The sequence below is a fragment of the Amphiura filiformis genome, chromosome 3, assembly GCF_039555335.1.
Source record: "Amphiura filiformis chromosome 3, Afil_fr2py, whole genome shotgun sequence".
Taxonomy (NCBI): domain Eukaryota; kingdom Metazoa; phylum Echinodermata; class Ophiuroidea; order Amphilepidida; family Amphiuridae; genus Amphiura; species Amphiura filiformis.
Genome location: NC_092630.1, coordinates 71724553 through 71795822, shown reverse-complemented (window position 1 = coordinate 71795822; position 71270 = coordinate 71724553). Strand labels below are relative to the sequence as shown.

The following is a 71270-nucleotide window of genomic DNA, read 5'->3' as shown; positions in this document are numbered from 1 at the left end:
GCGATGAACACTTACGAGTAAGGCGCACTTTCAAGCACTTCGACAAGAAAAGCTTCACAATGTTAAACCTACCATGATCCGTCCTCACCAGGAGTACTCAGTCCAAGCATGGATGTCCATACCTCAAGAAAGACATTATTATGATGGAGAAAGTCCAAAGGAGAGTCACAAAACTCATCCCTAGCATTAGACATCTGAGCTACCCAGAAAGACTAGAAGAGATGAAGCTGTAGGGCCTACGTACCCCGGGCTACGTACAGTTGGAGCAAAGGATATCTGATTGAAACATTCAAGATCATGAAAGGACTGGAAGGGATTAGGCCTACATCAAGGAAGCTCTTCACCTTGAATACCGTAGGCATAGAGGAAGAGGACACAACTAGCTGACAAGTTGTACAAGTCACTAAGTCAGCACTGAAGAAGGGCCTCAACTGCAGGAAGAATTTCTTCTCAGTCCGAGCAATTTGTGGAACAACCTCCCAGAAACAGTCATAGAAGCTAAGACAACAAACCAGTTCAAGACTCAGCTTGATAAGTTTGGTACAAGAGCGAAAATGGATATGGGGGTCCAAAAGGCTGATGCCTAAATTATGCCCATCATCAGTAAGTGAAACTGGACTTACTATTTGTGAGTGGAAATTTTCACGTTCAATCCTGAACGCACTGATGATGCTGATCAGTAGGGCTGATGATGATCATCAGCCCTACTGATCAGCATCATCAGGTGAATTCCCAGACAAACAAGTGGTATGTCTATGAGTATGAGCTTCTATGAGCTTCTATGGCCTGCTATGGGTGAATTCATAGACATACCAACCTAGACCTATCACTGCCCATCCCTTACCACAGCGGGAGGTGAAGCCCCGTATCCAAGGTGATATTGACGGATTGACGGGGTTACTAGGCGCAGAGATATAACGCGTACATTCTGACGCCCTCGTTTGCGTGGTTACTGCGCTGTTATCGCCCGCGTTAAATGCAACATGTTCCGTAGACGCGAACATGTCTGCTTGTTTGCGTCCAGGTATGCGTCCTTGTCAAATTCGTTGCTAAGCAGTGTCGGCTTCACTACGCGAGTCAAAGTCATAGGTCTAGGTTCTCGTTTGTCTGGGGGTGAATTAGTGTTGCGCCCCCTCATCGCTCAGTCAAAGATGATCATGATGCTATTTATAGAAACGCCATCACTGGGAATTCCCCATGCTGTGCCCATGTGTGCAGGCCTGCATGTGTGATTTGCTCGACATCATCGGAAAAGATATTTTCATGTCATGCCGAGTAAATATTGGAGCTCCTCTTCCAATATCTGTGCCTCAATACATAAACACTTTTTGTTCTCCTTACTTAATACGCCGGTACTATTTGGGATAAAATAGCGGTAAGTTTAAGGCTAAAGTGCGTATTTCATATCCATGATCAACAACAACATATCATGGGTGCCGAATTTTGCACCATTGATTGACAACATCAATACCATCATACATTGTCACGTCATGTGAATGTAATTGTGATTTTTCAGAACTTAAGTTTTTAAGGGATCTGGAATGAGAGTTTTGAGCGTTTCGACAGTATTTTTTGTGGGACATTAGAGCATATAAAATTATGCTTCCGTCAATTGCAAGCCCGGCTACCAGGGACCCGGACACTGTACCCGGAACTGTCACCCTGAAATAGTATGTCCCCGGTACCCGGGACTGTACCCGGGATGTACAATCAGTCGTCCCGGTAGCGGGGCCATGAAAATACTTAAATTTTGGATTTGCTGATTAAAAACATTGAAAATTAATACAGCACTTTGAAACCCGGCTGGCATGGGCGGGGACAGTACCGGGGGTTTCACCCACAATTTGTGCCCGGTACCCGGGACAATACCCGGGGCATAGTGGGGATTATTACAATCTCCCCGCTACGTCCCCGCTGTGCCCGGGTCCCTGGTAGCCGGGCTTGCAATTGATGGAAGCATTATCAGACATATCGAATTGCATTCTGAATACGAAGAATGTCTTTCTGATATCAAATCATTTTCATATTTTGAAATTCACGATAGGCCCCTATAATACATTGTTATGACAAATTATTAAAAATTTGGTATGTTTCAAATTTTGATATTATAAAAGTCTTCGAAGTAAATTATATATTCTTATTAGTGTATGTAGCTGGGAGGAAAAGCTGCCGATCAATTGAAAATTTTGACCTTTCATATTGAAGACATGGATTTTTTTCCCAAAAAGACCTAATTTTTTTTGGTGTTTTTGGAAAAAAATCCATATCTTCAATACGAAAGGTCAACATTTTCAATTGATCGTCGGCTTTTCATCCCACCTAGTACATACACTTTAAGTATAAATCATCAGATTTATAAAGTTTACTTCGAGTACTATAGTTAAATAATATCAAAAATATCAAAATTGTTTAATCATTTGCCATAAAATGTGTATTACATTGCGAATTTCAAAAAATCCAAATTATTTGATATCAGAAGGACATTCTTCGTATTCAGAATGCAATTCGATATGTCTGATGTGCTCAAATGTCCCACAATAAATACTGTCCAAACGTTCATACCCCATCCCTTAAGGGTTTGAATTATTAAGGGTTTGAATTATTTAGCATCTATAATAAATTACAGATAATTCACAATTCGTGATAAAAACTTGAACGGTGGTGATGCAACTCCCTGATGCAACTGCAAATTTCACTTTTGCAAACCTAATCATTCACCAAGTTACGCTGCATATTCACCTCATTTTTATTCAATCTTAGTGATTAAAGTCTAAAAATGAGCAAAAATACCTTAAAAATATCCAGGGACCTCAAAATAGTGAGCATCAGTTACTATGTCCACCAGGGGCGGATTTAGAGGGGGGTGAACCCGGCGCACGCCCCCTCTAATTTTTGCAAAGCGGCGTCTGACTATGTGTATTTTTGCAGAGCGGCGCCTGACTTTGTGTGGGCGGCAGTGGCTTGGCGCCCCCTCTATTGAAAATTCCTGGATCCGCCCCTGTCCACCTAACAAAGTTATCACATCAAAAAAAAAAAAAAAATTGTGTGTCTTCGTGTATCAACATGCCGCGTCAAACAAAAAAAAGCGTATCATTTAGCTGGCGTAATTTGACATTATCAACACGCTGCCTCTAAAGCAAGTGGGAATCACAGGAAAATCAAAATGAGTGAGGAGATTGCATGGGTGCCATGGGTTGGCGATATTAATTTGCGATGCATGGGTGACCATCAAACTTTGCGAACATGGCAAAAATGCAAATTCATAGCCGTTGTAAATTTTTTGAGCATTGGATCTACTTATACTGACTTAAAAATTGTACATTTTATGTTTCACATTCACAAATTTTTTAGCAGTTGACTAGGAAGAAGTACCGGTACTAAAACCATGATACTAGGGACAGATAAGAGGCAGAGCGGATAAGAAGGAGAAGAGGGAGAAGAGGGATGTAAGCTAAAGGGGGAACAGAAGAAAGAACGGAGGGATAGGGGACAACACGGGAGGGGGGGTAACAACGAAGAATTTGATTAAAATGAATTAAATGATCCACATCAGATCAATCGGTAATAAATTAGAGAGTTGGTAAAATTGTTGGCAATAAAAACTCGGAGGGTGGTGATGCATTTGTAAAATTGCATTTATTTACGAACCGCGAAAGACGGGTGACCGCTAGTATTTTTAGTTTTTAGGTTAGGATTAGTCGATCAGCATACATATCATATGATATGTCACATATTATGTGTACATCAATATCAAAACGATGCACTTGTCAGCAAAAATCAAAAAAGTTTCCTTATGAGACTCACACCACAGTGTCATCGCCCTGATATCTTAGGTTGAATCCACAGCCACGCATGGCCATTTTGTTTCGACCTGTTTAATAGTTTTGAGACGCATAATGGGCCGAGGGACATCAGACTATTTAAAGTCTATTGACAATAGCTTGGTGACTGACCTCTGCTCTGTAGATGTCAGTGAGCATGGTATATGTCATGACGTCATCTGCTTTTAGACTGCCTCCACCAGTGGCCTACGCTGTATAGTGATGTGCGCCCTTAAGGTGCAAGCGTTGGATTGCGCATGCGCACTACTCAATAAATGGCCGACATTTATGGCTGACCTCGTGACATGAAATACTCATCTTCTTCTATATTTATTGACTAATGTTCCCTAGAACATATCGTTACATGGTGTCAAGAACCGGGATTTAATCGTGCCATCAAACCGCTAAATCGCAACTGGAAGTGTGGGCTTAATTGCATCTCAAAGTGTCTCTCAAACGCACTTTTCGCAATGTGGGCTTTCGCAATTCGCAAATCGTCTGCGAATTCAACACACTCGCCACGCACTGCCAATGATCTGCTGTGGGCAAGCGACAATCTCGATCGCGATGGTGATCCTTGATCAACTTAATGGTTTAGTGTTTGCGTATTAAGGTTCAGTTGTACAAGTAGTGTATGTAAATCTGTATTATAACTCTAGTTTAAGCTTTCTAAAGAGCCATCCATGATATTATCAATTCAAGTCTAGTCATGCAAGTTGAATTGTCAATCGAATCAAGTTCAACATGTCAGAGTCATAAACGAAATGAATCGAAAGCATATTTAGCTTCAATCAATTTAAGTCTCCAGACACGTGTCAAAGTCCATCAAGTTGTTCAAAATTGAGATTAATATGTCTACTCAAGTCAAACTAGTGTCATGTCAATGTGTGATTTGCAAAGTGTTCATGAATGAAATGTACATGTATTACAGTCAATCACAATATTCATGAAAGAATTTGTTACATGTTGATAATGATACTAACAATAACAACATGTTTAAGCCTCAAGAAACGTGTGTAATTGAGCAGGATGCAATTTTCTAAAGTAAAAGTTACAAGTCGATAACTTATCATCCTGTCAACGCCACAAGTCAAGTGATATTTTTGTCAACGTCACAAGTCAAGTGATATTTTTGTCAACGTCACAAGTCAAGTGATATTTTTGTCAACGTCACAAGTCAAGTGATATTTTTGTCAACGTCACAAGTCAAGTGATATTTTTGTCAATGTCACAAGTCAAGTGATATTTTGACAACGTCACAAGTCACATGATATTTTTGTAAACGTCACAAGTCAAGTGATTTTTTTTGTCAACCGTCAAAGAACTTTCTGATTGCAAGTCAAGTGATATTTTTGTGAATTTGCAAACTGCGTACATAAAGTACAATCTATGTCTATGAAATTCTATGCCATATTTGGGTCAAATTGTTCAAGTTCAAATTTTGGATACAATTTGTCATTTTTCTGAGATGAATGCTTAATTAATATCATTGTTTGCAAATAGAGATACATTGTTGTTGTTGTTCACGATCGAAAGAAGAAAAAAAAATACAATTTGTCTCTATTTCTCTGCAAATTGCATATTTTGTGAATTGTTCAAGGTTATTATAATTGTCAAGGTTATTATAATTGTCAATTTGATATACTTGCATACAGTCTATTGTTCAAAAAGTGAAAGATTGTTCAAAGGTGTGAAACAATACAACTTTTGTCAATTTGTATGCTTACATGAGTATCATTGTGTACATTCTATGTATATACATTGTTCAAAAAAAGTGAAAAATTGTTCAAAGGTGTGAAACAATACAACTTTTGCCAATTTGTATGCTTACATGAGTATTATTGTATACATAATCTATATTTCTAGTTATTCAAAGTTGTAACACAAGCCCTGTATCATGGCTGATGCTGAGGCTAATACCAGTCCTTTTACCCTACCTGTTCCCCTGCCAAAATTAAATCTAGAGGGCAATTTAAAAGATAATTGGCTCAAATTTAGACAGTTGTGGGACAGTTATGAAATAATCACAGATCTGCCAAAACGGGGTGAAAAAGTACGTTTAGCCAATTTCATCATGGCCATTGGTATTGATGCCTTAGACATCCACAACAATTTGCCCTATGTCAATGAAGGTGATAAAGAGAAATTGGATGAAATACTCAAATTATGGGAAGCCCACTGTAAGGGTCAGACTAATGTTACATTTGAAAGGAGCCAATTCAATATGTGTGTACAAGGAGATGATACATTTGATGTGTTTCTATTGAAATTGAAAACATTGGCTGTTACCTGTGAATTTGGAGCACAAAAGGATGCGCTTATCAAAGATCGCATTGTGTGTGGTGTTACAGATCGTCGAGTAAGACAAAAGCTGATGAATACAGCAAAACTCAATTTGGAACAAGCTATCTCTACATGCAGAACAAATGAAGCTACAAAATCACAGCTACAGGCAATGACCAATGAAAGTGTTAGTGCTGTCAAGAGTGACTACAATTACAAAGAGGAAAGAAGTACTCAAGAGTCAGAAAAGTGTAAACATTGTGGACATAAATCAAGTCAAAAAGGGTTTACAGATCAGTGTAAATTTTGCGGAGGCAAACATGAGTTGTCTAAATATCAATGCCCCGCTTATGGTCAAACATGTAAAACCTGTGGTAGAGTTGGTCACTTTTCTAAGGTATATGCCGTAATAGATACAAAACACCTGACCATGAGAGTAATAAATACAAAAAACCTGACCATGAGAGATCCAAATACAAAAAATCTGACCATGAGAGAAAATACAAATCAAGTGGTAGACCCAAGAAAAGTTATAGGTCCTCTCATGCAGTGAGTGAAACAAATGAATACACAGATTCTGAAACCGAACAGGAATCGGATGAATATGAAGTATTGTGTGTTAATCTGTTATCCAAAAACAGTGATGACAAAATAATGGCTGCATTTAAAATCAAAGGTGGTGATTCAGTACAAATGCAAGTAGATTGTGGTGCTACATGTAATGTTATTCCACAAAAATACGTACACAGAAAAATCAAGGTCAAAACTTGTAAAACCAAGCTATCATTGTATGACAAAACAGTGGTCTCAGTGCTAGGTACATGTAAACTTCCAATCAGAAACAAAAGAAATGGTTGTAAATACATGGTTAAGTTTCATGTTGTTCAGGGATCACACTTCATTCCATTAATTGGCAAGCGCGCAGCAGAGCAAATGAATCTGATAACGGTACACTATGAAAACATCGCAGCAGTCGCTACTTCGACTTCCAAACTCGCATCAAAGGAGAGTGTCAAAGAGACTTATGCTGATGTCTTCAATGGACTTGGACAAATGCCTGGTGTAGTGCATTTGGACATACATGTAGATGATACAGTCCAACCAGTTATCATGCCACCGCGGAAAGTCCCAATCGCTGTAAAACCAAAACTGCGAGAAGAACTAGATCGCTTGCTAGAGCAAGATGTAATCTGCAAGGTTACAGAATCGACTGACTGGGTGTCAGCACTAGTCACTGTGCAGAAACCTAATGGAAAGATACGGGTTTGCATTGACCCAAAGCCCCTGAATAATGCACTGAAGCGAAGGCATTACCCTTTACCTGTTGTTGAAGATATTCTACCAGATATGACTGATGTTAAGATATTTTCTAAGGCAGATTTGAAAGATGGGTTTTTGCAATGCCAACTAGATGAAGAAAGTTCATATTTGACCACATTCCAAACGCCATGGGGTCGCTACCGCTATCGTCGAATGCCTTTCGGTATAAAACCGCAACCTTGCCCGTTTCCTAGACAGATGCCGACAAATGAACATTAAACTGAACTATGACAAGTTTGAACTGAGATGTGAGCAGATTGCTTTCATGGGTCATATTCTGACTAATGACGGTTTAAAGCCTGATCCCAAGAAAGTGCATGCAATCACCAACATGCCTAAACCTGAAGATGTCCCTGGTGTGCAAAGATATGTAGGCATGGTGAAGTACTTGTCTAAGTTTCTGCCTGACTTATCAAACGTCAGCGCACCGATCAGACAGCTCACGCACAAAGATACGCCATGGAATTGGACATCTGAACATGACAAAGCATTTGAGCGTATAAAAGAACTTGTGACATCCACTCCTGTGTTAAGCTACTTTGATCCGTCCATTCCAACTGAAGCTCAAGGTGATGCGTCCGAGAAAGGATTAGGATTTGTCCTCTTGCAAAACGATCATCCTATCACATACGCAAGTCGCAAGCGCTGACAGACGCGGAAGTTAACTATGCGCAGATTGAGAAGGAGTTACTGTCGCTAGTGTTCGGGCTGGAACGCAATCATCAGTATACCGTGACGGACGACCAATACTGTTGTGGACAGATCACAAACCTCTTGTGAACATTAATCGCAAGCCACTGACATCTGCTCCAAAGAGACTGCAGAACCTTATCATAAGACTTAACAATTACGATGTAGAGATACGCTATATGCCCGGAAAGGATCTAGTGTTAGCTGACACGCCATGAAAGCATATGTGCTTGATGCAGAGCAGTCGCCCGCAGAGCAAGAGACAGAGTGTATCAATATTACAGACGCGCTTGACATATCAGACAAAACGCTGACAGAAATCCAAGAAGCAACATCAAAGGATCAAGCGTTCAAGCATATCACAGACTACATACAGCATGGATGGCCCAGAAGTGTTCGCGATTGTACCATGGACACGCATAGCGTATTTTGCCATTCGCAATGAACTTACATATCAAGATGGCATCATCTTCAAAGGTCAACGCTGCTTGATTCGCGACAACTAAGACCATCCATACGCAGTAAACTACACGCAGCCCACACCGGTATACAAAGCACGCCACGCTTTGCACGCGAGACTGTATTTTGGCCAGGTATCACAGCTGAATTGAAGGACTTAGTTGCTAAGTGTGAAACTTGTAACATGTATTCCAGCAGCCAGCCAAAAGAACCAATGATCAAACATCCCCTCCCTGATCGCCCGTGGGAAGAGATCGCGTGTGACATTTTTACACTCGACGGAGATGACTACCTCCTAACAATTGACTATTACTCAGACTATTTTGAAATAGATCGCCTGACCAAGAAAGACTCAAATAAGATCATACCATTGCTGAAGCAACATTTCTCATGACACGGAGTTCCTGACAAACTCTTCTCCGACAATGGTCCACCATTCAGTGGAAACCAATTCAAGGAATTTGCACAAGCATACAACATAACCCATAATACAAGTTCGCCTATTTACCCCCAGAGTAATGGCAAGGTAGAAAATGGTCTAAAAACAGCAAAAAAGCTGATGAGAAAAGCCAAAACAAGCAATGGAGACCTACATATGAATCTGCTAATATGGCGCAACACGCCGACAGAGGGCCTCGACAGCTCTCCATCACAGAGACTATTCTCCAGAAGAACAAAGACTAACTTGCCTACTGCAAAATCTCTACTTCAGCCAAAAGTAGTAGATGATGTAAAAGTCAAAAAAGAGCAAAGCAAAACTAAACAAGAGAACAATTACAATAGAGGATCAAAAGCATTAGAACCTCTAAGAACAGGAGACACTGTAAGAATCAAACCAGTTACAGGAAACAAGTGGGACAAAGCAAAAGTAATTTCTGCATCGGGTTTTAGGTCCTATAGAGTGCTCACGGAAAATAGCCCGCGTGTACAGACGAAACCGAAGACATCTAAGAAAAACTGCAGAAATCTTCCAAGAAGATGCCGCATGGATGATACGCCAGACGCGAACTCATCTGACGCTACCAAAATACCCACTGCTAAGCCAAATGTGACAATCCAAGAGCCAACAAGCGAATTACGTCGCAGTAACAAAGAGCGAAAGATACCCAAGTACCTGGAACAATATGAATGCTCATAAAAAAAAAATAAAGGACAAAGACAATCAAGAACAAAGACTACAAATGTTTGAAATTATATGTTTTAAGTGTTGAAATTACATGTATGTTTAACAAGTGACAAGTGATCACAAGTGTTTCCAAATTATGGTTTTCATATCTCAAGATCATATGTTTTGAAACTTATGTTTAAGCAATTTGGCAATTTTGGAAATGTTTAATACATGTAAAATAAGTACATGTAATCACAAATGTTTTGGAAATCAAAGAAAAATGTGATAAGTAATCACCAATGTTTGGAAAGTTCAGAAATGTGATAAGCAATCACAAAAGTTTTTGAATTCTTTAAATTTGTGGCAAGAAACCACACATGTTTAGAAAATGTTAAGTAAAGTGAAAAGGAATCACATGTTGTGTGTAGACCTTACCAAGTGGTTAAGGTACCAATAGTGTTTAAAATGTTTGTTCTAGTTCAAAGTGCTGAGCACTTACTGTTGTTTATTCAAAGTGTATGGTTAAAGCACTTACTGTTGAAGGTTGTGAAAAAGGCAGGATGTCAAATAACTGCAAATTTGAAAGGTTTGCAATGTTGCCAGGTAAGAAAACAAAAATGGTATTTGTTTATCTGTACTAGATCCAGTGTACATGTATTTCAGCAGGTGCAAATAATCAGTGTACAAGTGAAGTTTATCAAGCAGAGTTGAAAGCAATACTTTTGTTTTAAAACAGGAAAGATGTATAGTGATGTGCGCCCTTAAGGTGCAAGCGTTGATTGCGATGCGCACTACTCAATAAATGGCCGACATTTATGGCTGACCTCGTGACATGAAATACTCATCTTCTTCTATATTTATTGACTCAATTATTGACTCTAATGTTCCCTAGAACATATCGTTACATACGCTGCGCTATAGTACCGTGTATCTTCCGTGACCCGAGTGTTTACGAATGAGGGCAGCTGTCATTTTTTTTGTTTGGCACATAAAAAATCAGAATTTTTGTCAGTTTTTGAGTTCAGAACGCACGGTTCTTTCTCAATAAGCAAGGTAACGACTATCATATTCTTTCAACACGTATATATTCAAGTGCAACCGAAGCGCGTAGCGCGAGGCTATGCCCCTCAGGATATTCGTCGGTTCCAAAGGCAAAATGTTTAGGTTTTTTCACAATGCCCTCCAAATAATCGATGCACAGTTATTAACCTCTAATTTTAATGTTTTTAAATGTCCAAAGTGAAATATAATACGGCACTATACATTTTTTCTTGAAAGTTGCTACATGAATATGCTAATATCAGCATGAGATGCATTTAGGGGGATGGTTAAGTCCACTTTTTACACAGGTCTACATTTCCGAAAATCCAAACGCCTGGATGCCATTAATTACAGCTGCCCACACAGTAAATTACTTTCCCTAATTCGAGAGCAAAAACAAATTAAATTGCCCACCAAGTAAATTATCCAATTTACCTCCCTGAGTTTCGCTGACTTGCCAAGTTGTGAAGATTTTTGAGAAGTATATCTATGTTCAGCTCATCGACTTCATTGTTAACCACCAGATTATCTCCTGTGAGCAGCATGGTTTCCAAAAACAGTGCTCCTGCCTCACTCAACTCCTTGAGTGTCTTCATGATTGGATCAGAGCCTGCAATGATAGAACCGGCGAGGTGTTGATGCTATTTACCTTGACTTCAGTAAAGCATTCGACTCGTAGTGCCCCACAAGCGTTTGCTCTACAAACTGTGACACCTTGGTATTCATGGCCATGTTCTTTCATGGATTGAAAGTTTTTTGAGTCATAGGAGACAAAGAGTTGGTCTAAGAAATGGTGTGTCATCATGGAAGAGCATCACCAGCAGAGTGCCTCAAGGCTCCATCTTGGGACCAGTGTTATTCCTTCTCTACATTAATGACATTCCAGATTCAGTTGCTACTATTGCAAAAATATTTGCAGTTGACACAAATTATATCATGAGATTTCAAACATTGCTGATTGTGACACCCTGCAACTGGACCTAAATTCACTTGCCGTGTGGTCAAAGTTATGGTTGCTTGATTTCAATGCAGAGGAATGTGTAGTGCTCCGTATCAGATCAGCTTTAAGGTACCACTACTTGTTGAATGGAGTCTACTTGCAGGAAGTTGATTGCCAAAAAGACCTTGGTGTTACTGTTAGTAACACACTTACCCCAATCAAGCACATCCAAGATATTGTGCTCATCAGAAGATAGCCATCTTCCGCATGTGCTGTACCAGTTTCAATGAAGACAAAGTTTCCATCTTATTCAAGTATCTCATTCGCCCAGCCCTGGAATATGATCCTCAGCTTGGAGTCTGTTTACTAAAGAAAATATTTTAGCTTTAGAGAAGGAGCAGAAGGTGTTTACTCCTATGAAAGGAAGATCACTACAGGAGAGGAAGTTGAAAACTGAACTTGTCAACCTACAAGTATGTCCATGGGCTGTATAAATTTTTCTCCCTCCCCTACTAAGAATTAAGAGGTCATTCCAAAAATCCCTTTGTCAGGTGCACAAGAACTAAATTGTCAGACCACTTTTTTGCAAATATAGTGGTTATGAATTGGAACAGTTTGCCAGATGATCTTGTCTCTGCACCCACCCTGGCATCCAGCGGCGTAGCGTCATAGGGGCAGGGGGGCAATCGATCTCAAAATTTAGAAAATCCCATAGGAAAATTCCCGAAAAAATGGCTTGTGCCCCCCAATCAGACCGGTGCCCCCCAATCATGGTTGGTGCCCCCCAATATGATGACCCACGCTTTGTATTGAAGTGGGGTGTATAGTATACCAAGATGGCCCTTCACATTAAATTCTATATAGTTTACTGTTTAAGATTTTGAATAAGGCATGATTTTCTTTATTTTGAAACAAGTGGTCACAGACCAATTTCAACAGTACATTTGGCACTGCGGATTTAATTATATTGCAGATATGTTGATTTTATGCATTGATAATAATGCAGGGGGGTTCTTTGTTTGTTCAGCATCATAGTTAATAAGATGATCAAAGTAAGAAAGTAAGCAAATAAATGAAATTAAAGGGGGGTAACCCTATCGGTTTACATGGATTCTCTTCAAACTTACATACAATGTCAAATATTGTCCCCTTTATCCATCTATGTGAGAAAACGGGAACAATTTCAGCCTAAATGTGAATAATTAGCATATTAGCAAGCCAATACACTGGTACGCGTGAATTGCATTCTGGTCAGGCATCCCGAAACAACGGCCGAAAGTGCATGTCCCGTGGAAACAGGAAGTGTTCGCCTTGGCACTGAAAACCGGCTCGCCCCTGTACACTTTTATACCCTCTATTCATACTGATTAATCTTAAAAAACATTACATATCACTGCGCTCATTATCATTCTTGACATGCTGTATTTACTTCGCTTAAAGCAATATTATAACATTATCATACAAAATAGTTTAGCATTTCTTTGACATAAAATGTTAGTTTTACTGTCAGATATATCCCTTTATTTTTGAGCCGAACAACTACGCCAAAGCAAAGAAAATTGAATTTACTACCAGCGCCAGATGTCGCCAATACGTACCACTCCTTCGGTCATGTTATGGTACGACCCTTTGTTGTGTAGATCACCGTCCCGCACTGTGTGTTATGAACATCGTGTATGCGTTCGACTAATAATTCCGTCATAATAATAAGACGCCGGTTCCGGCGCTTTATTCAAAATCTCGGATTTTGACAAAACTACAGCACCTAGAGTCTTGATTTTTGCAGGGTATATTGGTTTAATAAAGTACAATATAAGTGTGTAAAAAAATGAATTTTAAAAAATCAGTGAGGGCGTCCTCAACAGCAAATGTTATAATATGGCTTTAATTATTTCTTTATTTTTAGCTATATCATGCACATTTTCACATATTTATGATTTTTCTTTGTTTTATTTTTTAACTAATTTTTTAATGGGGGGGAGGTGCTCTCATAATTTTTTTCATATTCCTCGTATCATGACTACCCAAAACTCCCGTGTCGTGTAAAATGCGACCAACTGGTAGCCTGTAACAAGGTGTTTTTTTCAAGATTTCTTCGAAATACATCGATTTGAAGGCCAAATTGCAGGATGGTAATGAGAAAATACGATTCATTTTATTATATCAAAAACTCATCAACAATGAGAAAAATCGGTGGGGGGGGGATGATGCTGTTGATCGGGTTACGGACCTTTAAAATGTCATTTTAGTAACAAAGAAAATGTCAAATAAAAATCATGTAATTAAATATTTTGCAATTCTCAATTTTGGATGCGGGAGGAAACAGTAAACTAAAAACACAGATATTGGAACACAATATCTGTGCTCAATATTAATTGTGAAGGGCCTAAGGCATGTAACTTGGCAATGCTTGGGGTGGAGTTCTTGCTAAATAAAAAGCCCCTATTTAAAAACAGGATTGCAAAAGAAAAAAGAAATTGCATAGGACATCTAGCCTATTTTTCAACAACAAAAAAAGCAAAAAGGGCATAGCACATCTTTTTAGCAAAAATGTCTGGAGACAAACTTTTTTTTTGGTATAATGCCCTGGAATAAACCATCATGTATTTGTTCTAATAACAGAAATGGCCAACCGGTTAAATGGCAGAAGGAACATCAGTTTGAATAATGATGAGGAGGACAGGAAAGCTATAACTAACAGGAGGACCAGCAGCCGCTGTGAGCCCATTAGTAGTGATGAAGAACCAGTAGATGCAGACTACCTCAGAAACATATTTTCAGGTTTGTCCAAAATAAGTGTCAAATGGGCTATTCCAGAAAAAAAGGCTCCAAAGGATTTTGGAGGTTTTTTTAAAGCTTTTTTTTGTCTGTTATTATAGATATATTGGTCAACTCTCAAATTATAATAAAAATATTAAGGGAAGGGGTATGAGCGTTTGGACAGTATTTATTGTGGGACATTAGAGCACATCAGACATATCAATTGCATTCTGAATACGAAGAATGTCCTTCTGATATCAAATAATTTTGATTTTTTGAAATTCGCAATGTAATGTACACATTTTATGGCAAATCATTAAAATTGATATTTTTGATATTTAACAGTACTTGAAGTAAACTTTATAAATCTGATGATTTATACTTAAAGTGTATGTAGGTGGGATGAAAAGCCGACGATCAATTGAAAATTTGACCTTTTCAGTATTGAAGATATGGATTTTTTTTCCCAAAACACCAAAAAAAAATAGGTCTTTTGGGAAAAAATCCATATCTTCAATATAAAAGGTCAAAATTTTCAATTGATCGTCGGCTTTTCCTCCCAGCTACATACACTTTAAGAATATATCATTAGATTTATAAAATTTATTTCGAGGACTGTTATATATCAAAATTTGAAAAATATCAAATTTTAATAATTTGTCATAAAATTTGTATTATATCGTGAATTTCAAAAATGAAAATTATTTGATATCAGAAAGACATGCTTCAGTATTCAGAATGCAATTGACACGCCTGAGGTGCTCTCATGTCCCACAAAAAATACTGTCGAAATGCCATAAACGCTCATTCTAGATCCCTTAAGGAACTCCTGCTTATTTTTAAAATTCTACCTTAGATTTCCATATTTTTTGTCATCAACTATTAGATATATCTAGTGGCAGCATTACGGAGGGGAGGGCAGGGCCCCCAATATTTTTCTTTCCCCAGTTCCCCCACTTTTGAGGCAAAACTCCAAAACTTACATATATTTACACTTTTTGCGGCAATTTTTGGCAAAATGTGTTGATTTTGCCCCCCCCCCCTGAAATTCCTCTGCCCCCAATGCTCGTACCCCCACCCGAAAAAAATTCCTAGTGCTGCCACTGGGTAGGCCCTATATCTTTTAGGAGGGTAATTTTTTTCTGGAATAGCCCAATATGATCAAGCAAACAATAAATAATACATGAAATTGCCATGATAGTAGGGCAAATCCACTATAGCGCATGGCGATTTTGTTTGAGATAAGCCTATCGACTCAGGCTAAGCACACCACCTGTTACGATAACAAGATATGATTCTTCCCCATTACGAATGCAGCATTGCCATTTATCAGCGGAAATTATTCATATTTATGATCTGCGCATGCTCATTACACTCTTTAACATTGATTCAACTCAAGAAAATTTGATTTTTTTTATCAGTTTTTGTTTTCAATATACAAGGTGGGTTTTCAATAAGCACAGTGAAGATATTCTTTCAACACATATATTTAACTGCAAGTCTAACAAAAGTTTTTTACAAACACCAAAAATAACGAAACATATTAAAGGAGTATTTCATGATCCTAGCATCCTCTTTTTATGAAGTTTTCAGTAGATATCCACGAAAAAAGCTTATTTCCAAAATTTCAGTTGATTCCGATTTTGCGTTTGCGATTTATGCATGATTATGTGTATCACACTGCTCCATAGACAATGTGTTGTAATTTCGTTCTGGTGCACCAGAACGAAATTCAAATTTGGCGATATTTTTGCTAAACGAATTAATCTGCAAGAAATATTTGGTACATGAACATTATGTAGCCAGAGGTATCCAGTGGTGTAAAAATCTCAACTTTTTTTTGTTTTATGTGGGGGGATGAGGCTGTGGATCACGAAATGCCCCTTTGAAGGTTTTGAGATCATAATCATACAATTTAGTAAATACACCAGCATAGGCCTATATGTAGCTAGGAATAAATACTAGAAATTGTTGGCGAATTTAAGGAAAAGGCCCCGTCAGCAAAGTTTTTGTCATGGGGGTTGCTAGCAACTGCTGACTTGCTGACAGCTTAAATCTGCCACTACCAGAAATGATTTCAAGCATGTCAATTGGCGGTCACATTCATATTGAGTTTTGAATTCTATAGAGACAGTGTAAATACAAGCTGAGTTGTCCGACATTCAACGCAATAGGATAGGGCCTGGATATTTTGAAAGACAACTCATATCTGAATTTAATTACATTGCTGAGCTATAGCGATTAGTTTTTAGCCAATGAGATACCAATACCAAAATTGCCTGTAGCAATGACGCCCCAGTAACGTAATAAAGGGTGGCGACAATTGAGCACAATCATTGCCACAGGCAATTTCAGCACAGGAATTTTGAATATAGCATGTTGAGAGCCAGCTGTTTTTATTCGTTTATATTGTCAATATGAAAACCATGTGATTCATGTTTGATAATTGTTTTTCTAATTACAGAGGTGTAAGTCTTCCGGAAATTTTAATTTTTAATTTTTTTTACATTTCCGGGATTGGATGATGATAATTCATCCTAAAAAGAGCAAAAATTTGTTTGTGGGGGGTGATACCCTGCAGCCTATTCCCCGGTCAAGCCCCCTTGCACTTCCGGAAATTTGGTGAGGTGCTCGCCTTTGGCTCGCATGTTTTTCTGTAATTATGCATAATGCTGTGATTGCCGGAGTGTTCCTTTTAATTCATTTATCATCATCAAGTTCTTTTTCTTGAATGCAGATTTGAAAAAATTGCAGTCTGAGAATATATTTTGCGATGTTACCCTCAAAATTAATGGGTCAGAAGAATTCCATGCCAACAAGAACATCCTATCAGCTGGGAGTGGTTTCTTCAAATCCATGTTCACATCTGGCTTCAGTAAATCAAACACAGTTGAAATCTTCATTGAAGGAGGCAGTGAAGTCTTCAGTATTTTATTAGAATTCATCTATACAGGTGCTATCAATGGGTTGACAACAGATAATGTTGCTGCAATTTTGAGCATGGCGTGTTATCTACAACTTGCAGCACTTGCTCTACAGCTATGTCGAAGTTTCATTATTCATACATTGCTTAAGAAGACAACCCTTCCACTGAAAACAGCCTGTGAAATTTCTCAAAGACCTGAAGTAGAGCTTGGTGATTTTGTACAGTTAATAAGAAAGTACATAGGTATACGTTTCTGCAAACTTGCTAAGGAGCCTGATTTTCTTGAAGAGACAACCTTAGATTGTTTGGTGATCTGCCTTGAAAGCATCCAAGAACACATACATGATACAAAGACTGTCAATGATGTAAGTTCTTCCTAATTAAACAGTGTCAAATAAAAACTTAATTGTGACCCATTTCAGCCACCTCAGATTGTTTGTGCACAGGTAAAAGTGGCAGAGGCTCTTATTATAAAAAGTGGGTAATGGTGAATCCAACGGACGAGGACACAAAACACATCAAGGATCAATAAATGATACCAGAGGATACCTTGAATATGAACAACCTGAAAGAAAAAGAGTAAGATACACCAAAAAACAACCTTTTGTTGTCCGTTTGGTTTTGTTTGTCTGCTATGTGCACAGTGATTTTCATCACTTCCAGTGTACCTTTGTACTGTTTTTCAGACACTTTTGTGGGCTCAGGAATTGGCAATTTTTGGCCATCGAACTTTGCCTGTTTTTGTGCCTACACTGATTGTTTGGTTTATCTTGTCTGTTTAGATGCTCAGTGATTTGCATCACTTGTTCTAGTGCACTTTTGTATTCCTTGTTGTTTTTGCAGGTTTAGCACTTCTGTGGGCCTTGAAACTGGTAATTTTTGGCTATCAAACGTTGCCTACTTCTTGTGCCTACATTTGCTGTTTTGTCCCCCTGCATACTGACCAGTCTGTATTTGTTTCCCCACATCAAGTTGGTGTACCTTGCTCTTTTTCTTTCCTGCTCTTAATATAGTCTGTTTCGCCTGAAGAGCTCTTGAGAGTGCCATCAGTGCGTTTAAGTGGTTGCATCGCCAGCCGATGGTTAAATCGCCCTTATGTGCTTATCAGAGGCGGATTTAGAGGGGGGCGCACCCGGCACGCACCCCCTCTTAATTTTGCAGAGCGGCGCCTGACTCTGTGTATTTTTGCAGAGCAGTGCTTGACTTTGTGTGGGCGCCAAGCCGTCGCAGCAGCGGCAGTGGCTTGGCGCCCCCGTACTGAAAATTCCTGGATCCGCCCCTGCTTATGTATATGTCCCGAAGGATTAGGTTAGTGTTCACGATTCAAAAATGCACAAATCCAACATGGCGTTACTCTCAACTTGAAACGAGACATACTATAGAGCTAAAGGTTGACATCATGAAGTGCACAGTTTAGCTGAGTTTTCATGTATACAATTAATGTAATTTTTATGGTACATTATTTTAAATATCGGTTCAGGTTCAATAATTATACCTGCAGATAACCCTTGCACTGACATGCCGAAACTGACCCCCCCCCCCCCACACACACACCCCCACATCTCACACAAGCTGTAACACCATACAGCTGCATAGCTGAATCATGAAAATTAATCAACCTTTCTCAAATCATATGCACTTTCAGGTCTTCACAATTGTAGACCAATTTTTATGGTACATTATTTTAAATATCGGTTCAGGTTCAATAATTATACCTGCAGATAACCCTTGCACTGACATGCCGAAACTGACCCCCCCACCCCCCACACACACACACATCTTACACAAGCTGTAACACCATACAGCTGCATAGCTGAATCATGAAAATTAATCAACCTTTCTCAAATCATATGCACTTTCAGGTCTTCACAATTGTAGACCAATGGTTGAAGCACCAGTGGGAAGCTCGGAAGCACTGCTCTGTGACTTTGCTGACAAAAATGAAACTTGATTCCATCCAACTTAAGACTCTGAAGGCATTTCTAGATTCAATCCAAGATGAAAATCTACCAGAATGTCTTCAAATCCTCCGTGGAGTTATAGAGAAGACGACATTACAAGCACCAACAGTTTGTGTCAGAAGGAACTTCCTAGTTTTAAATTTTATGGTAGGTTGAAGCCTTCTCGATCTCACCATGGACGAAAAAGATAACAGACTGTGTACAAGATGTCAAGGTCTTATACTCTCCATTCCAGAAAAATACAGCACTATTCTTTTTGGATTAAAAAAATATTATCCTGTTTTGCCAAATGAAATATAGCTAAATCCTAATCCCATAGTTAGTTCTAACTGGCAATAAAAGTCAAATTTTAATATTTTTGCAATTTGAGGGGAAATGGTCCAAAAACATGCAATTTGGCATGCCTTTCTTACAATTGTAGTCACAAAATTGTAAGACTTGGGACAAGACTAAGCATTCAAATTCCTGAGTATAGGCTAATAAGAGTCAGCTCATAATTTTAATATTTGATGTTGTTTTTGCTAATTGGTTATGAAAAAGATTGGAAAATGTGTTTTCCAAAAATTAGAATGCATAACTTGAAATTAGTCTTTGTTCAAGTCTTTAGGCTTGATTGTCACAGAATACGGAAAAGGTCAAAAAAGCATCCTAAAAATGCATGTTTTTGTCCCTTCCAAAAATTGAGCAAATATTAAAATTTTACTTTCTCTGCCAGTTAGGACTAACTAAAGGATTAGGATTTAGCTATGTTTCATTTGTCGAAACAGGACAATATTTTCCAAAAAGTATCAGGAGTAGCATCACTCGATAATGAGGGCTGATTGTTCCATAAAATGCGACAGGCAAAACTGCTACGCACTTACCGCATGTTTTGACGGTCTATTGCGTAATCGCAAATGCACGCAATGCTCTATCACATATACGCAAAGGCACGCAACGCTGGCGTGATTGTTAGACATTGTTAGACACATCACAATCGAACAATCGGCCCTCATGAATATGCGAGAGTTTACAGCATGCAATGCACGGGGACTTTGACTGTTGATACGTGGTCTGTACTTCTCACTAAGTGTTTCTAATATACTTGTTTGTTAATAGTATGTTTTTTATTTATAGGTTAATGAGTGCATATCACTTGTTGGGAGTGCATTATTTTGTACAATTTCTCATGCAACAAGTGATATGCAGTTATTAACCATTATTTCATGCACAAGAAATAAATCCTATGATTTTTGCTATTTCTATAACAAAATTGTCCCTAAAAATGTTGGAAAATGTAAGCAAATAATGCAATGCATCGCCCCGTAAGAAAAATGAACACGTACGATAATACTATATTTATGCATACCTTGTATTTTACTAACGTTTGCTCTGATTGGTTCTCACTATATAGGAGTGTATGAATAGTAAATGAACTCTCAATTTAAAACCATATGTAACTGTTTTAATTGTCAGAAAGAAGCTGAGGCAATGGCACATGGACCATATACTGAAGAGGAATATTTGGAACAGCTGTCCTCAGGTTGGTATCCCTTAGTGATTCAAGTGTACTGAAGCTATACCATTCAGCAAATTACTTCAGCGGTATATGTCTGCTCTGACTGATTATGGCGTAAAAAGAACTAAGTCACACATTGTCACACAGCTTTATCACACAGTGTATTTTACCCATAGGAAAAATCATTCCGTACTGTGCGTGTACAGATCACTGACAGTGATGCAAGCAACCAATCAGCATTCGGAAAATTGTTGACCCAATGACGTCATTGCTGGATTTTCATTGATAAATTTGCTCGAATCCCAGCTTCGATTTATTGTGACCTTTACTATGTGTGAATTATTACCCACAATGCATAGCTTCTAAAATGACTTGAACACAATGAGAATGTACGATTTCCATGCTAGAAGTGTCAAAATCTGTCAAGGGAAAGGGATTTTATAAAATATTTTGTACCGGCATTTTCAGGAAACTTTACTTTGAAGTTGGTAATGGGTAAATTACACTGTGTACCAGCGAATGAGATGCCGATGTGATGATGATGTGATTCAATTAGCCAATCAGAACCACGCTTCCTTATACGCCATAAACTGTGCCAAATTGGCAGACCGCTGAAGTTCTCTGCTGAAAACTATAGGCGATCTGGAACTAAGGGAGTGTTCAGAAATACTTTGGTGGGGGGTTGGAAAATATACTTTTCATGTTTAAATTTGAACCCACACATAATGGTGGCAGGCACACATGGCAAACAGAGCCCGTTTCGTAATCCCATTCTGACTCCAAATTTGTTGGCAGTGACAACAAAACACAAAAACAAAATAGAATGTAAAGGCTTTCTCAGATACAGGCCCAAACTAAATTATAAAAGTCATACATAATACATGTTTGACAGAATCAAAAGATTTGAATGTTACTCTGGTCCACAATTTGTGACACTTCCTGAAATTTCAGACTTGTTAAGGAATGATTGATCTTGATGTTGGAATCTGGTGGGATAAAAAACCAACGGGATAGAAAACAAACACTATTGCTATATTACACTATGCTAGTCATCTGTCCTTTGTTTTATTTTAACTACAATATACTTAATGAAGTATAGGTCAAAGGGTACAATAACAATGTCATAGGTCAAATTTTCAAAATGATCCAAATTGAATAAAACAGTGTCAAATTATTCATCTTTACAAATGATTATGATGAATACAAAACTGAAATGTATAGTTTGCTATTTGAAATGTCATCTTATTCTAGAATAATGAGCACAAGTTCAACAACTGTATTGAGTATTATGTAACCTTGACAGTTCATAGGTCATATGGTCATGATTGTGTCATATGGTGGGACACATTAGCGTTACAAGCACTGATTTTGATCATTTGTCTCCTTTTCACTTAAATTGTTACATGTCTTAAACTATACATCTCACACCAACAAAACTATACATTTTTGGAAAGCTTATGTTCCAAGGAATCCAACTATGCAAAAATGAAGTTGGTATACAGGGTGCGTAAGAAAATATATAGGGTGATATCATGAAAAAAATTAATTTTACTAGTAAATTCATAATTTATTGCATTTGCTACTGATATGGAATACCTCAAATGTAATCTAATTTTGTGGCAGGGAACACTATGAGCTTGAATAAAATTTATACTTTTGCTATGTTATGAATGACCGAAGTGGTGATACAGGGTGTAAAAATATATGTAACTTCACACACAAAATGTTGATTACATTTTTGGACATATTTTCTTTAGAGTGTATCCTACATTTATTTTAACTGCATATTTGGATTCCTGGGGTAAAAAGCTTTCCAAAAATGTATACATTTCCTATCTTAGGGTGTATAATTCTCAAGATACAACAATTGAAAGCCAAAACGCATGTTGTGACTGAAAATCTTGACATTTGTGTGTAAGTGAATAGGAAAAATTGAGGTTCTTGTGACTTGCGGTTCTCAGTGAATACTTGTAAACACAATTAGATCAAATTAATAGCTGAATTTAAGAATAATGAATGATCAAGCTTTCATTTGAGGTATGATTTGCAAGTATAGCACACAATTTGGCAATGATATAATTTAAAATTCAAACAGATGCCATGTCTCCCATAGAGAATGCACATACTCCTCCACCGCTTATCCTCCACCGCTTATCCACCAGGTTTATCTTCGTTAACATTTTGGTATTTTTTACTAATTAAACAAATTGGCATTCCCAATTGAGAAACATATTTGAAAATTAGAATAATCAAGCTGTATAATGAGCCCAAACTTGATGCAATTGGACCAAGAATAGCCCTGTGACAACAAGTTAAATCAGAAAGAGGGGAGAAAAATGTAACGTCACCAGGTATTTTGGGGTCCCACCATAAGACACATGACCATATAACATTAAAACTAGAAAATGTAGATAGAGCAAACTATATATGTTTTGTTTTCTTTTGTCAAGATGGACTATTTTAATTATAATTGGGGTATACTGATATTTTACCCCTGTACAATTTTACCCTTTAACCTATACTGCATTAGTTGGACATTCTAGAGATATATGACCATTGATTTTTTTAGTACGCATTGGGACAAGAACTTTCATAATTTGATTAAAGAATTTCAAAATTGAATCCCCTTGTGTGACCTTTGACCTGAATAACTCGATTTGATCAAGGGTACCTTCTTATACTGGAAGACTTCTTATACAATGCACATCGTACTTGCCATGGAGTTATTGCATTTGAGAGCTGATGGTTAGCTTTTTGCAATTATCTTGACTCAGTTAGCATTTAAAATAAGGCACGTCCTTGCGTCAAATACCCGTGAAAGTAGGCGCGGACCGAGCAGAAAATCCAAGTTTTATTGTTCCACTAGAAAATCTGGTTCACATAATATGTCCAGCTCCCTGAGTACACTTTCATTTAGTTTTGTATCAAGTTTTCAATTTTCTACAATCTACATACCGTGATCCCCGTAGCTAATTATCTCTCATTTTATTTTCACAACCTATTGTCGACAACGACATTCTGTGACTTGCGTCTGCAATAAATGTAAGTGCACAGGAGGTATTGCTAGTTATTGATTCTATAGTCTACACCAATATTTAATACTTCATAATAGTCGGACCCTTGAAAATTAGTGAGGAAATTTCAAAAACAAGGGTCTGGGGTTGGACCCTTGAAAATTGGTGAGGACCCTTGAAATTTTAAAGGCAATTAAGGGTCCAGAGGACCCTTGGATTTTTTTTCTTATTTTAAGGCCTGCACTCAGTTCATGAGTCCTTATCTTAAATCTACATGTATATTGTCATTTCTTTTCTTGAATACAGATTTGAAAAAATTGCAGTCTGAGAACGCATTATGTGATGTTACTCTTAACATGCTCAAAATCAATGAATCCGAAGAATTCAGTGCCCACAAGAACATCCTATCAGCTGGAAGTGGTTTCTTCAAATCCATGCTCACATTTGTCAAATCAGACACAGTTGAAATCTTCATTGAAGGAGGCAGTGAAGTCTTCAGTATTTTATTAGAATTCATCTATACAGGTGCCTTCAATGGGTTGACGACAGATAATGTTGCTGCAGTTTTGAGCATGGTGTGTTATCTACAACTTGCCCCACCTGCCCTACAGCTATGTCGATGTTTCATTCTTCAAACGTTAGTTACGAACTTGACGTCCCTTCCACTGAAAACAGCCTGTGAAATTTCTCAAAGACCTGAAGTAGAGCTTGCTGATTTAGTACAGTTAATAAGAAAGTACATAGGTATACGTTTCTGTAATCTTGCTAAGGAGCCTGATTTTCTTGAAGAGACAACCTTAGATTGTTTGGTGGTCTGCCTTGAAAGCATCCAAGAACAGACACATGATACAAAGACCGTCAACAAAGTAAGTTCTTCCAGATTAAGCAGTGACAAATAAAAGATTAATTGTGACCCATTTCCATAAAAGCCAAGAGTGTATCCAGGAGTGTTTTTAAGGTGGGGGGGGCAAGTTTGCATGGCTTATCTACAGGCTGTGAAATGGATGAATATTGCCACAAACTGTGACAAGTTAGAAACAAATGGCAAAATGAAGGCCCAATTGAAGGCATTCGGTGGACAAAGAGTGTACGGATGCCCAAAACAAGCCAAACGCACAATTTTTCATATTAGCCCAGTCAAATTATGAAATCATCCACCACAGAATCCATTTCGCATGCGTCCATCTCCCAAAAGCTGATACAAAAAACATTCCAAAAGTTGGTTGACTAATGTAAATTGACTCCTTCACACCCCTTTCAAAGTATCTTGCGTCCCGGTCAAGGATTTTGACCATGTCCAAATCAACTGGCCAGGGGATTCAATGTGGATGTGCTGGGAAACTTCCGACAAGGTTATACTTGGACGACGGTGTTTTAGGAATCAGTTTTTTAACGATCTCACCAATATATGATTCTGAACACTTACCCCTCAGGGTTTTCCCCTGACAGGGGATGTAATATACTGGTCCAGTAATGTCCTTGCTCTCAGTTTTGTCGTTGGATGAGACAAGTAGTGTGCCGAAAAGTTTGAGTAGGTTTGAAACAAACTCTGATTGATTTGATTTGGACAAGGTCAAAATCCTTGACCGGGACACAAGATACTTTGAAAGGTGTGTGAAGGAGTCAATTTACATCAGAGTCAACCAACCATCACTCAACCGCGACGGGGCCAATACAAGTTACCCAGAGTGTACGACCAAGTTTGGGGGTCAAATGTCCAAAAGGTCCCAAACTTTGTTTGCCAGTCTTACCAATGAAGGTCAAAGTTGTGTCCGAAAATTTGAGGTACATCTTAATTTTGTGTTGAGATCAAACAAACACTCTAAATTCACAAAGATTGATACTAGTATGAAAGTTAGCAGCATGTACTAGACTGATATTGGACTCTGCCATATTGACATAAGCTTAAAATAAGTTACCTTTTCAGAGTCTGAGTTGAGCAAAGACGTAGCTTGCAATGCCATCACAGCGTCTTCGTTCAGTGTATAGTGATTAAAGTTGTTGCATTTTCAAAAGTTGCAAATCAAAACAATGCTGTGAAATGGATGAATATTGCCACAAACTGTGACAAGTTAGAAACAAATGGCAAAATGAAGGCCCAATTGAAGGCATTCGTGGACAAAGAGTGTACGGATGCCCAAAACAAGCCAAACGCACAATTTTTCATATTAGCCCAGTCAAATTATGAAATCATCCACCACAGAATCCATTTCGCATGCGTCCATCTCCCAAAAGCTGATCCATCTATAGTTTGATCAGCTTGTAATCTTTTCCTTATTTTTCTTAATTTGACTGGGATAACACCCCGTCATGGTTGTGTGATGGTTGGTTGACTAATGTAAATTGACTCCTTCACACCCCTTTCAAAGTATCTTGCATCCCGGTCAAGGATTTTGACCATGTCCAAATCAACTGGCCAGGGGATTCAATGTGGATGTGCTGGGAAACTTCCGACAAGGTTATACTTGGACGACGGTGTTTTAGGAATCAGTTTTTAACGATCTCACCAATATATGATTCTGAACACTTACCCCTCAGGGTTTTCCCCTGACAGGGGATGTAATATACTGGTCCAGTAATGTCCTTGCTCTCAGTTTTGTCGTTGGATGAGACAAGTAGTGCGCCGAAAAGTTTGAGTAGGTTTGAAACAAACTCTGATTGATTCGATTTGGACAAGGTCAAAATCCTTGACCGGGACACAAGATACTTTGAAAGGTGTGTGAAGGAGTCAATTTACATCAGAGTCAACCAACCATCACTCAACCGCGACGGGGCCAATACAAGTTACCCAGAGTGTACGACCAAGTTTGGGGGTCAAATGTCCAAAAGGTCCCAAACTTTGTTTGCCAGTCTCCCAATGAAGGTCAAAGTTGTGTCCGAAAATTTGAGGTACGTCTTAATTTTGTGTTGAGATCAAACAAACACTCTAAATTCACAAAGATTGATACTAGTATGAAAGTTAGCAGCATGTACTAGACTGATATTGGACTCTGCCATATTGACATAAGCTTAAAATAAGTTACCTTTTCAGAGTCTGAGTTGAGCAAAGACGTAGCTTGCAATGCCATCACAGCGTCTTCGTTCAGTGTATAGTGATTAAAGTTGTTGCATTTTCAAAAGTTGCAAATCAAAACAATGCACACAGTCGAAATGGTTAAGCCAAAATGTGTCAAACTTGCTTGCCTGTGACTGGCCCCTGCCAACTATCCTAAATGCTGGTAAAATATGCGTTTTTTTCAATTGATAATTGGAAACAAATGGATGAGAATGAGGCACTGTTTTAAAAATCTATATGAACAGAGTCATTATTATGTTTTTAACTGTTAATGTTTTAACAAAATCTGAAAACATGCTTCCCTGAATCTTTTAAAGTGTTTTTTAATTGTATGTATGTACCATGCTGTCTTTAATGGTAGAAAGCAACTTGTTAATACCCAGTTAAAAGTTGATACAGTTCTATAGCGTGGATATTATGGTTTTTAATTTGGCTAGCATGGGTAAGGCTGTTTAAACTTGAACTCGGAATTTATTTTAAATGGTTTCTCGCCATTATCATAACAATTTGCTTTCTAACATTGTTCCTTTCCATGTGCTAAACTTCATTCTCATCATTCATCCATGCATTCCAAATTAACAATTGAATAAACCACACATTGTACCAGCACTTGGGGATAGTCGGCAGGGGCCCATCGTGGGCAAGCAATTGTTTAACCACGCTTGGCAATTTCGACTGTGTGCATCATTTTGATTTGCAACTTTTGAAAATGCACCAACTTTCATAAAGTGGTCAATTTAGAGTGTTTGGTAGCAAATTTGGTCACAAGATTCTGCACACAACCTTATCAATCAGATTGTCATAACAAGATTAGGTTTTGGTGTAGGATGGGTTACCTGACTGTGGACTTTCTTTATTTGAGGTGTATATGTGACACGATCAAGGGAAATGAGTCGCATGTCGCTAATATTGATTTTGAGATATTGGCAAGGAAAGTGTTCAAATTCTTTTGTTTTACATTGTTTTCAGCGATAAATTGACGTAACTTCGCAAAGGAAAGTCATATCAACATGGGGTTTTCAGTTTCTGAAAGCTCTCAATGTCCTCTTTAGGGAACTAAGTAAAACTCATTTTCGACCAGGGTCGACATGTGACTCATTCCCCTTGATCATGTCACATATATTATGCCAAAACTGAAACACACACACAATTACATGCTGTTACACCATACAGCTGCATAGCTGAATCATTAATTAATCAACCCTTTCTCAAACCCTATGTACTTTCAGGTCTTCACAATTGTAGACAAATGGTTGAAGCACCAGTGGGAAGCTCGGAAGCACTGCTCTGTGACTTTGCTGACAAAAATGAAACTTGATTCCATCCAACTTGAGACTCTGAAGGCATTTCTAGATTCAATCCAAGATGAAAATCTACCAGAATGTCTTCAAATCCTCAATGAGGTTATAGAGATGATGACATTACAAGCACCACCAGCTTATAGAGAAGATAACATTGTGTGTGCCTCTTGCACCGCCAGTTTGTGTCTAGACCCACCCTCGTATTATTAATCAAGGGGCCTCCCTCGGGTCCATGGATAACGACTTGTAATGTAGACCATAACATTACTAATCTACTCAAAACACTGAGCCTCTGAGTATGTAGACATTTTGCCCTCCATTTCCCCTAAGTTTATGGGTCAGGTGAGTTTCTATATATCACATCCATGTTCTCACTGCCTTGTCATTTATGTAAGCAACTACTTCAAGAGACTGCATCCAGCCCATTAATAGTACAGCTAGGCAGAAGAGGAATTCCCTGGATAAATAATGAGCAAACCTTTACAAACTGCACACAAAAATGTATGCAATATGTCGAGTGTCTTTTTTATTGATTTGAAACTTGGAATGAAATTTGATCCAAATAAACCTCTCCGTGAAATTAAAATGCAAGAACTGTTTTTTACTGCTGAGAATTTCAGGCTGAGAATAAAGATGGAGGAATTATGGGGCCATTTATGGAGGTAGCCCGAGACGCCCATATCCGGGGTCTCTAATTACATTTTTAGATCATTGAAGCATTGTTCATGAGAACAGGTCTCGGTCTTGAAACCAGGTTTTGCAGCAGTCTCAGATATCAAGGTCTTGTTCTCAGACCTCAAAATTCTTGGTCTCAAACATGTAACAGTTCTCGAAGTAATCTTTATAAGTCTAATGATATGTACTTTTTTTTTTTAATATACAGGTTGTAACAAAAAATTTATAGTTTAGAAAATAGTATTAGGCAAACATGTCACTTATTAATTGTATTAAATTTTACTTGGTCATCAAGGTGATTTCTTAAGCTACTACTATATTGCTTAGTTTCAGCAGAGAAGATGAGAATAGGAGGTCGCTCGCCCAAATTCAGTAAAGTCGGCGGTCTACAAGTGAAGATATGGCCAATTGTGTAAAGTAGTCCAAAAACAGCTTGGGCCACTTTAGTGTAGCAAAAGTTACTGAATTGAGTTGAATCATGAACCACCTGGTCGATGCTCTTATTTACTTATGTTAATTAAGTGAAAGAAAAATATGAAAAACCTTTGCTTTTGTGTCGAGATATTGGACACTTGATGTGTGAAATTGGCAAAAAGTGGCCCAACTTGGACAATTAAGTATAGCGTTTGAACTGAAAGACACCAAGTAAAAATTTTTCTGTTAGCAAAGATTTAACTGATTCTACTGCATATCACATTTATGCCATGACCCCTTTAATTTTTTTTGAAAGCAAAAATTCAATATTGCTAATTATGAAAATCGACTTTACGCAATGCAAGCTTGATATCCCAAAAGTGGACCAACTCATTTTCTGGATGATTTAGTTAATTGAGCACAGCGTTTGAACCCGAACTAGTAAAGAAAGTTTTTCTGTTGGCCAAAATGTTACTGATTCCATTGCATATAATATTGTTGCCTTGATCTCTTTTATTTTTTACTGAGAAGCGAAATTGCAATAATTTTTGTATCATTTTTTTATTGTTACATTCTGTAGTGTATGTAGCTGGGAGGAAAAGCTGTCCATCATTTGAAAATTTTAACCTTTCGAATTGAAGATGTACATTTTTGTCCCAAAGGACCTAAATATACGAGGGGCAGTCAGTATGTTTTAAGAGTTGACTCGTGACGTCATTTGTGGATCGTTTTCATGTAATTTCTCAATGATTATATAAATACTGTACCTTTGTCTTTCAAACAACACATGTAAAAATTATATCACACGCATGATTACGTAACAGCATTAGCATAAAATCAATGGTCTAGAGTCACCTGGTGAAATTGAGTCGTTTTTGTTAAGGGAAATAAGAGGCCGAAATGAGGTACTGTTGTATTTTCTATATTTTCTCAGGAATTAAAGAATGGAGAATACTGCCGTTTGGAACAGTAATAGAACACAAACTACTTGTTCATTAAACCATGTTTGTTGGGCTGGAAAGGTTTTAGTTTATTTAAAATGCGTGGTCAAATATGTCTTATTTTGGACAAAAACAAGGCTTTTCTTTCTTTTAAAATCTTGATATTGCAAAAATAGCAAACGTGGAAATTAAAATTTTTTTGCCAGTTCTGTTGACTAATCTCTAAACATTTAAACGGGAGTCTCCCTAGAAAATATTTGAATCCGTGATTAAAATATAACTGTTATTCTACCATTGTTACATTTATACAAAAAGTAGTGGTACAAAGAGAGAGCCCATCGTTTGAATGAGAAATTAATTTTTAAAACTTTTCTGTTCATTTCAGGTTGAGATAATCCATAAAAATTCATATGAATATTTAAATTACAATTTGCATAGCATTTTGTAATATTTTAGGCCCTATTTACATGGAATTTTGCATTTCCACCATGTTGTATCGGTCATCCCACCTACGCATGCATGAGATTGTTGTTTGATTTGCACCAGTTATCATCGCACTGAGTACCAGCTCTCACGCGTGACCAGTCATTATATTTTAGTATGTTTAATTTTGGAGATAATTGATGTCATTTGTAATAACTGCTTTTTCATTTTCGCCATTTTTGCAGAATATTTTCGCTTCTATTCAAGCCCTAAAGTTGTTGAAGTTTCCAGACGTCCCATTTCCACCAAAGTTTAATGGCAAGTCTCATATTTTAGCAAATGCAAACTGAGGACCTAGTGTTTATTCCTGCCCAAAACTAGCCATATGCACCTTGTACTTTTGCTGTTCTCGGACATTGTAAACACGTGTTTTTTCTGTAATTTAAAAGGCCCGCCTTTTTGCGTGATTTGGCAGTGTCCCTAGACTATTGATTTTATGCTAATGCTGTTACGTAATCATGTGTATGATATAATTTTTACATGTGTTGTATGAAAGACAAAGGTACAGTGTTTATGTAATCATTGAGAAATGCCATGAAAACAATCCACAAATGACGTAACGAGTCAACTCTTAAAACATACTGACTGCCCCTCGTATTAGGTCTTATGGGATATTAATGCCTTGATATGCTTGACATAACAAAAAAAAGCAAAATTCCGGGCATGCATTTTCTGAAACGTTACATTGATTTTTTTCTTGCTTTCCCCGGCCCAAATGTAAGTAACCCGACCTGATCTAACCTGACCAAATATGTGAAAGATGGATTCCCGACCCGGTTTCAGTCCGGTCCGGGGAAATTTGGGGTGGTCCGCAGGGCACTAGTAAATGAGCATATAATGGCACAAAGAAAGGGCCAAGGATGACTACGGGCTAGTCTTACATGCCCTTGCCACTGCGACAAACTCAGTGGCAATATTGTGCAGACAGGTTTCCGCCGAGGCAAAAATTGCGCTACTCAAGCTGTTGAAAAGGAAAACACAATGATCTTCCAATGAATATTTCATTACGTGCTTGCACACATTAAGTCACATTTATTTACAGTATAAATCTAGCACAAAATTCTATTTTTACATACATTTACAAATTTAAGGGAATGTAAACAATTTCAATTCTATAAAATTGAGGTATATTAGATTTCCTATCATATTTGATAATTATTCAATTTACCATCAGTTTAATCAGCACCTTCTGAAGGCAAAGTTTGCAATAAAATTAAAAACATTCTTCAAAATTCAATAGGGACTGTTATTGATGATGAATCAATCAATAAACCTTACCTATGCAATTGGAATAAGCAGACCATATGTGACCATCCAGCACAACTGAGCCCTGAAGTCGCCAATCATAATTTTTGAGATATTCAACCAAAATATTCTGCTTGATATTAGCTTTATGAGATCCATTACCTTTACAGCAGTAGTTGGTATTTAAGACATAATGTTATGCGTATCGGGGAAGTATAATTTGCAAAGCATCTACTTCAGATGTTAAAATTGATTTCAGAAACTGTCATGTATATTTAAATTTCATACTTTAAACAGAAATTTCACATTATTTCTCATTCTCGCCAGCAAAATTGGCAAGTAGTCCTCACTGAAGTTGAAAGACAACTTGGTGAATATTTTGAAAGTTGCAACATTGTGAAGCACGGCTCAAAATACAGGACTATTTTGTTCTACCAAAAATAACCCTGCGTGTACTTTTCTGTCTAATATTGTTTCATACTGCAATTTAGTGAATTTTTTCCCATTAAGTACCAGTTATTTTGAGCCCTGCTGTGAAGTACTCCCAAATTTAAAAACAAAATGTTACTAAACTCCTCAACAAAAGTTTGGAAAGTTTTTTCAAGCATCTGTATCTCAAATTATTTGTAACATATTCATATCGTGTTGCATATCAATGGATAGCTACAATACTCCCCTTTACAATGACACCCCGTTTGAAACAATAACATTTTTCACGGCTGAGTACACGCCTTGTGAAGGTAGTGGGGTCTCAAACAGAATTTGCCAAATTGACCATTATTCTGTGCAGCAAGCTGCAATCCCATATCTTCACAATCTGGGACCTAATGCAATCCTCCAAGATGACACCGCCCGCCCCACAGAGGCAGGGTAGTCAACGACTACCTACAGAATATGAGAGTAGAGCCAAAATGGCCTGCCATCAGGCAGACCCGGGGGCCAGACCTCAACCCGATTGAACACTTGACACCAGACCTCAACCCGATTGATGCTTGAAAAAACTTTCCAAACTTTTGTTGAGGAGTTTATATCAGAATAAAGCATTAAATTAACAAGCAGCAAACACAGATTCTCAATGAAATTGACCATTCCTTATTATATTTTGTTTGGCTTATAATTAGCGAAAAGAGACTCGTAACATTGTGTATAGATATAGATATAGAATGACACACACTTAATTGATGCAGCACAAGTTGCATAATGCGTGACTAGCACACATGTGAATTTATGCAAGCATAAGCTGGTACTTCATTGACGCACGTAGTAATAAAACCCAAATAATTTTCTCAAAATTATAAGCCAAACAAACTGTAGTGCGAGTAAAAATTCTTTTGATGAATGTACCGGCCTATTCATTCAATTGTGAACATCATTCTTGCAACTTATTTTGCAGTACTACACATTTGTAAATGCATTGGTCAAAGTTCACTGTTCTGCTAGAATGCTATTATCTGTTCCAACTCCAGTGACACCTCATGCTTATTTTCCACGGTAGGATTAGGCCTCTGTTCACTGGAGAGGCACGGAAGGTAGCACTACAACTCTTGTATTGGTTTTTAAAAGTAAATGCTAATATCTGTGCATCCATAAGTCCAGAAAAATTAATGAGGTGTCACCAGAGCTGGAATAGATAATAGTATTTGTGACCCATTCCCACAAAACAAGGAACATAGCAAATTCTAAATTTTGAAATATCTTATGATTAAGAGTTGGCTTATAAATTATATTAATTTGTTTTTAAACCATTAAAATATTTTTGAAGATCTGGTACAATTTGTTATGATTCATTAGATGAAGAATTGAAGATATATAAAAGTTGGTGCAATTCTGAAAATATAGCAATGAAATTCTCCACTGGCAATTATTTATATCCCAGTAATAAGTTATTATAATGGTAATAATTATGATGGGCATACTTCATTCAAACATTCAATGTCAGAAATGTGATAAGTTCCTACGTATGTAATGTACCTTTCTCAAATTTAAGTAAGTCAGCTGCTATGTTTAAGGTTTGTGAGAACAGGTCATATATACAGGGTGTATCAAAATAAAGTACAATCTGAAAATGCCACTACATTAAAAAATACGAGGTATTTGGTCAAAATGCTTGATAGCTGAATCAACATCTTGTTGTCCCGACAACTGTAAAATCGCTGGCGTGTGGCCATTAATAAGGACTTGGTGGCTATTTTTATGAGCTGAGTAAAAATGCAGTTTGACCACTTTCTTTACAGCAATTAGCAGTCTTTGCCTTCCGCATGGCCACCAGGGCATGTCCACCATTATGGCTGATATCTGCATTCAGAGGTATGATACCTCTGCATGCAGATATCAGCTCTCCGCAACATGGCATTCACACCACATCTTATGAGAGGCCTATCCTGCCTGGGGATGTCAACTTGTGCAATTATGAATCTCTGGATTTCATCAAGGTGTGCAGGAGAACTTGTGAAACCTTGAATTTCAGATAGCCCACACGAAGAAATCCCGAGGTGTCAGATCAGGAGATCTTAGGGGCTATTCCACTCAGTGCTATCACACGATTGCCAAAAAATGTGCAAGGCATTCTGTCAATTTCTGTAAAGAAAGTGGTGGAACTGTAATTTACACATTATTTTAATTGACCTTGCGCAACTGCATTTTACATGGCTCCCAGAAATAGCCACTGAGTCCTTATCAATGGCCACACGCCAGTGATTTTACAGTCCTGGGAGGACAAGATGTTGATTCAGCTATCAACCAAAGTATTTTGACTACATACCTGATACTTTTTAATCTAGTGGCATTTTCAAACTGTACACTTTATTTTGATACTCCCTGATTAATAGTCTTTACAGAAATTCAAAAATGTAAATTGGTAACTTGTCTTACTATACCTGATGCCCTTAATTTTAATTGGTAAATCCCAATATAGTATATACAAATATATACTGCCATGAAAGGCTCACAGGAAAGGCTGTGGTTAAAACTATGGGCCTGAGGTGATACTGATCTCACTAGTATTGAGGTCACCGAGGGACCCACTGAGGTAGAACCAAAGAGTACAGGCTCTGTCATGCTTGTCTGTTGCTCATTGGGGGCAAAATAGTGTACCTCCAGATTATTTCGCTATGCGAATGGCAAACTGTGTGGTTTGCGCCCTGTCTGTAATGTGTGGTGCCTAACAAGTGCGCTGCTACACAAGCACGCGAACTACTGCATGCGCAAACAGTAACACTCAAACTTAAATACGGCAATTACCGTTCCACTTTGGGCTTTAGCCGATAAATGCCAGAAGTAAACTATTTTCCCTGCATGAGTGACAGACAAATGGCGGATTTACCATAGCATACACACAGGGCAATTTTGTGTTGTTGCTCTTTACGATAATCTCTTTGGAAGGACCATACAAAAATATTGGGCATATTAACTGAAACAAGAATATATGATGAGACATCCCTGGTTTTGCTATTAAAATAAGACACACTGGCAGGAGTGTACCATTGGTTTGGTCAAACAAAGTTATTGGCCCCAAAGTTGGTTTTCAATCATAAGAAATTACACGCTAAATATAAGGTGTGGATAGCATTAAGAATCTTTAGAAGAGACAGATGAAAAACAAACAAGAATTCGAATATTAATTGGTAATTGAATTGCTTCTTCAAATGGACTCTCAAAATTTGTCCACAATAGTAAATTTGCAAGAGTCAAATGAAGGGATTATTGCAAGAAAGTAGTGACATTTTGGGTGAATTTGAGTTATAAATGGATTATGAAAATACAGGTACATGTATATGCACACATTTTAAGCTATTTTACAGTTTTAAAAGTAATTAATTTTAAATTGTAATTAAACGATTAAAAATTTTAAAAACAATAAATAAGTGAGCAAATTGCAAACCAATGATAAAAATGTGCCTTTATTCTTGCACTAACCCCTAAAAATGATTCCCACTTTATCTATTGGTGAGAGTCCATGGTACGTGGTTTAACTTGTAAACTTGATTGGATCCTGGGGTGTCATCTATCAGGTGATAGATGACTGCTCATTGAGTCCCACAATGTAGTACCAATGAGAATAAACAATAGGAATTTTATATCCTTTATCGTGTGATAGCAGATCCAATTTTATTGTAGTACTGCTACTATACAGTAAGCCAAAAAATTAAGGTACCAGTTATGTTCACCTCCTGTATATCCTAAACAAAGACAGATATGTCATAATTGGAACCAGCAGCCAATGGGCTCAAATTTAAGACCTCATTCGTTGAAATTGTTCAAGAAATAAAGTCACGGCGATCCCAAAACCTAAGGAAGATACCATTAAATGCCCTATTGTATACACACAAAACGTTCGTGAACAAGAGAAATAGCGCTGCGCTTCCATTGATTAGCACGTTAAAACTAGCGTCGTGCTTTCATTGATTAGAACACAAAAGTGCAACTTTTGATTTTGTTTCTTCATTAGATTTTAGATCACCGTTTCTTTAATTCTCAACCAATTTCAACAAATAAGGTCTTAAATCAGAGCTAAAGAGTACAGGTATTGGCTGCTTGTTTTAATTTTTACATATTTGTCTTTAGGATATACAGGGGTGAACATAACTGGTACCTTAATTCTTTGGCTTACTGTAGTGTAGTATCCACTACTCAAAATATGGGACCTGCCTATGCTCAATCACACGATAGATAGTAAAAATAAAAATTCCTATCATTTATTCTATAAATTGATTCACAAACTCCCTACCCCTGCCCAGGCAACAATCTCTCAAACAGCATAATAGACCTTTCGAGCAGTTGAGCAAAAATTAGATGTTGCATACTATAAAACAAAAACACAACCAATCACACACTGGCGACAGCACATTTGATGAGCATATATGGCATGGTACCAATCAATTAGTTCAAATAACCATTGGTTGATAGGTGATGTTTAGATGGTTGCGTATGATCAACGTTTTTTGCAAAAGTCTCCTGAAAAGGTATATTGTGAGAGCCAATACCTCTCCTTTTTTCACGTTGCCTGGGTTAAAAAAATAAATTAACATTGTTCTAGAAGAATATGTTCTCAAAGCAACTACAGTCCAAACTCCCTCATCTGAACCTCTTTACTATGGATATCTGACTTCTTCATACAAGAACATGTTTTTCATCCTCTGAAGCATTTAGAAGGATATCTATGTTGTAAACAGTACTCAAATCAGCCCTCGAATTAACCCACAGCACCCATGGCATTTTGCCGTGGGTGCCCATCCCCACTGCCGTAATGCCCTCAAAATATGTCCTTTACCCAAGGCAGTCACTTGCCGCGCCCTGAAGTTGCCGTCGGTGCCCCAGCCCTGCTCCTTCATTATAAAATCATCTATCTATGTTTGTGTGTGTTTTCTTCACTTTTGAGAAATTGCCTTGGTGCCCTTCTCAAATTTTCAACAGTTGCCATGATGCCCTCTTGAAATATTACAAACTGCCATGCTGCCTTGCCTTTTCAGTGAAAATCCAAGGCAATCTTCAACTTGCCCATAAAAAGTTGCCGTGCCCCTTCAGATCCTTAATTCGAGGGCTGACTCAAATACTATATTTTATGTTATTATCCCATATGTTACCCCATATTGAGTAATCTGGGTTTTTGTTGTCCCAATTTTAGCACTCTATGCCGAATTACACATAATTCTATAAATCCAGATATGCACATATGCTTCATCTAGATTTTTCAGTTGGTAATATTTTCCACTTTTTAGCCAATGCTTGGCCCATCATGAATAAAGAGGTTGGACTGTATCAGAAAATAAACTGCAAAATGATTCTGTTTCAAAATAATATGTTACAATGTGGCTTTAAGTGTTTTTACAGTGTACACAATATCCTTAAACCCTGATTTTGAAATAACATAAATACGTACACAGTTGGCTACATGGTGGTGCAAAAAATAAATACAGGCTTATTTGAAGTTTGGTCCAGTGCTGTTATTGAGAAAAAAGTTCTTTGTTGTCTCTGGGAAATAATCAAGTGGCCAGAACATGTGATATGTATTAACCACATACATGTACACATACTTTTAGTATATATAATCAGAAAATAGACCACCTTTTTTTATTCCAATGTCTTTGATGAGGAATTATGATAAAGAGAGGGTATTTCAGACTTTTTGGTGCACCAAAAATTATCAACTCAATCTTTTTCAATCATTCAGTATTCAATTGAACCAAGTAAAAATAAGAATTATGGCCATTCAGTCATATTCTCAATTTACTCATCAAGAAGTAGACCTTTCTTTCAGAAATTGCAAACATCAGTTGATTTCAATAAATTCAATTGTACTTGTAAATCTGTAATACTTTCTAATTTTTCTGTCAACAATGAGTCGTGACATATTTCAGTGAGCACTTTGTCAACAACTTCAGCTTATCGCAGGACCCAAAATACTTTTTTGCTGAAAAAGGCTATTTTGAACAGATTCTATAACATATATTGCTGATAACGAACGTGGTGCATGCTGGGAACGAAAATGGCTCAAATCCGCCATCGTAGTGATGAATTTGAAAGCTTTTGAGCCCTTTTCATTCTCAGGATGCATCACGCTTCCTATTGATCACTATCAGCAATATACCTTATGAAAGGAAGCCCTTGTGCATACTTATTTTCCACAAGGGCTATTTTGTGGAATTTTGTAATTGTTTGGTCCTGTGTATTTTGAGTCCTGGCTTATCGATAGCAGAACTTGTCAATGCTGCTATAATTCTACAGCTGAAAGCAAAAGTTATGCTATGTACATTAGCAAGCCCTAAACCTAGTACTGATCTAAGTGGTTTTTGTTTCCTGAGGCAATTAGTACTACACAATGGTGGTTTAAAAAAATCAAAAAGACATCATCTTTATAAGTACACAACATTCAGAGAGTGTAGGAAAACTGGCCACTGCAAGGCCTACAATGAACATTATGTACACCAAGAAGCTGGATTTATACCAAGATCTTATAGCTTGTAAATGGACCAGTTATTTTTCCTAACATGATGCTACTTTTGAGTTAAACTGGAAGTTGGTCAATAACTTCAAAATTCCAAAACTAATTTTGCTTTTGCAATAATTATTCATGCCAGTTGTAAGCAGTAATCAGCATTACACTCCAAAAAACAAGGTACATATAAGTAAGTACATACCCAAAATCTTCTTCACTTTATGATGGTGCAGCTTTCACCAATATGGCTAGGGGATCAATAGAGGATGAAGTACATAGTAAGTATGTTTACTCTGGGCATTGCTCTCGGCGAGTCAGTGCACATTTCATTGGATGCCGCTTGAAATCATGAGCGTTTGTTCCTAGAACTGGCATACATACGCGCATGTTCAAAGATGCCGAATAGATAGGGGAGTGAAACTGCTGCCTCAAAGGGTTGACATCACTAACTTGCAGAGAGAAAATTACTACAGTCACTTCAGCTCAAATTCACAGCGGAGAACCAAAATTGGAACACTTATGACAACAGAAAAACACAAATACTGGCCTTTATGCTCTTGTTTTTGTCCCTGATATAAATTCAGCTTCAATCACACATCTGTATATATTCAGTTCTTAGTTACAGCACATCTTTTAACAACATTGCAATGACCATTGTTTCATCAGCAATGATACTACATTGTCTAGAGAATAATCTGATATATTAAATAAATGCTCAACATTTTGAGACACTTAAGCTGCATACTCCATCCCTGAGCGGCGAGCGATTATATTTGACCAATGAGGTAGTGAGCTTTTCCCAAAGCAACGAAAAGCTCGCTACGTCATTGGCTAGAAAACAATCGCTCGTCGCTCAGTGATGGAGTATAAATTCAGCTCTATGAATACACAAGATTTGCTCATCCAAGCATTGCCAGGTCATATCATACTAGCTGTTGCCGCAAGTCAAGAGACAAATTCCTGGGTGGTCAAATGCTGGTACGTAGTTACTGTGCAAATGTTGCAAGCTGGTTTCTCCCAGATCAGTTCTCATCAGCAATTGTGATTAAGCTGATTTCAATTGAGCGATTCCAGGATATACTGCTTCCATTACACATCAACCAGATGTACACCCAAAACGTGTCATCAATAACAGCTTTATGACTGGCACTCAATTAGTAGTATATGACCATTACCTATAACAACAATGTTGACACTTATCATCCAATTACATATCATTCATGAGAGTTCATAATACTGTTCAACATAATCTACACTTTAAGCAGGCCAAATGTAAGAGAACAAAGGCTATCCCTCAGGACTTCCCAACCAGGGTCATAAGGTGGCACATGTGATACAATTTTGAATTGGGTCTGCAAGTGGTCTGATTTGGCCTCCCTTTCATTTATTGCAATATTGGGCTGTGCCAGGCCTAAGGGTCAAATGGTATAAATAAATATATATATAAGAAATAGGGCACATTAAAAAAAAAAAAAGGTTGGCTGGGAACCCATGAGAAACTAGTTTGTGGTATTCAATGCACATTGATATATGCTGGTATCATGTTAGAATGTTAGAAGTAGGACATTAGACCTTGCCTTCTAACCATTTAGCTACTACGTGAGTTATCTGATACCATCACATACCCACCCCCACACAAACACATTCATCAATTGTACTCAAGTTTGGCCTGCATAAAGACTCAATTTGAAACCTATTCCACATGCCATCAGTGTGGCACTGAGGAGAGTGCAACACAGGGACTCACACTTCATTGGCACATGAAGGAACTGCCATAATGCACACTGCTTATTCAATTGATGTTCCACTCAATTTGTAACCCTGCTGATATCACACTACATCCATATTATGCTCTTAATAAAGCAATAAAATTGTTTACTCCAACATACTGTATAGCAGGCAATTTTTGTGGGAGTTTTATTTTTGCGCTTTTCGCGGCCAAACAGGCACGTAACTGTCCAGAATTGATGAAAATCACGAAAAATTAACCCCAGCAAAAACATCCCACTATACAGTACATTCAGAGTCGTCATCAAAGGAGCAACCAAAACAAGCACAATTTGAATGAATCATACAATATCAATAATATTCACATTTTCCCATAATTTCTTTGGTTGTGACATCTACGGTGTACCCCAGAAGTCATCTCTCCGTTTCCTCGCTCTTTCCAAAACTTCTGACGCTAATGTTGAACTTGAAACGGACGAGATACCTGACATGGACAGTCTATCGCTACCTTTATTGGACACCGTAGAGTCGTCCATATGACGTGAGGGAATGTTAGGTTGCCCTCTGTTGATGTTAGTTTCTCTGGGTACTGTCCATGTTTTTGATGCAGGTTGTTCATTATCAAATCTGGTGATTGGATTAGCGGCAGGGATATTGGGTTCACCTGCCGCTTGCCTGGTTTGTGGGTACGCTGTCATTGGTCTGCCATGCATACTTCCTGAATTAGGCCTATCCAGTGGACCTGGAGATGGACAAGGAGCAGAAGTATTCATTTACAACAAATTTAACATTTGAAAAAAGACATGGCATCTGCAATACATAGTAATGGTTTATTGTACTAAATACTCAATTAACAGTGTCTTTTAAATTTCTTTTAGTTTTATGACATGAGACAGATGCACCCCAATTTGGTATTGTTGCATCTATTGAGGTGAGAATCCTGTTGTGCAATGCCCAACTACAAATCCTCATGTAAGCTCCTGAAGGCACTGACCAATTAATAGTTCCCTTTGACATACAAAACAACAGTTAGCTCTGTATAACATATAATTTATCACACACATATGCCAGATATCACCAAAGCTGTGAATCTGACCACAAGGGGCAATTATCAATTAGTGAGCAGTTACTGGTTTTTAGTCACTTCTGTTTATTGATATAAATTGGATGGACTATGCTACATAGTAACTAGAGGTGCTTATGGATCAGTTATCAAACTTCACGTACAGATTGACAAATCTTAACCATACTTAACACATTCATTTACTATCATTACATAATCTTACCCTTTCTTGCTCCATGCATGGTTGCTGGGCGTGGTCTATCCTCTATTCTCATCTCATCTCTAACAGCTGGCATAGTCCTCACATGCCTCAACTCGTCCTCCGATCCACCGCCTCCTCTTTCCTCCCAATCATCAACACTTCCTGATTCTGATGTTGTGGGTGTCATCTCCCCAGTACTTCCGCCACTAGTGCGTCTCGTGAACCCTACCCCCACCCTGGGTGCCGCCCATGTTTGGTGCGGTCTCGGTGGGTCACTGATACCTTTGGCCATCTCAGGCACGGCAGGACTTGTCTCAAAAAAGTTCCTAGAGTGTCTTTGGAAGGTGGGTGATGCTAATTTGGCATTTAAGGGGTGCGGGTCTCTGGTTGATATGCCAGCTGGTGGTGGGGATGATTTATTAATTACCTACAGAAAGGAGAACACATTTTTTGTATATATTATATTAAACCTACTTAATTAATGACATAGTGTTTTGAGAAGTTCAGGTGGAATGCATTTAAAATGATGACACATTTATAATAATGATTTTAGCCCAGTTGGCAATCGTGCACATATACAGTGTCTCTATAAATGTGAACATGCACACAATCTGAAGCTGCACTACACTGGGTTTCAGAGATGAACAGCACTCCTTTGCTCAGATAGACGCAAGCGCTCGGTTAATGAGCGACATACGCAGAGCTTTGTGTTCACTTTAAGGGCGCCGATCTACGCCGACCAACGATTTCACGCACAATCGGCCAATCAGATTATTGGTCTGTTGCTATGATTGTCAGACGATTGATTCAGCCAATCAGAACCCCACTTCTGTGTTTACGCTCTGCATGCTCTCAAAATGTAAACAAGTGCCGTTCTTCTCTGACAAAAACTTTAAACAGAATACATTCTGACGTTATTCACTGACTGTACTAGAGTAAGAGCACTGTACCTGAAATATTTTGAAATAACCAGAAGGGGAATCTATTAACAAAGTTTACACTTTTAAGAACTATGGCATTATTTGTGCAAGGCTACATTAAATTTGCAGCATGTTTGGGACATTTTCCACTTGAAAATCAACTGGGCATTCAAGGTTAACCTGATGACTTACCCTTGTCTGTTGAGCAAGTGTTTGTCTTGTTGGTGTGTTTGCTTTAGGAGTGGGCTGGTCATCATCACCATCTTCATCACTTGAAAACACATCATATCCTTTGTCTGTACCACCAGGTATAATGGCTGCACCTAGTGGCCTTGGTGGCACCGATTTAGGTGGTGCGTACGTTCGGCCAGGAACTGATGGGCGTGGTGGAGGGCTCTTCCTGACTGGCTTTGGGGATGTTAAAATGGCACCTCCTATGCAAAAGGAAACAAACGTATTTATATTATACACAATGACAGAACAATTTTTAAAGATGTTTCCACTGTTTGTCAAGCCAATTTTGATATTGAATGGAACTTACGAGGTTTAATCACACAATAAATTTGCTTTAATAGCCAAGTCAGAATTGTGAAAACATTGTGCAAACTTGACGGCATTAGTACTGTATGATTTACAATGGTCCACTGAAGTGAAGTCATTGAAGTAAGTCCCCACAATACAGAAAGTCCAAATTGATCTTTGCATATGAGCAAAAGAGTTACAAAATTCCCAAAGTTTTCATTTTTAATTAGTTTTAATCTTCATCCAGTTACAGCACTTACCGACAGCCGGTGTGGTTCTTTGCAGATGATGGCGCTGTTCGATTCCCTTTTCCTTTAGCTCAGGGGTCGGTGGTCTTCCATTGGATTCTATGGCTTCAAAGTCATCAGAGGATGCAGACACTGAGCCTTTGAAACCATCTGGTGTGGGAATTCTACCAATGCTGTACATAATTCACAACAACAAAAAAACACAATATAATACTTGTACCTCAACAAGCCTTTAAGACTCTGATAGAATGGTTTACACAAAGAGGTTATAAAATACTTGAATTAATTGAAATTCATGGTGTACTTTTTGGACTATTTTAGCATGTACTTGGCAAAGTACTTGTTCATGTGCATTCTGTGTGTAATGTGATGTGGCAATCGTGCCCACGAAGTGCTGTATGCGCCAATCATTGTATCCCTCAAGCTTGAAGATGCCAATGATCATTTGAATTCAGGCCTTTGCAAGACAATCCAATAAGGTATATTTACTCTTTGATTAAATAGCCAAAATCATTCATGTTCAATCTCCATATTGCTGAATTTGAAAAGCAAGGAGATGCAGGCCATCAGAAAACTTGGCTATTATTCACAACAGGCTAATTAATGACTGAATGATCAGTCATGTTTAATGATTGGTTAGTCAAGGGTAACATAAACTAGAGCCATAAGTTTTCTGTGATACGGAAAACGGACAAATTTCATGGAATCTGAGGTAGAAAATGGAAAACAGGATTTCATGTAGTTGGAAAAATGAAATTGAAATAAATGGAAAAAAGTGATTTTTGTCATTTTTGTTTGTCAATGTATTTTACAAAGAAAAAAATCCAAAAATGTGTCTGTTGTTGTTTTCACTAAAATAAAAGTAAAAAGTGTGGTAATGTTTGTAATATATCTTTCTTAAACTTCTTTTAAAATGGACAAAACATGGTAAAACGGACAAAACAAGGAAAGCCACAAGAAAACTGAAAAAAAGACGGAAAGTGACATATTGACAAAATGGAATTTCAAAAGTGGAAAACAGAAAACTTATGGCTCTAACATCAATTTCAAATAAATGAAAATGCCAACCAACCAACCAACCTTGAATCATGATCTGCATTGATGGGTGCAGATGGTTTATCAGCCAATCTTTCATCAGGTTCTGGCCAGGCTAGTTTCCTCCTTACTGGAGACTCATTATTATTGTTATCTTGATCAGGTGCAGCAGGCCTGCTTGGGACTGCTTCTCTAGTGGGCTGTGCTTGTATCCTAGTGCTGTGTGTGACAAGGTAGTGGAATTGCAAGCATATCCGTTTAAAATAAGTTAAAACAAATATGTATTCAGCAGCATGTAATACTCTAATGTTGTTTAAAAACACAATGTCACATAAGATTAAGAAGTTTAGACTATGCATATACATTCACCCACATGTACAAATACACTTGAGCACAAACTTACTCAAAAGTGGACCGTAAAACGAGCATGTCAAATTTAAGCAGATAGTGTGCTACTGAAATATGGACATATTCGCAGAGTCACTCAACATAGTATGGATGCAAACATGAAATTACACTATCTTACTGTGTCATGTATTATACCCACCCAGGTCATTACAATATTTGCATCCTCTTGGTGACTGTGGAGGCATCTGTTACACATATTGCTTACCATACACACACCCCCCACACACACACCCCTTTCAACCGACAGACGTGGATCCTATGAGCCTCCTATGTAGTTAACAGCGTAACCATGGACCTTTATGTACTGACATTTCACTATTGAAAGGGTGGACTTTTGTGGTAAGATATAATATTTAATCGCCACACCGTGGACCTGGTATTAGACTTACGATAGGGGACCTATAATACCCCTTACGCATTATTACAGCATGTAGTGCCCTTTGCCGCTCTCTTATGACCATGGACATCCACGGTTGCTGTGTGTCTGCACTTTACGAGTTAGGTTAGTCCACATTTATTGGTGAAAACGAATGCACCTACATCCATCTACGCTAAACGGACCGTCAAACCTGGCCATGTTTTTTCTGATTTTGATTGCTGAATAAGTCGTAAGCGTTCACCTATTATGCAAATGATACACAATTTTGTTTTGCGACATTTGAACCTATTGACTGGTGATTTTTATCACCAATAAGAGATACATTATCAAATGCATTTAGGTTATTTGCAGCCCATTGCACATACTTCGAACAGCCCTGTGTGGAATGTTAAATTTCATAAAAACCTCTTCTGTGTTCAAACTGTTCCAGGGTGATGCACCCCACGCCATACACAATACTACATAGACCTTTCCCAACCTGATTTCCTTACCCTTCTCTTTCAGCTTCTGCTGACAATGCTGACAGTGAACTTGTCGTCCAGCTAGCTGTCGTACTTGATGCATCCCACATCTGAGCCTGCTGGGCAATCAGTTGACCTGCATGCTGCCTTGAGAAGTGAGTACCACGGGCTCTTTGCTGATATTCTTGAGCTTTTTTACGTAACTCCAATACCTGATTAAATTAAAGTTAAAGACATATCACTGAAGGGCTGAAATACTCACTTCACAAATATATTCGTGACCTTGATCTTCAATATTGCATAAAAAGTTTGGTACATGTTTTACACTAAAAACCACTGACAAGAAAATTTTGCTTTGAAATACTGTTCCTTTCTCATCATCTGATGTGGAGCGTAAGTATCACCAATGATGATGAAAGTTGAATCACTTCCATCTAAGATACATTAGCTGTCATAACCTAGAACTAGATATAGCAAGCGCCTGAAGATTGGAATTTTGTCAGGTAGCTTTCTCTCTATCATCTACCTAACAGGCCACTGTGACCTGAGCTGAAATGCCAAACAGGAGCTTAACAAAACACTCATGAGGAGCGCAATAGCATGCACACATGGTAAAGGCATGGAAGTTTCACATTATCACTGCTAGTAACTTACCTCTGCAAACCAATTGGGCAAATCATGCTGTGATTTTGTTCTACGTAATGATGAAGCTGCAGCTGCTTGTGTCTGACGTCTTTCTGCATCCGAATGCGAGTCATCTTTGGGCTGGATGTGAGGGGGACCAGCTCCTTTCCATACACCATCTTCATAACTGAACTTCTGAGGCGGTTTATAGTTAGACCTATACTCGGATCTCCATTTTCTGTAAATATATATGTGATACCAGGCATGAGCATGATCATCCATGAAAAAACCTGAAGTGTTTGAAAAAAGCCTGAAAAAGTGTGTGAAATTGGGCTAAAAACAGGCTGAAATTAAAAGAAAGTGCGGAAATTTGGCAACAAAAAAGTCCGAATTCAGACTTAAACCTGAAAATTCTCATGCCTGTGATCAATACGTAAATGTAGCTGAAAGCAAGTTACAAACAGCAAATCAAATTGACCTAGTATGTTGATCACCAGGCAGAAATAGTAGGAAACTCACTTTTTAGAAGATGTCGCATCTTATTTTTTGTTACCCTTTCAGTGAATAACAAATATGTTTGAATAATTCTATTATGTGTGGTTCTTTGCATGTTATTTGTGTCATTATGCAAATTAGCCATTACACAGAAATCTTCGAAATGCCAATTAATAATCATTCAATTTAGGACGTTTACCAATAAATTACCAGGGTACAATATTTAGAACTATGCACAACAATCCAATATTGCAGATTTTTCATAGCATTAGTCAAAGAGTTCAGACTCTAGTTCAAACTTATTTGGGTGGATTCCACTTACCTAATAGTTGAGTGAGGAAAGAAAGGATGTTGAGGATTCTGTGAGGCTTTCAGCTGCTCTATGTTTTCATGTGATGTGACAGACGGTACACCTGCAGCAAGCATTTTGTCTGGGGTTGTACCACTCTTTTTACTCTTCTTGCTCTAGTATTTTGGAAAGATAAATAAGAAATTATGTGTGTTAACATTATGGGTAAGAGAACAAACCAAACGTTTGACGAGGTACTTTAAACGAAAGTCCTTTGTTGTGTTTTAACAGTTCGGGTAAAAATCATTTTTATTTGACAGAGAGTGCACAATTCAATAATTTAGCACTAGGCCAAAAAAATGAATTGTTTGCTTATCCATAGATCACTTTCAGAAGTTGGGTTGGTCAGTCGGGAAAAGTTGTTTTTATGCCATTTTTTGGTGATTTTTGTTCAGTTTTGACCAAAAAATGTAATTTTTACATGGGAAATTTTTTGAAAAATGACATAGTATGCAGCTTGGAAAGTGTATTAATTTACTAAGATGGATGTCTGGATCGAAAAAGTCAACACAACATTTTTCTTTGACCTATGGTTTTTAACCTATGAACTCATTTGGCCAAAAATGGACCATTTCCACCATTTTAGCAATTTCTTGCATTACAAAAGTTTGGGGACACAGATTAAGAGGGTCATTCTGGAAATCTGCAGACTCTCATCAATTTCTCAATTGTATAATTGACACATAATACACAATTATCAGTTTGAAGACTTTACCATCACACTGGTCCACAGATATGGGACACTTCATATGACAGGGGGCTAAGACTTTTCAGTTAGTTCAAGTCAGACTTTGGTAACAATATATCATGGGCAAGCAGCATAGGGTTTGAGCAGGCCTGCAGTGATTTACAAAGGCTTTTGGCCAGAGGAGCAGCTTTATTTCAAACACTGGTAATATACAATACTACATACTCAATTAGGTTATAGTTAATTTGTGCAAAATAGTGACTCCCATGGTCCCAATATGCTAGTCTGTCGAATTGTGTGGTGTTTTTTTTTATTGGGCACAAAAATGGTTTTATTCTGACATCTACACTAGTTCTTACATATTTAGGCCTACCTTTGTTTTAACCATGTATTTTGCTTTGATCTCCTTCTGTGCATTTTCCATGAGCAGATCTTGTGGTGGTGCTGCCAGTGGTTGCCATGGCTTGAATTGCTTCTGATATTCTGTGTTTCTGGCGATCTTATCTGGAACATATGGGGCTAAGTTGGTGTTCGACCTGTAAACCATCTGTTTTCAGAGAAAGAGAAGAAAAAAACACACCTAATGATATAGTAATTTTCAAAGTAAAGACAAACCACAGATTATTTTTTAAATATTCCAATGCAAGCTGTTAGATCCAACCAAAGAGTAAAATAAATAACTTTACTTTATTACAATACCTACACACGTTTTCCCTATATCCCATTATGCATATTCCAGGGGTACTTGCACCAGCGGGACATCAGAATAATCATCAACCCCTAGCATGTAAAATTTTGTTGATTAGGATAAGGATATTGGCTGGTGTTGTTTTTATCGGAGAAAAGGGAATCTTCTTTGCACTCTGCAGTTCACAAAATATGAATGGGGGACAATGACCAATACATATGAATTTCATGGGACAGTTTAGAATCATCTTGCATTCATGCTCAAACTCTCCCAAAAGCACTGTGGTTTGGTATAGGGCTCAGACTTTCTCACTCCAATGGTCCTAACATCGGCAATATGGATCCAAACTGATGGAGCCTTTCAATATGCATACATACATATACAAACTCACACACAATACAACTTTTCCCTAAAATAAGACAGATTTTACGATGATCAACATGTGACCATCAGTTGCACGGTTAATGTATTATTTCATACCCCCTGGAATAGGCCTAGTGCATGAAAGGATATGAGTGAAAAGGACTACAACTTAGAGTGTAAGCCATTATTTTTATGTAGAAAACTGGTAATGGTTTTTCCAATTTGACTGCACAACCAAATATCATTCCAGGTCAGGTTCTATTGGGAAGATTAGAAAGACCCAGAATGGTTTTGTAAGAGCACAGTTGTGTTGACCTTGTGAATGATACAGCATCTGGGAAAATATTGCATTTTTTTATTTTTTTATTATGTTATGGATCATTGTGGTCCTTAGGTCTGAAGATCTATGGGCCCACCTGCATTTTAACCAGAGGACTAGCTTTATTTCCAACACAGGTGACAGTACAATGTTTATAACATACCTGTTCAGCAGCCATAAGTGGTGACTCCTTAGGTGCAGGTTTCTTCCATTCAAATTGCCTCTGATATTCTGATAAGTATTTAGCCCCTTTTGGTCTGTTTGGGTGAATCCCTGCTTGATACTGTAATGCTATGTTAGATTGAACCTGTTTGATTGGAAAGAAAAATGGACACAGGTAATACAAATATTCTGTATGGATAGTTTTTTTTATCTTTCAATATTTATTGATTTTTATTCAAAAACAAGAAGGAATTAAGACAATTAACAACAAATCACACATAAAAAAAAAAAAGAAGAAAAAAAAGTAGCAAAAATGGTTAGTAATTGGTTACACAAATTATGCAGTCACTTCTACCCAGTCACACTAATTATAACATGTACATATGCACAAGGTCACAAAGTAATCTAGAACCATAGTCTACAAACTTTTAAAAATAAAACCAAAATACCAGAAATCTAGATGTCAAATCTCCATTTACTTAAAATGGCAAGAGAGTTTGTTTTTTTTTTTAGCAATGAAATACTCAGAATCTCTGTTTATTTTAATAAAAGCCTTAAGACCAATTGTGTTGGGAGTTTTATTTTGAAATTTACACACATAAATATAGTATTTGACACTCAAGAACAAGTATGTCAAAAACATGTCATCGGGCACCCCAAAATTTTTTATAAAAGGTTGAAATATCAAAATCAATATCATCTTTATTTTAAATAGTTCTAACAGTATACATGGATAGTTAGTCTCAGTATCTAATTAATTGCAGTAATGTCGCATTGTCTATACCTACTTTTCATTGCCTATCATCTCCTATCTCATGCTAGTGCATGTGCATGTCTGCCCACGAGGTGGCTTTGGCAGTTCAATGCCCTGGGTTTAGGCAAAAACATGCCAAACTTGCCTACTTGGGGACACATTTTAGCCACTCAATCCCCAGGTCCACTAACAGAAAAAACCCTCCCCCACTTGTAGAAAAGCCTGAAAAAGGGATTCAAGCAAAATGAAAAGTGACATGCGATTGTCGTAAGCATGGATTTTCAGGACTTAATAAATTAATGTTATTTTAATGCCAAGCTACTGCAGCTAGTAAATTGGTGAAAATGTAAAGCTTGTTTGAACTCTGCATATTCATTAATAATTTTGATAAAAAATGGTAAGTGTGATTCAGCCACGCAAGAGGGATTATCCATGCAAGTGGATTGACTACCCGACCCCTTCAAATACAGATTTAATGATTGATGCAGGACATCAAAAGGGTAGCCTTTGCAGGTGAAGTCAATTATTAGTTAAGTATTTCTGCTTTGAAAGCATTTTACAAGCTTTAAAATGACACCTCATTTGCTAAAATTGATCAAGGCATTCATATTTTATAAGTGTAAAAGCATCCAATTTTTTTTTTTTTCATTATTTGTTTAAAATATCTATTTTAATCCATGCCTTAAAAAGCACTTTGCTGCAAAGTCCCCCTTTGGATTTGCTGCATCATATATTGGAAAAGGGTGTTGCAAATAAAATCATTTGATAATGCTGGCTTTTAAAAATTTTTTTACATATTTTTGGGCAAAAATACATGGTGCACAAATATTTGCTTGCTGTATAGATGAAAGATAAACAGTTCAAAAACAGACCATTACCACAATGGGTGTTTAAATTTTGGTCTGGTGAGATCTCAACACACCAGAACACACCAAATATTTCTGGTATTGGTTTGATTATCACCGTTTAGCTAATACATACATGTATTACTGCCTGATTTATAGGGGCAACACTAACTGTTGATTCTGTTCTATTAACTCCTTGACATCACTTCCGCCAATCACTTAAACATACCGCAAGACATAAAACTGTGTAATTACCTTATCAGCTGCCGATCCATTTCTTGCAGCCCTGTCAGATCCCCTTGGTGACGTCTTACCACGTCTACTTGTCTTATTATTGTTATGATTAGCATCACTTGCTCTACCCCCACTATCATGTCTCTCTTTTCGATGCATTGACACTTCTCCAGCTGTAGCTGCTCCTCCGTGCCTGCTGGGTACCCCTGATGTTTTTGCGTTCCCATTTGTGTGCCCTACTGGTTTTCTTGATGGTTTCAGATTGCCATTTATGTGCACTGTTGGTTTTCTTCTGTCCAAAGATCTACAAAGAAACAGTTTGTGTATACATAAACTGCCAACCCTAAAACCTCACAAATAGGGACAAATGGGAGAAAAAAAATCTGAAAATAGGGACATTCCTGAATTTCCTATCAATTTCTATAGTGGTATTTTTGCAAAAATAGGTTTTACATGGTAAACTCGCCTCTTATGCTTTTTGTTTGAGTAAAATAGGGACAGTCCCTATTAAATAGGGACAGTTGGCAGGTATGCATAAATTGGTTGGGTAATAATCCTCTTGGGTCAGTGATATAATTATGTGTTTTCCACAGGTCATCCATTAATTGCACAAGTAGAAGCATGTAATATGTTAGCAAGAAAGTTTATTGCAGTGAAAAGCAGATTTTGTGGATGAACAAAAATGAACAAATTTAATATTTGTCTCCATGGAGTTGGGCCTTTCTTCCATGAAAACCATGATTAAGAGCCAGTCTCCCTTATTATGTACATGAATAAGGGGGGTTGTGATACAGAAAAAAATAGAATTGTCTCTAAAAATAATTTTGGTACATATTAGCACCAACAACTCACATGTAAAATATGAGCGCACAGCGCCCTCGCTCAGCTTTAAAAAATTCTTGAAATTTCAGCCTCTCTGAGCCTTACTTGCAAATGGTAAACTTTGGAGGTGCATAACATCGTGCGCCATCATCATCCCAACCTGCATTTTGCATTTTTTTAAAGTACCAAATGGTTACATTACAAGAACCAAGAAAAAAATTGGGATCTTGATGAAGACAAAATCAGCAAATCCAATGATTTGATGAAAAGCGCCCTACTGCAAACTTCAAAGCATCATAACAGGCTGCGCCATCAAGATCCCAAGTCCGAACAAGTTTGAAATTAAAGACCTCCATGGCAAGTTTCATTTTTCAGCAAAAAAATTTTGGGATTTCGTTGGCGCACCGAGTTAACAGAGTTCAAAGGTCAAAATTTCCTATTTTCGCACATATTTGCACGCCTGTATTATTATGCCGCCAACGCCACCTGACTCTCGAATAGCATTTCATCAAAGAAGAGGTAATTCTCTGCAAGAACTGAAAAAATTAGCTTGGGATCTCTTGATCTTCATATTTTTCTGATTTTTTGAAAATGGACTTAGCCTCATTTTGGAGGTCAATTTGACCTCTTTTTCCCACTCGCTGCACAATGTGGGCTTTTTACTGCATCACAAAAAGATGCGCCAACAAGATCCCAATTTTATTAGTCATCGTCTAGCTTCTTTGGCGACCAGTAGATAAAATACAAGCAACAGCTAATTGGGATCATGTGGGCGCACTAATATAAAAGAGGTCAAAGGTCAAGCTTTGTGCCAAAGTGATGCATATTTGCCTATGTGCAGCACAAAAGTGGAACTTTGACCATAATAAAAATGCGCCAACAAGATCCCATCTTACTTTTTGGATGATTGGATAAAGAGGCTTATGTATAACTGATAACAAGTAAAAAAAAAAGTGGAATCATGTGGGCGCACTAATTCAATAGAGGTCAAAGTTCATACTTTGTGCCAAATTGGCATTTTTTTGCCTATGTGCAGCACAAAAGTGGAACTTTGACCCGCAATATAAATGTGCGCCAACAAGATCCCATCTTACTTTTTGGATGATTGGATAAAGGGGCTTATGTATAACTAGGGCTGCTAAGAATACGCAATTGCGTTATTTGCGCCGCAATTTGCGTATTTTGGCTCAAATTGCGTTTTTTGACATTTTGAAAAATTTATAAAAAAAAACAAAAATTTTTTTTTTTTTTTTTTTTTATGATTTTAATTTTTTTTTCGCGGATTTGGAGAGTCCCTGGACCTAACATCAAGTGCTACCATCATTAAAAAAGAAAATTAAAAAAAATTGGAAAAAAGATACAAAAAAATTAAAAGTTTGTATCCAAATGGGACCAATTTGTAACTTGTGTTCACTTCAAAATCTATCTAAGATATAGACTTGTGTACAAAACCAATGCATTTTTATTTTTTCAATAGACTATGCAGTGAACACAAGTTACAAATCGGTCCCATTTGGATACAAACTTGTAATTTTTTTGTATCTTTTTTCCAATTTTTTTAAAAATCAGCCACAAATGATTGTAGTACCTCACTCTAGGTCAAGGGACTCTCTAAATCCGCAAAATATTTTTTTTAAAACGCAAATTTTATTTTTAATTTTCTTAATTTTTTTTTTTTTTTTTTTAATTTTTTTCAAATTTTTTTTAATGATGGTAGCACTTGATGTTAGTCCAGGGACTCTCCAAATAAAATTGTCTTAAAAAAACTCAAAAAAAAAAAAAAAAAAAAGCTAGGATGTTTTTTTTTTTTTTTTTTTAGATTTTGCGTTTTTGGCGGGAAATCGCGGATTTTTGCGTTTTTGGAAAATCGGGGTGCGTTTTTGGCCTCCAAAATCGCGTATTCTTAGCAGGCCTATGTATAACTAATAACAAGTAAAAAAAAAGTGGGATCATGTGGGCGCACTAATTCAATAGAGGTCAAAGTTCATACTTTGTGCGATTTTTTTTTTCAATGGGGATCACCAGACATGTCTCATAGAAACTTGTGTGAGTGCATTTCAGATGATGCTGATTCCATCATGGTAGTTGGTGAGAGTAAAAAAAATTTTTGTCAAAATACTTAGTCATATTTTGCAAAATTTGAGTGAAAGGTTGCTGCATTCGGCAACTTTAGGCTATAAATCGGTTACTTTTGTATGAAGTATGAACTTTGACCTCTATTGTATTAGTGCGCCCACATGATCCCACTTTTTTTTTACTTGTTATCAGTTATACATAAGCCCCTTTATCCAATCATCCAAAAAGTAAGATGGGATCTTGTTGGCGACATTTTATTATGGTCAAAGTTCCACTTCGATGCTGCACATAGGCAAATATGCATCACTTTGGCACAAAGCGTGACCTTCGACCTCTTTTATATTAGTGCGCCCACATGATCCCAATTAGCTGTTGCTTGTTTTTTGTCTACTGGTCGCCAAAGAAGCTAGACGATGAAAAATAAAATTGGGATCTTGTTGGCGCATCTTTTTGTGATGCAGAAAAAGCCCACATTGTGCAGCGAGTGGGGAAAAGAGGTCAAATTGACCTCCAAAATGAGGCTAAGTCCATTTTCAAAAAATCAGAAAAATATGAAGATCAAGAGATCCCAAGCTAATTTTTTCAGTTCTTGCAGAGAATTACCTCTTCTTTGATGAAATGCTATTCGGAGAGTCAGGTGACGCGCATGGCGCAATAATACAGGTGTGCAAAATGTGCTAAAATAGGAAATTTTGACCTTGACCTCTGTTAACTCCAGCGCCAACGTAAATCCCAAAAAATTTTTGCTGAAAAATGAAACTTGCCATGGAGGTCTTTAATTTCAAACTTGTTCGGACTTGGGATCTTGATGGCGCAGACCGTTATGATGCTTTGAAGTTTGCACGAGGGCGCTTTTCATCAAATCATTGATTTGCTGATTTTGTGCGCCATCAAGATCCCAATTTTTTTTCTTGGTTTTTGTAATGTAACCATTTGGTACTTTAAAAAATGCAAAATGCAGGTTGGGATGATGATGGCGCACAATGTTATGCACCTCCAAAGTTTACCATTTGCAAGTAAGGCTCAGAGAGGCTGAAATTTCAAGAATTTTTTTAAGCTGAACGAGGGCGCTGTGCACCCTCATATTTTACATGTGAGTTGTTGGTGCTAATATGTACCAAAATTATTTTTTAGAGACAATTCTATTTTTTTTTGTATCGCAAATCCGTACATAATAAGGGAGATTGGCTCTTAAGCATACTTGGAAGACTATTTGGAGGGTGGATTTTGGCTCATCTTTCACACACAAGGAAGCACAATCTGCTGTCAATAAAATGCTGGGTCCAACTCATTTTTGTAAAAATTGGAGTTGGGCCCTTCTTCCACTCAGGTATTCAAATGAGATTGCGGATTATGCCAAATGTGTGCAGCTTTCCCCAAAATAGGATTTATAGTGGTCTTCTTTCGGCATGCTGAAGTAACAAGGCGGTTCTCGAACTACAAGTCTCGCCTGCTACATGAACTTACGTATCAGCTGCTGTGTGGTGTTGAGGTATTTTGTACGTCTTTGCCGATGCCAAGATATGTGGTCTTGCCTTGCCAATGTCATCGCTCTCTGTATCTGATGGTCCATAATTTATGTGCTTGACAGTGTGGGTGACTTGGCCTGGTAATGGTTTACCCCTTCGCTGGAGGGCTGGTTCTCTGAACTCTGATCGCACATAACCTGGTGACATAAGTGTATTGTATTCAAAGGTTAAATGTTTAAAAAGCATGTTGGCATTGAGTTTCTAACTCGCAATGGTGTGTATCCTGAAAATATTTTTGCATGAAAAATATTCAAATAAAAAAGGTACTTGACCCAATCAACAGTCTCATCCTCCATTTTTCTTCATCAATATTGAGATTTTGGTATCAGAAGAAAGCTCAAAATCTTCTCGTTATCCAAGTGAAATTTAACACCCAAGATGTTTTTTGTAGGTGGAATCCCCCCGGTTGTGGTAAAAAAAATTAACTTTACAAATTGGAATTAAGGAAAGAAATACCTTTCTTTTGCTTTTGTTTGGCAACAATCGAGCTTCCATTCAAAAGTTATATTCAAAATGTAACTTCGTGAGGCAATTTTTTTTTAAATTAATTCTTATGTATTTTATTGTTTTCTCAAGCTGCGATATTTAACGCTTTTTCCATTTAAAATTCATATCTCAAAAAATGATCAAGATTTTGACCTCAAATCTTCATCATTATTTGTGATAATTCAAGTGTGTCTTTTCCAAATCAAAATTAAAGTAAAACAGTGTTTCTAAAATATAAAAAATCCTAAAAACAGTGTTTTTAGACTAAAATTCACTAAATTGCTGATATCTCGAACACTTTTTTTCGCAAACGCATGTCCACACGGAACACAATATCTCAAAAAGTATTTGAGGTATGGACTTCAAATTTGAACTGAGTGTTGCTGATATGCAGGACTATAAATTAGACTAGAAGTTTTTAATTCCAAGCTTGGGAACTATGTTGTTGCTATGGCAACATCAAAATAGCATACAACAATAATTATTAAATTTTGAATTTGACCTTTGACCTCCCGGTAGACCCCCAAGACATCACATGATTATCATAATTCTAGTTCAGATTCGAGTCCTGCCTATGAAGAACACATTCCCAAAATTTCATTTCTATTGCTAAAATACTTTTTGAGATATCATGTACCAAAGACCTCTACCTTTGAAATTCACCAAATCCAATATGGCGGCCGTTACCATGGCAACGGGTGATATGACCAACAATCTGAGTATTGGATTTGAAGGTATACATTCAAGGTATACATGCCACCTAGTTATGGGAAGTTTCATTCACTAAGTTTACCTATACAAGCTTTTGATTCCAGATCACCCAAACCGGGGGGATTCCACCTTAAACTACAAAAATGTATTGATTTGTGGTACTGCTAACCACACCAGAAGTGGGCATTGCTATACATTCTTGCTTCTCATGTCACACCTGCTGGCCATGGAGCAATACAACTCAAAATTTGAAAACATTTTGTACTAATGGTAGGCCTCAATCTAAGACAAAACATGAAAATCGGACCACATCTCTTTAATGTTTTTTAATAAACATAACAAGCACCATATATCTATATGTTCTTGGGCTTTTTAACATTATCAGCAAGGTCCTTGAAGACTTTAATTTATAACATGTTTATCACCTGATACAGGTCACAATACAACTTCCTGTGGCATGTATAGGGGCATCTACCCAGTGTTCGAAATATGCCTCAAAAAGTTACAGGCCAGCCGGGCTTGACCTTAAAAAGTTACCGGCCAGCCGGGCCGGCAACTAGATGCCAGTCAGAAAAGTTACCGGCCAGGCCAAAAAGTTACAGGCCAATGGCCGGCTGACCGGCCCTATTTCGAATGCTGCATCTACCTTCCTATGATCTTACCAAAGTCTCCTGATGCCAAGCCAGCTTTCGGTGCACTTTGATCTGGTGCTGGAGTAAAACTGGCTGATTTTACAGAGTCATGCCATCGAAACTTCTTCTTATATTCTGTATTAGGCTGTAAAGTGGAAAACAAATATACACAAGATTCAGATTATGTTTCAAGGCACAACTTTTGGCAACATAAGTACGTGGACTGTGGAGTACCTTGCCTTAGGCCAATGAAAGTCAATTCCTTGTTTCCTGTTACACAATTTTTCATGACTGTGCAGGTGACCATTTCATTTTTCATTAAATTCATTATTTCATACCATTTCATTATTGCATCTGTTACAGGTGTACTGTAAACCAATAACTACCCATGTATACGTGATAAATCACAGTTTGAAGTTTACAGATGTAGTTTACAACCACATGAAGGTGATTGTACAACCATATCAAAAGTTTCACAATATTTTTTACGGGATGAGATCAGAGCAGATCAAAAAGTGCGGGACAGAGAAGTGAGTAGGTATTCATCATTTATTAATTCATTATTAACCAAATACCATGCTCCTACTGCAAAGAAAATCCCTGAAAATTTATGATATTTTAAAACCACAATTATTTATTTGTATGTTAAAGTTTGTTAGAAATCAACATTTTATTCAAAATAATGAAATATTTGGCCAGCAATTGGTTTTGAGCGGAGTAGGGTAACGGGGAACAAGGAATCGACTTTCATTAGCCTTATGGTGGGGTTCTGATCCAAATAAGAAATTCACCTTTTCGGTAAATCCCTAAAGCCTTTGTGAGTACACCAAAGATGTTGTCATTTGATGTAACACGACGACTTGCAATGCGCAGTAACGATGTTCAATACGGTATGTGATGTGAGCAAATCAGTGTGACGTCAAATGACGACATCTCAGGTGTACCGAAAAGTGCATTGACCCCTGGCCTGTTGTTGACCCTTGACCTGATGTACACATAACTTCTGAACCATAGGTCGTATTGAGAAACAAATTACAGTAATTCCATGTGCCAACTCAGAAAATTGGTCAGACCTTCCCTCAGGTCCATGGATAATGACTGGTAATTAATGTAGACTATAACATCAACCCAATACATGGACCCTCCGAATCTGTAGGCAATTTGCCTTCCACTTCCCAGTACTTTGTGGGAGTTCACTTTTACCGATCCTGGGTCACACAATTTTTTTATACCATGTCTGTGTTCTCACTGCATTATCGTTCATGTAAGCGACTACAAGAAATTGCATCTGACCAATCAACGCAGCTTGGCAGCACGGTGATATTTGAAGAGGCTTCCCTAGATAAAAAATGTGCAACCATTTGCAAAATATACACAATATGGACAATAGGACCAAGTCCGAGTAGAGTGGTTGCCTTTTATATTGTGTGTACCGTAGGTCTATCAGACATGTGCCAGTTGAGCTCTCAGTTGTTGACATAGTGTCCCATCCTGATCTCCATGGCAGTGCATCACATCCTGAGGCATAGCTTTGTGCTACCATATTTGAATTGAAACTGGGGCAGGGCTTTCGTAATTGACCTCGGAATCACCTGGCTTTATTGAACGATTATTTGGAAGGAAGATTTTAAACATTTAACAAATTTGTTCAGTCTCAGAATGACGAGCGCTCAGTGGACTTTTGTGTTCACTAATAAGAGTAGGTTCCTATATTGCTGAATTAATTTAGTAAATTCATGCCACATACCACCTGCCCTGTAGCTTACTCCTGATTACAAACAAAATAAATTGCTAGTTTAACTGCTGATTTGCAAGAATATGATGCAAAAATGCAAAGTTATTTTGTATTGAAATAGGCAGTAGAGGCCTCATCACAAGCTCTAACAAGTGTAACCTGAATTCCATTTTCCCCTTAAGTTTCAAACCCCCCAAAACCAATGAAACCCGGGTCTTTGATAAATTTTCGAAATCTCCAGTCAACGTGGAATTCTGGTCGATTTAAAAAATAAATGCCGTCTTTTTGACCATATTTTATCTTGTGCAATTGTTTCGGGTCGGGCCCCTGTCAACTTTTTTATGCAATATTTTTCTATATATATAATATTGTTTGATGTTTTCCTTTATAACCTGTTTTATATTTTGTTGTATTGACTGTGCTGTTGTTTAATATGCCTGTGGATGTTTGAGCCTGGCCGTGTACCTTCTCATCTCTCCTGTCTGGCCTTAACTGTGGGGCATATATATGTTCCTTTTCAATATCTGTTTTTATTGTTGATGTATTATGAATAAAATTGAAATGATGGAATAACAACCTCCAGAATAACATTTCGTCGTGTCGGAGGTTTGTTTATTTCCCATTCACCACAACTCTGATGTTGAGAATTTTCTCAGAAAAATACAGAGCTCGATTTTTGACAAATTTAATTGCATTTTGAATTAGATGCAGAATTGCATCGCACAATAAAAAATGTTGTCAAAAGCGCTTGAAAATACCCGATTCGTTAGCGTAAATTTACCATCAAATCGCTGCATAATCGTACATCATATACCGATTTAGTCAAATAAACGCCTCGGGCGTTACATTTTCCCAAGGGGGGCGTTTATTAGAGATCATTTTTAGCACGACAATTCCCGTTAAAATCATTAGGTAAGCTTAAAAGTCACGCTAAAATGACGAACTATGAACTTTTGACACTGACTTTTGGTTCACTTCCGGGTTGCCGATGCAGATTTTCGCCATTTATTGCTGCTATTATGAACCATGTGAGCAACTTGGTAAGCTTACTACACAAGATAGCATGGAAATATCAGAATTTTTTAAACATCTTGGTTGAAAAAAGTGGTGGGGGCGTTTATTTGAGGGGGGGCGACTATTTGACGAAATACGGTATGCTCGTTCTACGCGAAAGCTTTGAAGCTGGTATCCTGTCGTGATTGGCTGTTTACTTCTGAACTTCCATTGCTTTACATGGTATCATGCTTTGACAGCGAATCCGACTAGAGTTTGAATGCAATGGTCTCTAGCCTAGAATGTGAAGCTATTGGTGATTAAATTCTTGGCTAGACTTCTCGAGCAATTACCAATCCTGAGGGATCTGCAGCCAACCTCAACTCATCATGTCATCACAAATTCTAAGGGCTGTGCAATAATTATGAGCCCCCCGGGTGGGGGTAAAATTTCCGAACGGCCCGCCAAAAATCGCTTGCCCCCCTTTATGTGTACATGTACACAGCCATTCCCATTAAATATGATGCAGAAAAAAGTTATGATTCCCACGTAACATCGCATGGTAAAAGTGACAAGTAATTGAACAAATTGGTGTTGTTCTACAATGTTTTAATTGACATTTATAATTATAGGGGAGATTGGGGTTAGTTGGAACGCGGGGTAAGTTGAAACATTGTGTATTTTTTTCTGACACAAAAAATTAATTTGGTAAAATACTGGCACCTAGTAATAGGTATTAGTAAGGGTCATCCACCAAATTAGCAACAGCACTGATGCCCCACCAGTGTTGGCTTGGGAAAGGAATATCTGTTTTTTGACTTACTGACTAATTTTTATACCCCTCAGAAAAGATGCATTATCTCCATGTTGTTTGAAGATTCAGGGTTTTTTTTGAGTATCATAAGCACTAGTAGTAAGTCCCAGAATAATGTTAAATAAAAGTTTTATTGTATTTCTTATTTTGTGTAATGAACTTTGAAATGTAAAAATAGGCATCAAGTTAGTTGAAACTTTTGAGGTGGGGTTAGTTGACACGTGAAAATCGCATAGAAAAATATGGTTAAAAATTTGACTTTATAAAAATTTGTAACATGTTTTCCATTTCTTCAATATTGCTTTAATATGGTTAAAAAGCAATAATAGTTAATACAAGCAAAAAGTGCACACAGAAAGTACATTTTATAATATTTTAGGCTTCTCATATTTTGGTCCATGGTGACACTCGTCAACTTGTGTCCAAAGTATTGACCCGCACTCCCACATATTTATTTATTCATTTTTTCACACTGATTGTATGTTAAAGGGTGCCTTCCAGGGTAAGAATTCGTTTAATAATTTTGCGTAGCAGTTTTTGGCCAATTCATCATAATCAGGATACTTCCATATATTAAGGGGGTACTACACCCCTGCCCAAATTTGTGCCTATTTTTGCATTTTTCTTTAAAATAATAGGGCATTGGGGACAAGTAAGATATGTATATTATAGGGGCAAGGATTACAACTACTGCACTGTAAATTTTATTTCAGCACAGACAACAGTTGTGGGGTTACAGTAAAAAATGAGGGAAAACCAACATTTGATCAATAAATCAATAACTACTTGCTTTGAGTTGCTGAATTTTCGGTACAGTAGTTGTAGTCCTTGCCCCTATAATATACATATCTTACTTGTCACCAATGTACTATAATTTTTGAGACAAATGCAAATATAGGCATAAAATTGGTCAGGGGTGTAGTACCCCCTTAAAGCACTATAAAAAGTGCTATACAAATGCAAAATTGGGTAGCAGTTACTTCAAAATGTGGAGCAAACTGCTATGCGATACAGCCGAATTCGAACCCTGGTGCCTTCAAGGGAAGTATAACCCTAACAACACAATAATAATTATTTTGAAATTTTTATAAGCCGTGTTTCAACTAACCTCATTCTATGTTTCAACTTACCCCAGGGGTGGGGTTAGTTGAAACACTTTTTTTCAAATTTTCAAATTGGATTATATGAATAATCATAAGCAGGTCCAATAAAGTTTAAGGCTGTATTTGTAGCATGTACATGTATATGTTTATACTGATATGGTTAGTGTTTCTTGAAAGTAATCGGTTTGCGTTAAAAAGACGATTTTGTGAAAAATGTTTCAACTAACCCCAATCTCCCCTACACTGATGTTTCGTACAAAACTACTTTGATAAAGTACTTTTGTACGAAACAGGTAAAAGTGACAAGTAATTGAACAAATTGGTGTTGTTCTACGATGTTTTGACATATTAATTATACACTGACGTTTCGTACAAAAGTACTTTTGTACGAAACGTCAGTGTATAATTTATACCAATTTGTTCAATTACTTGTCACATTCCAATTAAATGCCCTTCCCTTTACATAGCCCGAGGTACTCACACCTCCATCACTACGATTTCCACTGGCCTTCTCAGCTCGCCCTTACTGTGAGTAAGGAACAACGTAGGGCCATGATGTGTCGGGCTACCCTCTTTACACATCATGGCAAATTTTTGGGATCCCAATTTTCAAACCTAATTAATGGTCTAGATATGTGGTCGCATGTCATAAGTTGGGTATGCAAAAAGGGTGGAGGGATTACACTTTTCTGAAAATTGCGATACAAATTTGATTGGCTTTCCGTAACCCCATATCCTACAGCAGTGGTTGATACCTCATTTTAAGCCTAATTTTATACTCTTTCAGTCTACTGAAGCATATAATTATATATTATTCAGTAAAAAAATCACATCAGTTGAAATGAAAAATGCCAGGGGTGGAGGAGCAGGCGGATGTGGAGCAGGCGGATGCGGGAGTGTGCAATAGGGCCTATGTAAAAATTCACATGTCAGCATGTCAAAACTACTGGTTACTTTTTCAAATCTAGTGAGGGTATGATGTATTGAAAGCTTTGAATGTTGAATTTGTACACCTAAAACAATTATTAACTATTTAAGGTGGTACTACACCCTGTGATAAATTTTGTGATTAATTTTGCATTTTCTCAAACAGTAACTACACACTGGTAACAAAAGTTATATGTATACTAGGGGCACAGAATCCAATTACTTCACTGAAATTTCAGTGATTCAAGACAAGGGGTTCATTATTATGTTAAGAAATGAGGTACATTCTAGCGGTACCTCTTTTCTTATCATAAATAACGTACCGCTTGTCTTGAGTCACTGACATTCCAGTGTAGTAACTGGATTCCTTACCCCTATAATATACATAAACTTTTGTTACCAGTGTGATATTATTTTTTGAGAAAAATGCAAAAATATTCACAAATTTATCAAGGGGTTGTAGTACCACCTTAAAGGGTTATATGTTCCTTTTTTTTCATTTTTAATGAAACCCTAGTTGAATTTCAGTATTTTTAGCAATATGCTAATGTACATTTCTCTTCTTGATATTCATTTCCTCAACAATAGAATAACCATCTCTCTAATTACTCGTAAAAAGGTCATTGACCTCCACAATGTAATTAACATACGCACAATTATTTTAAATAGTTCATTTCAAGCATTAATGTATTGAGAACATATCCTCCAAATCTGATGACATTCTTGCATAAAATAAAAATTTTACAGTCATTTTTGTAATTGAGGTCCGAGTTGAGAAAAATGCATTTGAAAATTGAGATTTACATAGACGCCTGTGTATTAATTAATTAGTAATTAAGCATTATCTCAAAAATTAAGCATGTGCTAAGGTTAAAAGTGGTGTTAATTGTTAGAGGTTGTCAATATATACAACATATCAAAAAATTCATTTTTTGTCATTTTTGACCATGTAATGGAAATTGTACCCAACTTATGACATGCGACCATGTATGTTGCGAGCGCAGCGAGCAGGAAAATTTGCTAAAAAATCGAGCGTTTCCGTCAGGGTTTTAGCTAGCCACCCGTCTGGCCGTCATTTTAGACGGCCAGTTTGCTCCTGGGACGGGCAAAATTAATGCCTTTGACAGATGCTATACTATAAATTGTATGTTTTGAGAAGCTAATTGACCTTTTTAGTAAACCCAATTTGTAGAACAAGGCCATATCAGCACATATTTGAACTCTTTGAAGTTTGAACCCCCAATGGGCCATAGATGTCTGGTAAATGTTTTACCCGCCCCCAACTCAACACAAAAGTTGGCAACCATGAGAGTTACCAAATCTTTCAAACACCCCTTTTGCAATGATTTTCATCAAATTTACCCCCCTTTTTCATACAAAATCGAGGACAAAATTTGGCCAAAAACAGCCCCTTTTTGCGGTTTTCAATGACTAGAATTTCCAACACCCATTTTAAATTACTAGAATTTCAAACACCCCTTTTTCAATGACACTAAATATTGCCAAAAAATTACTAGATTTTCTCAAGTACCCCTTTTATCCAAATTTCACGGACAGTGCAAATTAAATACCCCCTATTTTGCTGATTTCACAGTCAAATTTCACAGACAATCCAACTTAAATACCCCCTATTTTGCCAATTTCGCGGTCCTTGCTACTGGTAAAAAAATTAACCCCTTTTCCGCGCTTTTTGGTAACTCTCATGGTTGCCAATTTTGGGTTGAGTTGGGGGGCCGGGATGTTTTAAAGGTCAAATTAGGACAGGCAAATTTATTCAAATGACGGGCAACCCTCAATTTTATTTAAGACCTGGTTTCCGTACCAGTTTTCCCCAAGTCTTTTTCTAGGAGCGTTATTTAAAAGGTGCCCCATGAATGTGTACATGGATCGAATCCATTGGTCTGACTGAGGGCCGATGACCGGGTCGATGACGATGACAGACACACATTCGCCAAAAATTTCTTGCCCCCCTCCCAATTTTACCCCCCAGCCCAGGCCCTATTTATTGCGCACCCCGGCCCGGGGGCCAGGGGCAGTGCCAGTGGTTTTTTACTTGCACACCCTAGTTTTTTCGAGCACGAATTAGCATGTCAGCACAGCACAACTCCTTGGACAAGTTTCAACTCCATCATCCATGAATGGTCAACAATGCATGAATCATGGATGGTAAAATAAATGTCAAAAAATCCTACCAATTTTAGCTTGTTTACATCTTTAAAACATGGACGGAATTCAAAATTGAGAATATAAGACACTTACACGATATCGTGCCGGCATCTCTCAAGACGCTTGTGGAGTTTCCCTCACTGAGGCAGTAGTTAACACAACAAAAACCTTCTGTTGTTCAATGTTTTGAACAACCAAAACAAATGTATTTCTGCAGCATATTTGATGAATGGCGTCCCTTCTATCACGCATGCGCGATCAACGGTTCCCATAACCTATGACCTTTTTACTATAAAAACACATCCCCAGAGTGCAACATGCCCAGATATAAATCCATGAATCAATCAATGTAAAACTCAATTCATGAAAGTTCAAGGAAGAATTGAAGAAAGTTTAGAATTAAAGATGAAGACAAGAAAAAAAATTATAAGAAAGAAAACTGCAAGATAGAAGTTCAAGAATTTTATAATAATTAAATTCAATTACACTGCTCCATAGACAATGTGTTGTAATTTTGTTCTGGTGCACCAGAACGAAATTAAAATTTGGCGATATTTTTGCTATTAAAACGAATTAATCTGCAAGAAATAGGCCTATTTGGTACATAAACATTATGTAGCCAGAGGTATCCAGCGGTGTAAAAATCTCAACTTTTTTTGGGAAAAGTGGGGGGATGAGGCTGTGGATCACGAAATGCCCCTTATAAAAATTTTTAACCCCCTCTTTGTGAACCAAAAACTTTTTCAAAAATATTAGGACCCCCCCCCCCACCCATTGTAACATGTATACCATTCTACATCAAAGGACAGAGGATTCGAGAGGAAAAACTTGTAGGCCTACATGTGCAAAAAAGAAAATTGTACCCGTGTCATAGGCCTAAATATAAACGAACTGGAATCATTGTGGAAATGTTATCATTTTGGGCCTAGTTCATAGTTCATCATGTTTATGCAACCAAGTTACATAATAATCACCCATTGATTGGAACATACCGTAGATCATATTTTATGGGCTAAGATTGGAATCAGTGCCCTTAGGGGTGGTGCAATAATTATGTGTACCCCGGGGTGAATTATAGGGGGGCAAAGATTTTTTGGCAGGCCAAAAAGGGGGGGCAAGCATTTTTTGGCAGGTCGAAAGGGGGGGTCAAGCGATTTTTGGCAGGTCGAAAGGGGGGGGGCAAGCAATTTTTGGCACAGATATTTTGGGCACCGTTTTCTATATTACGCCCTAAAAAGGCGAGGAAAACGTTATTTAACACGCTCAAATATGCAAATCTTCAAGCTCTCTGCGCTCGCATTATCTCTTAAAACAATTTAAGGTTTTAAATTCGGGTTCCCCAAAATCTTGCATGTGTAAGGGGGGCAAAGATTTTTGGCACGTCAAAAGGGGGGGCAAAGGTTTTTGGCATGTCGAAAGGGGGGGGCAAAGGTTTTTGGCATGGCCAAAGGGGGCAAGTGATTTTGGCAGACCATTTTGAGAATTCACCCCCATGCTTCGGGGTACATATAATTATTGCACCATGTGGCGGCAAAAGCATTAAAATTTAGGGGGTCAGGGCAGGGGACGAGGATATTTTGTGCTTATACCGGGGCTTATACTGGCTTATTTGTTAGCCTTTGTTGCGCATGGATCGATGGAGCGTGCGAAAAACTTCAATTTTAGCCTAGACTTTTCCGTAGTCCACTTGCCAATTGTGCATACTCTGGCATTTAAAGGGGCATTTCGTGATCCACAGCCTCATCCCCCCACTTTTCTCAAAAAAAGTTGAGAATTTTATATCACTGGAAACCTCTGGCTACATAATGTTTATGTACAAAATATTTCTTGCAGATTAATTCGTTTTGCAAAGATATCGTGAATTTGAATTTCGTTCTGGTGCACCAGAACGAAATTTACAACGCATTGTCTATGGAGCATGTGTAATACACATAATCATGCATAACTCGCAAACCCAAAATCGGAATCAACTGAAATTTTGGGAATAGGCTTTTTTCGTGGATATGTACTGAAAAATGTCATAAAAAGAGGATGCTAGGATCACGAAATACTCCTTTAAGCTTAAAACTCTGATTTAATTAATGTGTGCACAATTGATAGATTTTCACAACTGATCTTTTCAGTCACCGACTCACCGTACGCCCTCTGTTTGTTAGCTTCCAAGGTTTTTCGGATAATAAACTGGCAGATTCTAAAATTAGAATTGTTCAGTATTGAAGTGTCATTAAGGGCGTACTACACCCATGTATTGGTTTGATTGGTCTAAAAAAATATTTTTTCATTTATAGCTAGGCAATATATGCACGGATCATGTGAAATAAAGAAAAAAATAAAATAATAATAAAAAAAGGTGCTTTTAAACCATTGTATAGTAAGTCATTTTAGCCCTATATATTTTTTGTTTACATGTATCCTGGTAACTCAGATGCGTGTTTCATAACAAACCATAAATTGTCCATAATTTATTCTTTTCAACATGTTCAAGTAGGGGGCATGAATAGAATACATTAAATCCTTTGTTATACCATCTATAGAAATGTACTCACTGATTATAACACTGAATAAATTAAATAGGCCTAATCTCTTCCACATAGACAATTTAATAGTACATCATGTATTTATCTTCTATAATGTGGTGTTAGGAAAAGAGATTAAAAAAGGCTATAAGGTCATCAAAGGTCAGGTTATAGGTCAATTGGTTCAGGTCAAATTCAGGCATCAACATGTGGTAGTCTGTGATATCATACATGTCATAATGAGGCATCAATTTTGATATTTTGTCTGTTACTGGATATATAATGGAAATATGTGAGGTGGATATATACTAAAATACCTTGGGATGTAAATGGTGAGTACAATTTAGATTGCCTAGTTGAGATGAATTGGGCAAATAAATATAAAATAGTTACCAAAATCACAAAAATGAAGCTTACGGAAAACTACCTAATATGGTGGTATGGGTGACAAAAAATACAATCTTTTTCAACATTGCTGTAGTGTGGTTGTGGTAACCTGTTACCTATGGCTTAATTAAGTTTCAGTGAAATAGTGTCGCAAGTTCAAAATACAAAATATAGCTCAACATTGAAAATAGAAGCATTTTAACCGGTTCGTTTTTTGATAGTTGTGGAGCACCAAGTTCATGAAGTCATAAAAGAGATCAGGGACCGCTTATTCCCATTTTACATATCAACATTATTTCCCTAATGTGTTAGCAACACATATCCAAAATTTTAACGAAATCCGTTGATAGTAAGCTTTCCAAAATGAAGTGAATTTAAAACATCAGTGATGTACCACCTTTTGGCTTTATCATTAGAAGCATGTACGCTTCATTGATACTGATGCCACCAATTGAACGAGAAGATTTGCCCCTTCATTTTGCATACCACTTTGTCCAATTTCTTTTTCTCATTTCTTCACAAAATGCAAAAAAATGCAAAAAAAAAATGCATGGGTGTAGTACCCCCTTAATATAATTATGCCATTTATGATATGTTGCATTCAATAATATAAGCCTACGTAGGGCCTATACTTTACTTTAGTGTCACAAATATAATTCTATAAACTTTTTCATAACCATTTTATATTATTTTGATGTAATAAATATCAGTATAATTTCGAGTTCAACTGAATGCGTTCATCATGATTAATAACATTTTATTTATCAAAAATCGACTATGGCATAGTCTAATTTTAGCCCAGCCCAAAATGAAGGTGTGTTTTGCTATTTGATGGTTAAGTTCGCATGAGTGTAAAAATTTGGGCCCAATTTGGGCCAAAAACATGGTGCTTTTCGACATGCTAAAATGATGCACAGGGAAATTATTGCTTTACTTTTACCCCCCCCCGTTCATACACCCAAATCTTTTTGCCTCCACCCTATTTAGAACTTCAAAAATTGTATGACCTCCTATATATTTTCCAGCCCCCCCCAGGTATTTCTGAACACTCCCTAAGGGCTGTGCAATAATTATAAGCCCGATACTCTGGGGGCCAGCTAGAGGCACGTCCTGTGCACCCAGGACTAAACCAAACCAACTTTTTTAGGTTCCTGAGATAACCCCAAAACATAATCAGGATGTTCCCAAAAATATAAACTGGTCCCAAGTGGGTTTTTTCAAGATGGCATCCAAAATGGCCCCCAAATGCAGGTAATCACTATAAATGACCATATATATATGAATACTTTTTCTGAATCAAACTAACCCTTTTAGCCTAATTAAAGCGCCCAACATAAACTCAAGTTGATATAAAGGATAAAACGTCCCAAAAGTCAGTGTATTTACAAAATGGCGCCCAAAATGGCCGCCAAATGCAGGTAATCACCAGTTGCGAGTACTGCACTCTATATTTATTTGAAATCATTTTGAAACAACCACTGTAAAATGTCAATATCGTACTTCAGAAAATACTAAAATTTTACAATTATAAATTAAATCCTTAAAAAGATAAAGTTTGACCGATGTTTTAACTACTTCTTTACAAATGTAATCAAACTTTTTGACCCCCCTCCCTCTCTAACGAAAGGACTTTTCGTTTATAGGGCTTCATCGAACTTTTGTGTTGTTCCCTTAATATCCCAGTGTCAAGGAGTTGAAAAATACCTTTTGCCAGCATTAAGTTGGCTAACTCTTTCCATCTATGCTGGATTTTCTCCAAATAGGTACCTAACTTCGGGGGCCTGGACCAGGCTGCCCTTGGTCACACAAGACTTCAATATTAAATGGATATAGGTGTAGGGCTGGTACTTTCGCAGTTAAGGGCATTCGTGAGAGCAAAATATCAAATATATGGGGTCAATGGGTGAGAGCATGTTAGGGGCGTTGGGTGAGAATATGACCTTGGTGCCAAAAGAAGCATCTAAAATTGAATTTTTAGTTCTAAATGGCTTCAAATGGTTTGTTATTTCCAAAGAAGTAACAAAATCAGTGATAGATGATTTGTTGCTGTTCAAATGGAAATATAAGGGTCTTGGGTGACAGATCGAAAGGAAAAATATAGGGTCTTTGGGTGACAGAGCATGTGTTCATAAAAAACATGGGGTCTTTGGGTGACAGCGCACAGTGTCATTGCCCCGATATTATATTATGCGTCACCTCCAAAGTTGGAGTGCCCCCCAGACCTAACTTCCTAATACCTTGTCCTATTTGGATGCTCCTGCCTACACTACTCAATATTTTCACTTCAACCTGTCTACTACCTTCTCTACCTTGAAACTTTCTTTCGCAACACAGCTGGCTAGAAAAGGTGACTAGGTCTAGGTGAGCCACAATTAGTTAGCTTGGTAGATTTTTGTCTGGTGTTGTTTTTAGATATGGGAGCTTCGTAGCATAGGGTAAAGGCGCTGAAATCCAGTACAGATGGGCACATCCCATTTCACTCTGGTGGTACAGGACACAAGATCCCCAGTGTGAAGGTGACGGCACAACCCCACACAGACATAAGGAAATCAGCGATGCTGTCAAATTAAATCCAGATTGCGGACTAAACGGTTGTCCACAGGCGGATAACATCATCCTTTTCCTTCATTGGGTAAAAGCTATTTTACTTCTTCCTTTTTCATCTTTTCATTACTGCTGTCCCAATCATACATGTAAAAGGGGTGTAAATTAACGGTTATTTATCTATCCGTTAAATCATGAAACTTGTAAAGGTAGACCCCTAACCTCTACCACACTTATACCCATTCACATCCTGATTCCACTACCCCCGCTGGCCGCCACCCTACAAAACCCACACCACCCTATCTACCCCACAGGCCCACATGGGGCAAAAAATGAATATAAGTTCCAAATATCTGCATCTGACAAATGTTTCTTTATTCTATTTGTTCATAAATCTCATATAATTCTCATATATCTTATTTTATATTACAATTTCTGTTCCTGTTTGTACATACATTTACATAGGAATGGTA

At 37.5% G+C, this 71270-nt stretch overlaps 3 protein-coding genes across 3 annotated transcripts in view; 1 reads left to right on the top strand and 2 right to left on the bottom strand.

Annotated features, from left to right (window-relative positions):
- The first annotated feature begins 1202 nt into the window (after positions 1-1202).
- LOC140149065 (uncharacterized) lies at positions 1203-29939 on the top strand. The gene is made up of 7 exons (XM_072171220.1): positions 1203-1375; positions 14285-14443; positions 17160-17713; positions 19211-19456; positions 20765-20831; positions 24128-24687; positions 28106-29939. The coding sequence occupies exons 2-7, from the start codon at positions 14287-14289 to the stop codon at positions 28385-28387; spliced, it is 1866 nt and encodes a 621-aa protein (XP_072027321.1). The 5' UTR covers positions 1203-1375; positions 14285-14286; the 3' UTR covers positions 28388-29939.
- An 8992-nt stretch (positions 29940-38931) lies between these two features.
- Positions 38932-65593, bottom strand: LOC140149064 (nuclear protein MDM1-like). The gene is made up of 14 exons (XM_072171219.1): positions 65444-65593; positions 57643-57757; positions 55722-55920; positions 51378-51660; positions 49525-49668; positions 48365-48538; positions 47277-47419; positions 46490-46697; positions 45866-46047; positions 44633-44806; positions 43565-43725; positions 42975-43216; positions 41884-42289; positions 38932-41339 (listed from the first exon to the last, which is right to left on the bottom strand). The coding sequence occupies exons 1-14, from the start codon at positions 65459-65461 to the stop codon at positions 40993-40995; spliced, it is 2796 nt and encodes a 931-aa protein (XP_072027320.1). The 5' UTR covers positions 65462-65593; the 3' UTR covers positions 38932-40992.
- A 5558-nt stretch (positions 65594-71151) lies between these two features.
- The window catches only part of LOC140149063 (WASH complex subunit 1-like), a 10208-nt gene continuing 10089 nt past the window's right edge, over positions 71152-71270 (bottom strand). The window contains 1 exon segment of the mRNA XM_072171218.1: positions 71152-71270. This exon segment is cut by the window's right edge and continues 3933 nt beyond it. The gene's annotated coding sequence lies outside the window, so the exon portion shown is untranslated.

Bases quoted from the DNA above. Each gene is read 5' to 3' on its own strand.
- LOC140149064 (XM_072171219.1), bottom strand. The intron at 43,726-44,632 runs GTTGGTTGGTTG...AATTATGTACAG, and splicing joins AATGCAGATCATGATTCAAG to CATTGGTAGAATTCCCACAC. The intron at 43,217-43,564 runs GTAAGTGCTGTA...CCTTTTGCATAG, and splicing joins AAGAACCACACCGGCTGTCG to GAGGTGCCATTTTAACATCC.
- LOC140149065 (XM_072171220.1), top strand. From the start codon at position 14,287: ATGGCCAACCGGTTAAATGGCAGAAGGAACATCAGTTTGAATAATGAT. The intron at 19,457-20,764 runs GTAGGTTGAAGC...TTTAATTGTCAG, and splicing joins TCCTAGTTTTAAATTTTATG to AAAGAAGCTGAGGCAATGGC. The intron at 24,688-28,105 runs GTAAGTTCTTCC...ATGTACTTTCAG, and splicing joins ATACAAAGACCGTCAACAAA to GTCTTCACAATTGTAGACAA.